Source organism: Leptinotarsa decemlineata, unplaced genomic scaffold, assembly GCF_025532065.1.
Source record: "Leptinotarsa decemlineata unplaced genomic scaffold, Ldec_3_MD MMD2_P_RNA_scaffold_7, whole genome shotgun sequence".
NCBI classification, from domain to species: Eukaryota; Metazoa; Arthropoda; class Insecta; order Coleoptera; family Chrysomelidae; genus Leptinotarsa; species Leptinotarsa decemlineata.
This window is the reverse complement of record NW_027412534.1, coordinates 4,117,903-4,189,991: the sequence shown is the minus strand read 5'-3', so window position 1 is coordinate 4,189,991 and position 72,089 is coordinate 4,117,903. Positions and strand designations below refer to the sequence as shown.

At 34.1% G+C, this 72,089-nt stretch overlaps 1 protein-coding gene and 1 long non-coding RNA gene across 2 annotated transcripts; both read right to left on the bottom strand.

Annotated features, from left to right (window-relative positions):
* Positions 1–15,364: 15,364 nt before the first annotated feature.
* Positions 15,365–36,718, bottom strand: LOC141480323 (uncharacterized). The gene is made up of 3 exons (XR_012464265.1): positions 36,497–36,718; positions 34,782–34,932; positions 15,365–15,588 (listed from the first exon to the last, which is right to left on the bottom strand). It is a non-coding gene; the product is annotated as an uncharacterized lncRNA (long non-coding RNA).
* A 4,987-nt stretch (positions 36,719–41,705) lies between these two features.
* LOC141480321 (uncharacterized) lies at positions 41,706–42,454 on the bottom strand. Its single transcript, XM_074170232.1, has 2 exons — positions 42,293–42,454; positions 41,706–42,194 (listed from the first exon to the last, which is right to left on the bottom strand). Exons 1-2 carry the CDS (start codon positions 42,452–42,454, stop codon positions 41,706–41,708), a joined length of 651 nt encoding a protein of 216 aa, XP_074026333.1.
* Between the last annotated feature and the right edge of the window lie 29,635 nt (positions 42,455–72,089).

The following is a 72,089-nucleotide window of genomic DNA, read 5'->3' as shown; positions in this document are numbered from 1 at the left end:
GTTTTGTGATTTGGATATTTTTAATAATGCCGGCTTATTATACTCTACTGCAATATGCATTTTATTTACGGCGAATGTCGCGGTAATGCAAATGCAGCAGCCCGGTTGTATCGAGAGCGGTATCCAAACGAGGAGAGATATCCGGATTACCGGGTCTTCATTAATGTGCATCGATCCTACACGGAAGGAGTAATTCCTGGAAGACAGGTGAATCGCGATGCAGGAAATATCCTTGGTCCAGATGTTGAAGAAGAGGTTCTGGCTTGCGTGGAAGAGAGTCCAGATATTTCGGTACGTGCGATTGAAAGACAAATCGGAATTACAAGAACTGTTGTGCATCGCATTCTTCGAGTGCACAGGTACCATCCATACCACTTGCAAAGAGTGCAAACATTACTGCCACGAGATCATGCACCAAGAGTTTTGTTCTGTCAAAGAATGCTGGTGAGACACGCGGCTGATCCTGACTTTCTTAGTAAGATTCTGTGGACTGACGAGAGTACGTTTAAAAAAGACAACTTCATGAATATGCACAACTTGCATTGCTGGAGCTTGGCTAATCCACATGCCATTAGAGAAGACCGCTCACAATACCAGTTTAAAATTAATTTGTGGTGCGGAATCATTAATGGCCAAGTAGTAGGACCCATTGAAATACCTGGAGCGTTTAATAGTCAACACTATTTAGAATTACTAAGGGACGAGTTGAATGGCCTTTTAGAAGATGTTCCTCTCGCAACGAGACAAGGCATGTGGCTGCAAAATGATGGCTGTCCTGCACACTACGCCCGATCTGTAAGGGATTATCTATTGGGGGTAATTTTGATAAAGGCGCTTATCAATATTTCGCACGACGGCGCCGAAGTTACTTGGCGCGTCACTGTTGATCCGTTGAATAGTTTGCCAGAAACGGCAAATTAACGCTCATCATGAAAAGCCCTGTATACCCATCATTTGAATTGGTTATTGTATAAACGAAACAACTCCACTTTTTGGTCAAAATGAAGTGTTATATACATATTTCAGATAATTAGTCAGTGCACCGTTGAGTCTATAAAGGAGACAAATCCGATTTACTATATGAACATTAAAGCGTCACAAAATTTTGGTTGAGTGTATAAAGGAAATAAATCCACTACTTGTTCCCTTCATACACTCAATGTGAGGGCGTTGCAAGCGGACTTTTGACAGCAACCAGTAGTAATCATTCTAAATTATTATTAGTATGCATTAGGTATTGACTAAAGTAACATTATTTTGTTGTTTTACGTGAAACTACGTAGTATTTTGTAATAAAATAGATGAGATTATGTCATATTCCAACAGTGATAGTGAAGAACCACAATGTAAACGAAAAAAAAGTGTTCGAAACAGTGAAAAGTATAATAATAATGTTCGGATTCAAGCAAGATTATTTGGGCAAAAGTACACAAGTCAAAAAGGAATCGAAAGAGCTGCAAAACAAACAGGGCCGGACTGTAGGTAAGGATTCCATTGATTTAAGAAAGTTTTTCAAATTTGATCAGTCAATCAGCCTTTCTGGTAATATTAAATTTATTTAAATTTCAGATGTAAAAGAAAATGTATGGAGATGTTGTCACACGATGAAAAGATAACGATTTTCAAATCGCTTTACTGTGGTAAGCCCAAAAACGAACAAGACACTTTTTTGATGAGTCTTGTGGATGTTGAAGATATTGAAAGACGTAGGCCAAAATATCCGGAACCAAAGCAGAATCGTCGAGGTAATTTCAAATATCATGTTCTGAACGGAAGCGTGCGACGTGAAGTATGTAAAAAAGCATTTCTGAGTCTTTATGCTTTATCAAGTAAAGCAGTTTTCCGTCTGACTACACTACTTTCGAATCACTCTAGACCCACTGACAAACGTGGTCGTCATGGTAATCGAGGTAATGCTATACCTGATGCTATTATCTGTAAAATCCATACTCATATTTCTGCATTTCCGACGAAAGAAACTCATTATGGTAGTAAACCATTAAAATACCTTGAATCGACCTTAACAGTAAAAAAAATGTATGAAATGTTTTGTTTGGAAAATGGAGATCTTGCAAAACGCGTTAAGTATGAATACTACTTAAAGCAGTTCAACGAAAATTTTGGATATCGGTTTGGTAGACCACAAGTAGATGTCTGTCCAACATGTGAAGAGTTGGCAGTGAAACTAAAATCACATGTGTTAAACGACAACGCAAAGCGTGTGGCTAGTGCAGAACTAATAATACATAAGAGACGTGCCTCAAAGTTCTATAAAAAAATTGAAAATGTCCGAGATTTGTGTGCCCAAAACCAACATATCGGTGCGATTGTTTTCGATTATATGCAGAATCTGCCTTTACCTGATATTCCAGTAAACGATATGTTCTACCTTCGAAAACTTTGGCAATATGTTTTTGGTGTTCACAACTTAAAAACCAATGATGCTACATTTTACACATACTTTGAAGGTACCGCCAAAAAGGGTTCAAACGAAGTTGCAAGCTTTCTGAAAGATTACCTAGATACAATACCAAAACAGATTACCGAACTACATATCTTTAGTGATGCTTGTGGCGGACAGAACCGCAATCATACTATTATTAGATTGTTATCAGCTCTCACCATGCATGGAAAGTTTACCGAAATTCATCAATATTTTCCTGTTCGTGGCCATTCATTCCTGCCATGTGACAGGGATTTTGGTCTAATTAAAAGAATAGTGAGACGCCGAGATCGAATTTTCACACCAATGGAATATATTTCTATCATCGCTAATGCAAAGAAAACTCGACCATATTTTGTGGTCAAATTAGTTCAAACCGAAGATATACTAGACTACAAGAGTTGGTGGCCTAAATATTTTAAAAAATCTTGTACAGAAACTACTACTAGGAAGAGGGGAGCAGGGGAAAATCGCCAGAAATTCAGCATTTCTACGTACAAACACTTCATTTATAAAAGTTCTACACCTGGTTACGTCATTGCAAACGATTTCATAGATGGGTTCGTAACATCTACATATAACTTAGCAAAAACTGCCAATAAACCGCAGTTACCTACTGACCGAGCCTACACACAAAAAGTGCCGATTAAGACAAAGAAAATAGAAGATATCGCAAAAATCGTCAAGTATATTCCTGACGAACATCAACCCTTCTACACTCAATTTGAGAATTGGCCCACTACTGCCTTGGAGTACGATTCCGAGTAACAATAATGTATAAGTTATTTAAAATATGTTTTGATGTTCTACAGTTTACATTAAAAATGTTCCCATGTTCTGCATCATTGTTTTATTACCTTTATTTGCATTATGTTTGCATGATAATACGATTTATCGTATAAAGGAAACAAATCCAGCTGTTCAAAAATCACCTGTCACTTTTATGTTCCATCTCAGCTCTTTATGTTATACCTCATTGTATTTGGGATGCTTATCCCTCCATTTCTTCCTTAGTGCATTTTCGAGTTGGACTTACCGTTTGTGTGATAAAACGTTTTTTTCAATTTTCTCGAAATCGTCTATGTTGGACATGTTCCCTTTATACAATCACCGATTTATTTATTCAGTGTAATATATTCATGTTTTCCACCATAAGATTTGAATTCATGAAGCAATGTTCACCAAGTTTGAATTGTTCCTCGAAGAATTACAAAGTTTATTAAAATATGTTATTTGCCGCAAATAAATAAAATAAATGAACACAAAATTATAACTTTTCAATGAGGATGGATGAAATTGTTGATAAAACGAACATTAAAGTTACAACACATGACAAAGAGTTGAAAATACGTTATATTTTGATTGGATCACTATTGTGATCCGCGCGACTGCTCCCGTCCTTCTCAACCACGCGCTCACTGGAGGTTTAAGACTTTAGCGAAAGAGGTGCCGGGTGCTGTCAAATTGTTTCCAGTGAATAAAGAGAGATATACAGTGTGTCCAAGATAAGGATCCTAAGCATGGGAATCTCAGTACCTGTTGGAGATACAGCTTAGGTTAAATTAGGAAAAAGTTGTGTTCTTTAAAGCTTATTTACATGCCGTTTAGAAACTTGAAGAATTTTCATGGCCTGCTGAGATATTTGGGAAAAACGAGAATTTGACAATATCAATTTTATTTTTTTCTGACTTCATTTGGAAAGATATCAAAAAACGAATAACACTTTTTCATTGGCACTTTTAAGGTACTACACGATGGTATTTTTAGATTTTATATCCGACGTTTCGTTTTCAAAAAACCATCATCAACTTAATTTTTTTATATGACCCGAAACAAAAGTACACCCTGTATCTGATTCCATTTTTTATTACGAATTCAACGATGTATCACATGCCATTGTTTTCTTTTTGGTTTAAAGGAAAATTACATTTTTTCTATTTTTAAAAAAATCTTTAAGTAGGCGTTGCAAACAAATGCTTTGACGTAAATACCTGTCACCGAGCCTGTCAAATATTATTTAATTACACGATAAAATAGTAATTGTCGTTGTTGTTAGCCTGTTTGTCGAGTTGTTGTTTTTAGAGTTATTGTTACTGTTGTCGTTATTATTGTTCATTGTTGAATAGATAATATTGTGTTATTATCGTCGAATATGCCGGGTGAGCATTATAGCCATGAAGAAAAATTTGACATGCTAACGTGCTACATTTTGTGCCACAAAAATACTGTAAATACAGCAGCAATGTATCTTAATACATATCCAGAAAGAAAGCAGCCATGTAAGTCCATTTTCTTAGAGCTGGCTCGAAATTTAAAAGAATATGGTTCATTTAAAAAGCCTGTTTTATCTCGAAAAAAGGAATCTTCAGAAGAAACCCAAAATAGTGTTTTACAAGCAGTTGTTGAGAACCCTGAAATATCAACTAGGCAAATAATGTAGGAGTAGCCAAATCCACAGCTCAATTTATTTTGCGTAAAAATAGATATCACCCCTATAAATTTAGGATTTGCCAAGGACTTAAACCAGCGGATTTCGAACGGCGCCGAAATTTTTGCGAATGGTATACACGCGCGTGTGAAAAAGATTATAATTTCCTTTCAAAAATAATATGGTCCGACGAAAGTATGGTCACTAATAATGGTATCTTCAACCGCCGCAATACGCATTACTGGGCTCAGCAAAATCCGCGTGTTAAGAAAATATCAAGACATCAAGAACGTTTTGGGTTTAATATGTGGTGTGCAATTTTAGGAACTAAAATACTAGGTCCGTTTTTTTACTATAATTCTTTGACCGCCGAACGATACCATCATTTATTGCAAAACTATGTAGAAGACTGTTTAGATAATTGTTGGTTTCAACAAGACGGTGCTCCTGCACATAATTCTAGACAAGTTCGAGAGTATCTTTCGCAGCGATTTCCTGGAAGGTGGATTGGAACCTTTAGTGAAGTGTCTTGGCCAGCGCGATCCCCTGACTTAACTCCTCTGGACTTCTTCATATGGGGTTTTGTTAAAAACCGGGTTTACCAACATTCTTTTGGAACTGAACAGCAGTTACGAGAATGTGTAACTGTCGCATTTAACAGTATTACACCAGAGATGTTACGTGATGTTTCAAGTTCTACAGTTGGAAGATCATACTTATGTTTGGAAAATAATGGAAACCTGTTTGAACACCTCCTTTGAATTAAATAAAAAATGCGTTAATTTCTTTGTTGTTTTCATTACTTTAAAAAAATCATTATTAACCTACTTAAAAATACATTTTAAAAATAGAAAAAATGCAATTTTCCCTTAAACTAAAAAGAAAACAATGGCATGTGTTACATCGTTGAATTCGTTATAAAAAACGGAATCAGATACAGGGTGTACTTTTTTTTCGGGCTATTTAAAAAATAAAGTTGATGATGGTTTTTTGAAAACGGATATAAAAACTAAAAATACCATCGTGTAGTACCTTGAAAGTGCCAATGAAAAAGTGTTATTCGTTTTTTGATATCTTTTCAAATAAAGTCAGAAAAAAATAAAATTGATATTGTCAAATTCTCGTTTTTCCCAAATATCTCAGCAGGCCATGAAAATTCTTCAAGTTTCTAAACGGCATGTAAATAAGCTTTGAAAAACACAACTTTTTCCTAATTTAACCTAAGCTGTATCTCCAACAGGTACTGAGATTCCCATGCTTAGGATCCTTATCTTGGACACACTGTATATCATTCAGTAAACAAATTACTAACAAGAGTATTACATATCGATTTTTAGACTCGTTTCGATTCATGGTAAGTAGTCTAGATAAATCAAGTTCATATTTGCTCACTCTGAAAAATTAACTACGAAGAGTTTTTGTAAGAATCAAGAGGAATTCAACCTTTTATCTAAAAAGGGTATCTTTCCATATGATTATTTTGATAGTTGGGATAAAATGAAAATTGAGAAATTACCACCAATAAAATGTTTTTTCAATGTGCAGTGTAATAGAAGATGAATATTAACATGCTGTTAAAGTATGGAACACTTTCAAAATTCAAAATGTACAACAATACATGGAATTATATTTAAAAACAGATGTATTACTTTTGGTTGATGTTTTTGAAAACTTTCGAGAAGTATGTTTGAAAACATACGATGTAGCAATAGATACGGTAAAGCTAATAATATTTATATGAAAAACGAATATGATCCTAATTAACAGGTATCATACCTCATGTACTACGATGTTAATAACTTGTATGGAACAGCTTTATCAGAATATTTACCTGTTGGTAATTTCAAGTGGGTAGATAATGTTAATTTCTATTCTGAAGACATCTTTAACACACCTGATGATTCTGATGAAGGTTATATATTAGAAGTTGACTTAGATTATTCTGTAGAACTTCAAAATGTTCATAAAGATCTTCCTTTATGCCCTCAAAAAATGATTCCACCCATTTCAACATCAAAACATCCAAAATTGTTAACGAAACTTTTTGACAAGAAAAATAACGTTATTCATTATAGAAATTTGAAACAAGCAGTTAGTTTAGGACTTAAAATCTGCAAGATTCATAAAATTTTGAAATTTAAGCAAATTCCGTGGTTGAAAACTTATATTGATTTGAATACGATTTTGAGACAAAATAGTAAAAATGATTTTGAAAAGAACTTCTTTTAGCTAATGAATAACTGTGTGTTCGGAAAAACGATCGAGAACTGTCGTAAATATAAAGATATTAAGTTATGTACTAAATGGAAGGGTAGATATGGAGCAAAAAGTTATATTTCAAAACCAAATTTTCACAGTTTAACCATTTTTGATAATGTTTTAGTAATAATTGAAATGAGAAGAGTTAATATAAAATTGAATAAACCTATTTATGTATGTTTCAGATAAACATATCAACGAAGACGTACATAAATTTGATACATCTGACTATGCTGTAGATAACAAATTTGGAATTCCATTAGCAAATAAAAAAGTTTTAGGTTTGATGAAAGATGAAAATAATGGAAGAATTATGAAAGAGTTTATAGGTCTGAAATCAAAAATGTATGCTATAAAAAGGAAGCATGAAGATGATGAGGAAAACAATTAACAAGATGAAGGTTTAACGAAAGCTTCTCTTCAAGAAATAACGTTTCAAAATTATTATGATTGTCTATTCAAGAATGAACATTTTGAAGTATCAGAAAATCAGATTCGTAGTAAGAAACATGAAGTTTACACAATAAATCAAAGAAAAATTGCACCAACTCCTTCAGATGATGAACGAATTGTGAATTATATATCAACAGATACATTACCTTGGGGTTACAAAATTTAATCCACATGTATTCATTTTTACATTTAATTAACCTGCAAGTTATATTTTCAACATAAAGGTGAATGATGGATGGATTTTACAGAATGAATATTCAAGAGAATAAAATAAGTAGCAGTTCTGATACAAGGGAACAAACACCAGATCTCAATGGTCGTTCATTATTCAAATGTGTTACATGTAAACGTTTATTCACGAGTATTACACCATATAATGTATGCTCCTCATGTCATAAACGTGATGATCGAGCGACACTCAGAGAACGAATCCATTTTGAAAGAGAAATGATGGACACATAGAGATGAATATATTATTTTATTTACAGATGAGTACCGAGGAAAACTGGGATAACGATAGTTACTCAACCTATATCCCTGATTTAAACAGGGATATAGTTAGAACTCCCCCAATCGAAAAAAGCAAAACAATTAAAAACCAATTTAAGCTGGCAGAAAGGGAAAGACATCGGAGATTAGCGGAACAAGGGACTGAAGAAAATTGGGATAACGATAACTATTCTACCTATATCCCTGATTTGAACAGGGATACAGTTAGAACTCCCCCAATCAAAAAAAGCAAAAAAATTAAAAACCAATTTAAGCTGGCCGAAAGGGAAAAACATCGGAGATTAGCGGAACAAGAGACTGAAGAAAATTGGGATAACGATAACTATTCTACCTATATCCCTGATTAAAAGAGGGATATAGTTAGAACTCCCCCAATCAAAAAAAACAAAACATTTAAAACCCAATTTAATCTGGCAGAAAGGAAAAGACATCGGAAATTAGCGGAACAAGAGACTGAAGAAAATTGGGATAACGATAACTATTCTACCTATATCCCTGATTTGAACAGGGATACAGTTAGAACTCCCCCAATTAAAAAAAAAACAAAATAATTAAAAACCAATCCAAGCTGGCAGAAAGGGAGAGACATAAAAATATAGCGGAACAGAAGAATTAATCTGAATATAATCAATTTTTATATTTGAAAAATAAATAAAATATTAAATTAACGTCTCTCATTCATTTTTTCTTTTTTCAGCAAAATGTCTTCTGAATATACCCTCACGGATTTTAATGATTTATATGGGGATACATTATTGAAGGCGTGTAAGGATATGGAAATGACGTTGACTGAAATTTACAATTTAACAACTAGTGAATCCATAACAAATATTTCATTCTGCAATATTTGAAACTCTCCAAAAGAAACTAGTATGAAAGTCATGAAGAAAAAACAAAAACGTCAGTTTTTTAATCATTGTAAAATAAAAACCATATTTGAATTTACATTAAAAATGTCAATGAGTTACGTCTTTTATTTTCATACTTTTTTATTCAAATTAAATCCTCAAAAACAGCTCTTTTCATAGTTCATTATCAATAAAATGAACCAAAATTAACTATCAATGTAAAAAAATTAAGACCCCAAAGGTCACAATTTCCAATAAACTACCAAATGTGTCACAAAGAATATTATGTAGGCGAGGCGTGGCTCGGCTGGGCTCCATCCAACCACTTTTTTAACAAAAAAAACACCCTCTGCACACCCCAAAGGGGTTACCTACTAAATTAAGGCCCTTCTGACACTTCTTCTTCAACCCATTCTGGTCATTGACAATCAAAGTCAATAAGTTGCGTCATTCCATTATTTTCTCTCTCTCTCAACCCTCAGAATATATTAAAAACCTTTTGACATTTTTCTTCGTCGACGACGTCGACGACAACACCCTTCCGGTCATTGCTGATATTCTCTACAAGAACTAACAAGAGTATACAAGACCTTACGTCATTCCATTGTTCTCAGTGGTAACTTTAAGCCTTTTTGGCAACTCTTCACGTACCTATGTCACCTTTACGCCTAAGGGTTGAGAGAACTCGATGGACTTCAGAGAACTGGATGGACTGTATCCAGTCTAGTGGTAAGATAACTACTAACAGGGCTGTACATCTCATATTAAATTTTCATGATCCCAATTTGACTACCAATGTGAAACGAAGAAAAACCGATGGTTCAACCACTTTTCTACCTTGTCCGATACTCCTGAGTAATTATAATTGCCATATGAATTCTGTTGATAAATTCGATGATGAAATCGTGCTATGAAATTGATAGGAAATCACGAAAATGATGGCATAGGATTTTTTTCCATTTTTTAGATGCATGTGTCATCAACAGCTTTGTACTCTACAAAGGTCTTGCTTTGCCATCACTGACTATGAAGAATTTCCGAAGGAAAATAGTGGAACATCTTGTATGTGATACCCTCACAACCATAAAGAAAAAAATAGCAAGTGGCACAGAGTCTCCCGTATTTCTAGAAGAAAGCCCACAGTATATTTGCAGGTTCATCAAAATCAATCAGCTCATTTGCCAGTTATAACCTCAAGAAGATGCGGTCGATGCAGTATCAAGGCAAACCAAGTTCGTACAGAATGGATGTGCACCGTGTGCAAAATACCACTTTGCCTTACAAAAACCAAAAACTGTTTCCATGACTACCACTTGTAAATTTATTCATAGTTGCATGTTGGTACATATGGTGTACCACATCAAAACTCTTTTTTCTGTGAAAAAATTTTGCTAAAAGATTTCCAAAGTGTTTTTTCATACCTATGAGTAGTTTCTGAAATAAAAAAATGTAAAACACAGATATTACTTTTTTCATGTAACAGGGGGATATTTTTCTATAATTTTAGCGTGCAACAAAGAGTTAAAACTCTATTATGGAATACTGTGCTTTAATGTTTTAGTGTATAGTTTATGGTGGTATATGTTTTATTGTCGCTCAGTGTTTTTCGTCGTTTTATACGCTAAAATTAACCCCTTTTCAAACTTTGAATTTACTCCTTTTAAACTATTCTCAGTTGAAATTTGTAATTCAGTACCTTATCTGATTTTATTTCAATTATAATTTAACATTGTAATCTATACTTTAAATGGGCTTGCCCGTAAATGAATAAATTAATAAATGAATAAATAAACAATCAGGAAATTGTATTTCACTATGACCAACATATTCCATTTTATAAGGTAGAGTGTTATATTTCATAACAAATATAAAATAACAGCAATACATTTCACATCTGTTTTTCTGAAAGAGAATCATGTACATTCAAAAAAATGTATTTCAGTATGACCAACATATCCCATTTTATAAGATCGAGTGTTATATATGATAACAAATATAAAATAACAGCAATACATTTCACATCTGTTCTTCTGAAAGAGAATCATGTATCTTGCGATACATGATTCTCTTTCAGAAGCAAGAAATTATATTTCAGTATGACCAACATTCCATTTTATAAAATCGACTGTTTTATTTCATAACAAATATAAAATAACAGCAATCCATTTCACATCTATTTTTCTGAAAGAGAATCATGTATCTTGCAATTTTTAGATACAATCAAGAAATTGTATTTCAGTATGACCAACATATTTCATTTTATAAGATCGAGTGTTATATATCAAAACAAATATAAAATAACAGCAATCCATTTCACATCTACTTTTCTGAAAGAGAATCGTGTGTCTTGCGATTTTTAGACAAAATCAAGAAATTGCATTTCAGTATGACCAACATATTCCATTTTATAAGATCGATTGTTATATTTCATAACAAATATAAAATAACAGCAATACATTTCCCGTCTATTTTTCTGAAAGGGAATCATGTACATTCAAAAAAATGTATTTCAGTATGTCCAACATATTTCATTTTATAAGATCGAGTGTTATATATCAAAACAAATATAAAATAACAGCAATCCATTTCACATCTACTTTTCTGAAAGAGAATCGTGTGTCTTGAGATTTTTAGACAAAATCAAGAAATATAAAATAACAGCAATCCATTTCACATCTATTTTTCTGAAAGAGAATCATGTATCTTGCAATTTTTAGATACAATCAAGAAATTGTATTTCAGTATGACCAACATATTCCATTTTATAAGATCGAGTGTTATATATCAAGACAAATATAAAATAACAGCAATCCATTTCACATCAATTTTTCTGAAAGAGTATCATGTATCTTGCAATTTTTAGATACAATCAAGAAATTGTATTTCAGTATGACAAACATATTCCATTTTATAAGATCGAGTGTTATATATCAAGACAAATATAAAATAACAGCAATCCATTTCACATCTATTTTTCTGAAAGAGAATCATGTATCTTGCAATTTTTAGACACAGCCAAGAAATTATATTTCACTATGACCAACATATTCCACTTTATAAGATCGAGTGTTATATATCATAAAAAATATAAAATAACAGCACTACATTTCACATCTGTTTTTCTGAAAGAGAATCATGTATCTTGCGATTTTTAGACACAGCCAAGAAATTATATTTCACTATGACCAACATATTCCACTTTATAAGATCGAGTGTTATATATCATAACAAATATAAAATAACAGCACTACATTTCACATCTATTTTTCTGAAAGAGAATCATGTATCTTGCGATTTTTAGACACAGCCAAGAAATTGTATTTCAGATCTTAAAACAAGACTCAACCTCTGACGGAAGCAAGAAACTCTTCGGAAGGCTCGAAATAGATGAACATTTCAATCTAGCAGACCACTATCATAATATTCATGCAGTCATTGTTCACTGTGGTTCTGGCGTTGAATCTGGCCATTATTACGCATTGGTCAAAGACGAAACGGACTGGTTTAGTTTGACGATGGCTGTGTCACGAAGTGTTCTGGCGATGTATTGAATCTATTGGAGTCTCTGGAGACACCCTAAATTTTGTTTTATGAGAGAGAGGACATTGGAAGATCAAAATCTTCGGATGATGTGGTGTTACAGGTTTTTTCCAGGTTTTCCTGCAGCTGAAAAAGTAAATGCAACACTGGAATTGATAAAGTCGCCCGGAGCGCCAATTAATTTTTATTGTTGTTTTTATTTTTATCGTTGTCTTCAATATAATTTCATATTTCATAACATATATAAAATAATAGCAATCCATTTTACATCTATTTTTCTGAAAGAGAATTATGTATCTTGAGATTTTTAGACTTAATCAAGAAATTGTATCAGTATGACCAACATTCTCCATTTAATTAAGATCGAGTGTTATATTTCATAACATATATAAAATAATAGCAATCCATTTCACATCTGTTTTTCTGAAAGAGAATCATGTATCTTGCGTTTTTAGACACATTCAAGTAGTTATATTTCAGTATAACCAACATATTCCATTTTATGAGATCGAGTGTTATATTTCATAACATATATAAAATAATAGCAATTCATTTCACATCTATTTTTCTAAAAGAGAATCATGTACCTTGCGATTTTTAGACACAATCAAGAAATTTTATTAGTATGACCAACATTCTCCATTTTATAAGATTGAGTGTTATATTTCTTAACAAATATAAAATAACAGCAATACATTTCACATCTATTCTTCTGAAAGAGAATCACGTATCTTGCGATGTTTTGATACATTCAAGAAATTGTTTTTCAGTATGACCCACATAATCCATTTATAAGACAGTGTTTTACCTTGTAACCGATATTACGATTCAGCAAACTTACCATGTTTTCCTTAAAAAGACTTGCGATCTTTGCAATTTGAAGACACATTCAACAAATTGTAATAAAATTCTTTTCCTATCAGTTCTGTCGACAAAATTCAAAACATAACTATCTAGATATAAAGTTATAGAGAAGAAAACTCAAGTTCATAATAATTGGTGGAAAGTGGTCACATTCAGTGCACTAATAGAAAACTGAAAATATGGAACAAGTTACCCCTTTACCTGAAGTCTGAATTTGATGGAAATGTAGACCAGAAATATATAACAAACAATACTGATTAAGAAGAAACAAATATTGATGAACCAAAATATAAATGATTAGTAACCTCTGCATATAGAAAATGAAAACACAAATACCTACCGGCATTAGACCAAAATTTTATGAAGAACCAGACTATTAATGTACGTTCAGACCAGAGATTTATTTTTTTAAATTTATCTCTGCAATAAACTATATCTGGTGTAAACCTTAGCGATAGATCTATCCGAGATTTTTTCATATCGCTGAGATAAATTACTTGAGAGATAATATTGCTTAACATATCTGTTCTAGAACAGATAATGATGCTGAAACTTGGTTTACTTCATATCATCTCAAACTAAACAGGGATAAGACAGAAAATTATATCATCAAATAGACAACTAATGAAGAAGCAACATGTAGATTTATTGGGGTTTAAAATTGATGACATGTTAAATTGGGAAGCACATGTTACTGGTCTGTGCAAAAAACTTTCTACACAACTGTTCCTACTAAAACAGCTGAAAATGTATCTTAGTCAAAATATGGTATTACAGACATACTTTTTTTTTAACAGCCACCTAACATATGGCATACTTTTATGGGGTCAGTCTTCACATGAAATTAAAGCCTTTCGTATGCAAAAATAACAATCCTCTATTTCAAAAACTCAAAATTCTTCCCTTGCTATGTATGTTCATACTTTATAACATTTTAGAGATTCACAAAAATAATACTAAGTACCTTACAAATGCTGACTTTCATAATTACCCCACTCGAAGAGGTGCACAACTGAGGCCTCAATTTTATAGACTGGATCTATCAGCTCGAAATTCACTCAACTTACATTTATACAATAAAATGCCAACAGACATTACCGGTCTGAGTTATAACCGTTTCAAGGCTAGAGTTAAGCACTCGCTATTAAAGCACTGTTTCTACTCCATCGACGAATATTTGAATTGTGAGACATTAATATTTTAATATGTTACATGTTTTTTATTTTTTTTTAATTCCATAATAAGTGTTTTAGAAGTAATCAGCGTGTATAACAACAATTATTCAATTGAATTGAACTGAAAGAATGGATAGGTCACCAAACTCAACAGACAGGAATCCAATAGAACATGTTTGGAGTTACATTTCGAAGAGGTTGCATACCAGAAATGATCCACCGGACAGCTTAGAACAGCTTCGAAATGCTATTTTGGAACAAACAATGTTCCTCAGCATGTTTTCGGCAAACTTATCGACAGTATGGGTAGAAGAGTGAAAGCCTGCAGAAGGGCTATTGAAGAAAGTAGAACAACTATTATGTACACTTTTCCTTCATTTGGATTTCTGCCATTGTCTTTCATTTTATGGATTCTCATAATTATTTAATTTGTCTTCTTGAATAAATTATTGAAAAATAAAATATCGTTTGTTACATTTATTGTAACAAACGATATTGAATAACATACATCCAAAGCCATTTTGAAAATGATATAAGTGAAACCTCTGGCTTCAAAAACTTATGGAAACATAAGTGTAATGTGTGAATTTTGCATTTCAAAATTTTGGAAAAATAACAGCTCTACAAACAGGTAAAACAATGACAAATTATCCTTTATCAATAATGTTCTTCTTAGCACAGAATCAAATTGCACACGTAAGAATCCTTCCAACAACTCCCTCAACGTAGGATATCAGGCATGTATTAGCTGTGACAATATTGGTCCTCAGAGTAGTATTATAAATCGATTCCTGATCCAATACTTGATCAACATCCTTCTGTGTAGGATGTATTGACTTCCAAACAAATTCATGTACCTTTATTTCAATCATTTACATGAGAAAATATGTTGCACTAAGATTTAGATAAAATATTTACATCAATAGAATATCAATAGAAATCAAATTCCAAGTTACTCATCTGCGTCCTTGATATACTACCACCTACTGCATCCAGAAGTGTATCTCCATGTTGATCTTTCATTCTGAATTATAGGCCCACAATCTCATCAGTTCTTTTGCAGAAAATCTGAGAAAAAAAAATACAAATTTCAATATTTTTTATATTGAAGTTTTATTTGTGAAATTATGAAACAATTTAAATTAAATTTATTACACTGAAAATAAGTCCTATAAACATAAACAAAATAAAAATCGCAGACAAAACCTTTATGGGGGAAAATACTAAATTTGAATAAAAATGTTACTGTTTTGACATAGTACAGACAAAAAAGATACACTATGAATTATCAACACACTTCTCATTCAAAATTTTCCTAAATAATATATGTTTAAGATATGTTTTTCTGTTAACCAGCTGTCGCACCCATACGAACGCATGTGAATCGCATGTGAATCCTAACATGATTTGGGCGATAGCAAGTGAAAAATCGATTGGTCAACCTGCGGCTTGAACCACCGACTCACACATCGGTCGATTGAGAGAGTCAACAAAGCACCCACGTCGAACTACCCAGCTACCGACCTACGATTTTTCCACTGATATAACAGACAAACTAATAGCAAATATCCCACTCTCAAGTAAAACAGGGTCAGATCTATTAAAAACATCTGTTGAAGATTCAGTTTTCTCAAGACCAACAAATGAAAAAGAAGTCTCAAATGTCAGTTCTTGTCTAAGAAACTACAAAAATATGGACCCATACAACATTAGCCCAACAATAATCAAAATAGTTAGTGATAAGATGATTAAACATTTGATAAATGTATGTTTCTCAAAGGGTGAGTTTTCAGATTTTTAGAAGATTTGTAGAGCTACACCCATCCACAAACAAGATAAAAATGACTGTAATAATTATAGATAAATTACAATAACCCCTTTATTTTCAAAAGTTATCGAAATTGTGTTAAAAGACAGGCTTGCTGATTATCTTGAAGCAGGAGGATATATCAACGAAAGACAGTATGGTTTCAGAAAGTTACACTGAGCTGCTCAAGCAGTAATGGTCATTATTCATACTATAGTAAAGACACAGGAATATTAACCAGGGCTGTGCTATGTGATTTATCAAATGCTTTTGATAGTATGCCACGACATGCTTCTAAATAAGCTGGAAAAATACAGAATAACAGGTTTAGCTTTAAAACTGTTGCAATCTTTCCTAACCGGAATAAGACAATATATTATTCATAACAACATGACATCTAACATTCAAAAAATTCATCATGGATTTCACCAAGAATCCGTGTTAGGTCCTCTTCTGTTTATTTTGTATATAAATGCATTGCCATTGCGGACACATTTCTTTATGCAGATGATTCCTCATTTATAGTTACATAAAAAAGCCCAGTATATCAGAAGAAATAACAAAAGAAACAAGAAAAATGTGAACATTATTTCAATTCGAATGTGTTGAGTTTGACCAAAGATAAAACCAAAAATAGATTTTAGCAAAAAAACTAAAAATGAAAATGACAATAGTGTGCCCTCCTAGGTTTTCATATAGACAGCAATCTAAAGTGGAAAACACACATCATTGAAATAAATAAAAAACTCTCCAAAGGTCATTTCGCCCTGAGGAGAATGAGGAGTGTGGCATACTTATGCATATTTGTGTGTTTCTCAACCAAGGCTGTTCACTTGTTCACTAACCTAACGGTTAGTAATTTGAAAAGTGAAGCTTTTTCATCAACGTTAACTCGATTCGTATCCCGACGCGGGATATGTAAGACAATCTATTCCACCAATTTTGTAGGTGTTCATAATAAATTAACTGAGATATATAATAAAAGTTTCCTAAATTTGACAATAACTGTGATAATTTAAATTTCTTGTTGAAAAATAAAATGGAGTGGAAATTTATCCCACCCAACTCACCTCATCAAGGAGACCTATGGGAGGCTGCAGTTAAGATTGCTAAGTATCATATAACACGAGTAGTTGGTGATCGGCATTTGGCCTTCGAAAATTTATCAACCCTATTTTCTCGAGTAGAAGCGATAATGAATTCCCGACCAATCACTCCATTATCTGAAGACCCCAATGACCTTATAACCTTAACTCCGGGTCACTTTCTCATTGGAGACTCCCTATTAACCTTACCTGAAATAGACTGTGCCGAAATTTCAGATAACCGACTAAAACAGTACCAAGTCCTTCAAAAAATCACCCAGCACTTTTGGCAACGCTGGTCAAACGAGTATCTCACCGACATCCAACAACGAACCAAATGGAAGGAAACTGGTGTCCAGTCACTAACCATTGGCGATTTGGTTATTTTGTGAGAAGATAATACCCCCCTCAACATTGGAGAATGGGTTGCGTAATCGAACTACACCCAGGAGCAGATGGCATCACTCGAGTTGTCAGCATCCAAACAGCTACAGGTGTATTCAAAAGGGCAATCCAAAGGCTCTGTAAGCTGCCTATTCGCAGTTAAACTTAAAAACTCAAGGTTTTCAAGGCCGGCGGCTATGTTAACGCTCCCTATGATTGTCCACGCCACTGGCATCCCTCATCAATTTGACCGTCCAAGCAGCGAGCTATATACCTCTCGCCCCTTCTTCCAGGAATGGCATAGACGAGCATCGGTCATCGTTTTGTAGTTTAAAAATGTATTTCACTTCGCCTTGAACAGTTGTCGGTGCATGATGTAACAAATATTGCAATATAGCTTAAATTTTATCAGCGTTTATGTCTCATTTCAACAACTCGAAAGCAACATTTTACACAGACTCTAGTATGTTGTAACAGTATTCTTAGACTTAAGAAGAGCTTTTGAGACAATTGACCGTAATATATTAATGAAAAAATTGGAAGCTATAGGTCTTAAAGGAACAGTGCTAGGATGGTTTAAGGACTACTTAAGCGATCGAAGACATCACTAAAGTGGGTATTCTCTCACCTCCTATTAACGCAAAATTTGAGGTACCTCAAGGAAGTGTCTTGGGCCCTTTACTATTTCTTATATATATATATATATATATATATATATATATATATATATATATATATATATAGCTTTGACAAAAATGAATATCTGCTTGGAGAAGATTCATGAATACTTGAACGTCAACAAATTAAAACTAAACGTGTCTAAAACAAAAACCATGATTCTGACCACACCATATAAATATAAATATATAAACATAAATTACTATTCTTTGGAAATTAATAAAGAAAAAATTGAATTTGTAACCAAAATTAAATACCTGGGATTCATGTTAGACATCTGTTTATCTTATGATGCACACTTCAGATACATAACTAAAAAAATATCAAAGAAACTTTACTTTTTTACTCGAATCTCTTATCATTTGCCAGTTTCTTCCAAGGTCACTATATATAACACAATCATTCAGCCTCATTTCGAATATTGTACATTACTATATGGGTGTGATCAAAACAAAATTTCGACTTTACAAAAACTACAAAATCGTGGTATGAGAGTCATATTAAAATGTAATCATTATACAAGCATAAAGTTTATGCTCGACGCATTACAATGGTTATCAATACAAGAAAGGTTCTATAGATCAGCAATGATATTTATTTTTAAGACTATTAATAATATGTTACCATCTTATTTTGATGAATTCATTACTTATCGTGATAGTACTCACAACTACGAGACAAGACAAAGTTATCTTTTTCACTTGCCAAGATGCAGATTAACCAGCTCAATGAAAATATTGTTTTATAAAAGTTTAAACCATTTTAATAAGCTGCCAAGAGACATAAAACAAAGCGAAAGTAGTTATATATTTAAATCTAAACTAAACAACTATAGTAAAACAAACACAATTTTGTAGGAAAAGACTCAATGATGCAGAACATCAGTAGTCTTAAACCTTAACATTTATTATCATGTATCAGTATGTTTTAAATTGTTAGTATAGTCTTATCTAAGTTAGTTAACTTTGAATTTTGTTTCTTTTTCTATTTTATTTCTCAACATTGTTAGGTTACAGTCATATGTATGACTCTAGTTATTATTTATTATTATTGTTGTTTAAGGACCTGTTATTATTGTTTACTAATTTATTAGTATTATTGTATATTATTATTATTATTGTATGTATATTAGGATTTCCTAAATAAACGTGTTCATTCATTCATTCATTCAAAAGAGTAGCGGTAGTTTCAAACTGTAATAAAAGAAATTTAAAATAATTATGAATTTCAGTCCGAGTGAAATATGAATCAAATATAGATTTTAATAAATGGTAATTAACTATGAAAAATTTACTATTCATTTCATGTTTGGAGCATACATATGAATATTTATTTATTTTTTGCACTGTTAAATCCACTCTTCTCGAAGCACGTATCCATTTCTTACATCTAACCTCATTGATATGAGGTTTTATAAATGGTATAAAAAACACGTTTTCTTCCGGATATCGATTATTCGACGTACAATTCGCAAAACAGCAATGCTTCGTTGGAATTATACTAGCACAAAATAACTTTTCATGTCAGATTAATATTTTTGAATAATGAATTAATATTACGTAAATAACACTATTTTACATGTGAATAGTTTATGTTTGTCCCTACTACTAGTGCTGCCTCTGGTGACATGTTCGCTGCACTATTCTCACTAAAAAGGCTCATTGAATCAAACTTGAATCCAGTTAAAATATGTATAATTCCCTTCCCTAACATCTACACCTTTCTCAGTTAGTTCCAAACTTGTCAATAAATCCCCTGATTTATCTGTCAGTTTATAAATTTTATCAACCGTTACTATAGGGCTCCCCCTACAATACAGGCAAGAAGCCTTGAGCTCCTGAGGCCACAAAGTGTCAAATGTGAGAAGTTATTACTTTTCTAATTGTAAACAATACCAAAATGTTCATAAGATATAAATTATATTACACCTGTAGCACAAATGTTTTAATTCTAAGGGACTGTAATGAACCCAGGCTCCCCATGAGAGAAAGGAGAATGTCTCTTCGATACTTCAGATGTTGCTGTTTTGAAGTTATACTTTACCTTAGATATAGCTATATCGCCAGCTTACAGTAGGTTGAGGGAATGAATTCATCCAGTTAGGCATAAAAGCATATACCCTACACTAATATTTCTCCCCTTTTGGGCAGGTTCGAAGAACATAAATCTTTGTTGAGATAATTAATCAAGCATCAAAAATATAGTCACTGATAAGGTTTTTTTGTCCCTATCTTAATAGCTAAGCTTATCTGCTAGTATCTCCCTCTAGATGGCTTGAAGAACAAGAATGGTCTTAGAGTTCCAAACTTAGATAGATAGATAATACATTTGTCTCTTTAGGTTGTTCTTACACGAGATATTATGTCAAAAAAAAATGAAAAACAAACACCAAGTACAAACACATTAACAATAGTCAATTTCACACAAAAGTTAAAACATATTAGATGGATACATATTAAAAACAGTACATATAATGCATACTACATAGATGAAAATGAATCAGCCACACTTTTGAATAAAATCGTCTAAAGTATAAAATGCTCCTTGGATTAAGAACTTTTTCAGTGTATGTTCAAAAGTTTTTATTTTTGTTTCCAATTTCATGCTTTCAGGCAATAAGTTGAATAAATATGCCCCTGCATACAGAGGTGATTTTTTGTGATGCGATCTGAGTATTGGATGTAAGTGAAAGACATTTTTCTTTCTCGTATCGTATCTGTGTGGTACTCACTGTTTTTGTTCGGTTTTCAGAATGTTAAAATATTATTTGTGAAGGTGTTCCTACACGATTCTCTGTAGTCTAAATCATATATCATTCTGATGAACTTTTTTTGTATTCCAAAGACTCTGGATGTTTCTGTGGACCTTCCCCATACTATGATGTTGCAGCTGAATGCAGCTGATGTTGCAGCCGAATATACCAGTGCATAATATAAATAATTCAAGTAAGGTCTATGAAAATTTGACTTGAGTGTATAGAAAGCATAATATAGTTCATTTAGTTTTTTGCAAATAGAATCTATTTGGTTGTTAAATGAGAACTTGTAGTCTAGTTCCATACCTAAGTATCGTGCTGACTCTGATGTGTTCATTTCAATATCATCAATATTTATTGTAAGATTGTGTGTTCGCCTGAGGGGACTTGTAAACTCTACGAACACCATTTTGTCTGTATTGTTAATTAGATGATTCACCTCACACCAGCGCGCAAATTCCTCTGTAACCAATTTAATTTTCTTTTGGAATTCAGTAGCGGTGTCAGCCACGACAATAACTGTGGTATCATCCGCGTAGGTCTGCAGTGTTCTGTCGGTACAACAATTGTGATCGGCCCAACAGCGGGTAACTACTAACTACTGCTACTACTGTATTAAGCATTCATGCAAGGTTGTCTAGTCTTACAGCAATACTAACATGAGGAAATGGCATCCACATAAAAGAAGGCCTTTGGTGTCGTATGGCCTATAGGTTTACTTTTGCCCCAAGAAGCCAAGATTCAAATCAGTAAGATTCTGTTCTCCGTAAGAAATTGAATCCAACAAGTGAGTTGCCACATACAGTTTATAGACACGTCAATACATATGCTTGAAGCAGTTTGAGATACATTACTATAACTAAGTTAAAACAATAATAATAATAGTAAGTCACTTGACTATGATAAATACCTAAAGTCATAAAAAAAACATGTAAAATATAAAAGTCCTATAAAATTTTTAACTAGTTAAAATTAAGTGTTAATATTAAGATTAAACATAGATACATACATGTGAGACTATTAGTTTAGGTTGGTTGATTGATAGACACATGTGCTGGATGAAACACATTCAACTGCTCTGCGGCAAGCTTAGTAGATTGCTACTCTCTGAAGGAACTCCAAAAAGTCGTCAATCAGACTACCCTACGAACGGCATAATACGGTCATTTTCACTCCATCATGTGCTACGGAATTATATTCTGGGGCGGCACACACAATGAAGAGGTCTTTAGAATCCTAAAGAGAACAATTAGAATTCTAGCTAGACTAAGGGTAAATGAATCTTGTAGAGGATATTTCAAAAGCCTGAACCTTCTCACTCTAACAGCTCTATATGTGTTTGAGTGTCTGAACTATGTCTTCAAAAATAAATCACCATTTCTTATGGAAATGACCACTCGCACCACACGAGAAATATGAATATATTCTGCTACCCTCAACATAAAACTACACTCCTAGAAAAAGGCTGTTTTTTATAAATGTCTAAAACTTTATAACTTACTTCCTGAAAACATAAGACATTAAAGTGCACAATGTATTTAAACACAAACTAAAACAAATGCTCATTGTAGCTGAACCATACGGTTTGGAAGATGTGGATGAGGGCACTTTCAAGAGATAACTGTCTCTAGCAATATGTTATATATTGTTCGTAATCTTTTAAATGTTTTTAACAAATCACTTTCCGATGTAATGGGATGAAAATGTACACTATTCCTTTTGACTTGTACTATACAAATTTTATAATTTGTCCCTTGTGGAAATAAATATTCTATTCTATTCTTTTACCAGCATCCAAATGCCAAGAAGAAAACAATTTCCTATTCTTATTAAAGATGATCTCACTTTGTTAATCCGAAAAATCGAGAAGTTTGGACATAAATTCCAAAATTAGCAAATGGCTACCAAATGCACCACAAAACATTTTTGAATCCCGGCGGCAAGACACTCATGGAACCAAAGTGGTCAATTCACAGTTCCCTCAGAGCACAGAATCCTCAAAGAATTCGAATATGTGTTCGAATATAATTAACGCGTTCGAATATATCCTTGTATAGTTGTTTATCAGTGAATGGGAACTAAACGAATGACGAGGTATTAAACTATCCCAAAACCTTCATGGAAATATTCATTTCAGGTTTAAATAGTCGTCGACCTCTAAACAGAACAAATGACAAAATGAAACCGTAACAATCTCCTGGTGAGTTTCGATGTTGAAGTTTGTTCACCAATGTTACAGTTGATGAAACCCTAAGAATTTCAAGAAGTAGATTAGAAAATGAAAGTAATCTTAAAAATAGAACAAAACTTAAGGTTGAAGCTAGTTTGGAACTTCTGAAGCTATATACCGATATTTTTTCCAGTTCGAAGAGGATTTTTATCACCAAGAATATGGAACGGCAATGGGCTCATCCTTGTTACTGATTCTGGGTAACATTTTCATGGAGCATTTTGAGAAAACATAAATCGAAACTTGTCAGAATGGTCCAAAGATATGGTTGACATATGTTGATGATGTATTTGCTATTTAGGACCATAACCCAAGTGATATCAACGTTTTCTTAAATTACTTGAGCTCAAGAGAACCCAAGATGAAATTTATATTAAAAAGAAAGTTCATAATCGACTTCTCTTTCTCGATGTTATGATCAAAAAATAATAGATATCTCCATTACTTGCGAGATCCTGAAATTATGTACCGATCAAATTTTTTCCATTTCAAAGAGGATTTTTATCGACAAAAATTTGAAATGGCAATGGGCTGGCTCATCCTTGTACCAACTTTAAGGAACATTTTCAGAGAGCATTTTGATTTTAGAATTTGTAACTGTTAAACTTTACTCTTCCATATGAGTTTTCACTAAAGTTATTCACCATAATTATTGCTGAAAAATAGAGGAATAACTCTTTTTATGGGCTATAAAAACACTATGCCAGTCAGTTGCATGACCCCAAGATACTATATTGAAGGACAAGGCATAGAATAAGTTTACTAACCCATTCTCATTATGAATATTCTGGCCCGTTACTTGATGACAATTAATACCACTATCCATGACAATAATTATAGAATTTTTACAATAAATCTCATTTAAAACTCGCTTCGCTACACAGTAGCTTCATCAGTTACTGGTATATCAAACTATTATACATTATCTTTTATATAACTCCTAGGAAACAGGTACAATAATGACATTTTATGTCAAAACTTGATTAGATAAATGGTTATTTCCGGCAAAACCTGAAGATTTAGAAAGCACAAATCAATACCATATTATTTCTAGGAAAACAGTTAATATGCAAATACATTAATGACATTTTATGAGAACAAGTTCAACAATGGTGAATGAATTGTCCAGACAATTTAAAAGTCCTATTGGTAATTTAAAATAAAAATTGAAAACTCGCCTTTATTGATTTCCAGAGATTATAGCAGATTTAATTTTTTTTGTGTTATAATAAAAATAGCACTAACTACAAAACACTAACATATACAAGAAAATCATGGGGTATAATGAAAAAACTACCAACAAAAGAGAACATTAACATAGCACATAAGACTGGTAACTCCTTGGGTAAACATAAAAAAACAAGTCAAAGAGGTTAGCCTATATTTCTTATTAGAACATAACCTGAATTTCCCCAGAATATTTGGCAAGAGGCCAAGTATTCTGGGTAATTCAACATGGATGCCAGTAAGAATGTCGGCTCGGATTGGCTAAAGAAAATCTGCAATTACTGCAAGAAAAACGTCAGTACGGGCTTGTGTTGTATTACCTGTGAATCTATGTATCATAGTAGCTGTGCAAAAAGAGTAAATTCGTGTTATGAAGTGATTCTCAGCACAAAATTCCAGGCACCAGATTATGACTCAGATACACTCTCTGAAACAAGCTATGTGAGGGAAGAAAACAAACTCCTAAGGCAGATAATCATGGACAAGGACACAATCATCAGGGACAAAGACACACTCATTGCACTTTTATCTGAAAAAATCATACTCCTGGAAAATAACCCATCTTTAAAGTGCATAGAAGCATCAACTAATCAACCTGATCACAAAGAAACTGCCCAAAGTAACTCTAATCTGCCTAATGATCCAAAAAAAGACCAAAGTAAAAACAACCGAACATCTATGAAATCCAATAGCAACAAAAAACTATCAAACACTATTTTAAGTCCAGGCATACAGGGTGATACATCAGATAAGAGTAAATCGAACTTACAATTACTGGAAGTCCAAACAATGAAAAAATTTGATGAAATCATTAACCTGATTAACGATACTGACCCAAATCCTCCTGGTACCTCCGTAGACAACTCCTGGAATTCAGTAACTTATAAAAAAATAAAAAAAAGTAATACATCTTCACAACTACCTACTGCTAAATAATATGGCACAGGACATCCTAGTGACCTACTCGCAGTTGCTCCTGAACAGGACTGGATATGGATTCGTGGACTAGACCAGTGTACTACCATCGATAAGGTTAAGGAATATGTAAAAAGTCTTTCCTGATAATAACGTTGATTGTTTTGACCTCAAATCCAAGTATTAAAAAAAATGCTTCAAAATAGGGAGTTTTGATCTGTCAATGGATGAACTTCTGGACCCCAATAATTGACCCAACAAATTACACATTCGTCCCTTTCAACACCAGTGATCATCAATATGCCCCAAATATCATCTCTGATACTGGTTCTTCTGGTTATTCCAAACCTGAATTAAATGTAAAAAAGAACATATACAATTTCAAAATACTTCATCTAAATGCTCAATCAAAATTAATAAACTGGAAATTCTTTTATCGGAAGAGGATCTGGACGCCATTAGTATTGTTGAGCACTGGTGTGATACCGAGAATATTGAATTTATGTCCATACCTGGCTATAGTCTGATATCTGAATTTTGTCGTATTACTCATATACATGGGGGAACTGCCATCTTTGTTAAATCATCATTTCTAGCTCAGTGTCTTGATTTAAAACAATTCTCAGAGGAGATTCATTGTGGAGGCAGTGGGATAAAACTAGCTGTACAAGGTAAAAAGATTTGTATAATAAGCATTTATAGATCTCCTAATGGTAACTTGGATATATTTTTACATAAATTATCCTGCATATTAGATTATATTTCTAGAAATGACTATGATATTTTCATATGTGGTAATTTTAATGTTAATTACCTTAAAAATACTTTGGAAAAGTCACAGCTGGATGACTTATTAGCTAATCACAACTTGTATGTTTCATCCTTGGCACCCACTCGAGTTTTTACTAATCGATTAGGGATAACTGTTGAATTACAATAGCTTCGAGTCATATAATTAGGCAACCAATACTACTTGTTTGCATAAAGCTGGTCACTTCATCCCTTCCACTGTATGTACTTGTCTACTCGTCATTCTATTGAAGGTTAAAATAAAAAACATAGTTAGTCATTGTCAGAACTCAACAGAGTTATTATTTAATGATTTCCTTTCCTGCAAAAAGTGCATTTATAACAGGTTATGGGCCCAGTCCCGCGTGTTTTTTTCTAGTGTTAAACGTTTTTTTAAAGAACAATGGCTATCAACTACTTAAACAGTGTGCCTAAGTTGCTTGGTCGTGAAAATTACTCAGATTGGGCGTTTGCGGTCGAAAACGTATTCATCCTAGAGGGACTGTCCGAGTGCATTGATGGAACCGAAACCGATACAGCTTTGATAAGTAAAGCTAAAGCAAAACTGATTTTAACGCTAAATCCACCACTCTTCATACACGTGAAAGATGCAGTGTCTGCGAAAGAAGTCTGGGAAAAGTTAAGAAGACTTTATGAAGATTCGGGATTTGCGAGGAAAATCGGACTATTACGCAAGTTAATTTCGTTGAGATTCGACAACTGTGACTCGATGGAACATTTTGAGAATCAAGTAATAGATACCTCCCAAAAACTAGAAAGAAGTGGTTTCAAGTTGAGTGATGAGTTGGTTGGAAGCCTGATGCTCGCCGGTCTGTCGGAAAAGTTTGAACCCATGGTGATCGCCATTGAACATTCGAGTGTGGACGTCACTGCAGATTCCATCAAATCGAAGCTGCTTGACATGCACGTAAGCGCTACTGAGAATCTAGATGGCAGTGTCGCTTTCGCGAATAGGGATTTCAAAAAGGCGATAAAAGGTGGCAACACTAGACCTGTAAACAATCAAAAAAAGGTTAGGTGTTTTAAATGTCAACAAATGGGACATTTTATGAGGCAATGCCCGAAAAACAAGGGTGACGATGATAAAACCGTACGAAACAAGCCCGATGATAAATCCTTGTTTGCAGCTTTCAACATGTGCTCACGTGTATCCAAAAGTGCATGGTACATTGACAGTGGGGCTACTTCACACATGACTGGAAACATTTCAATGCTAAGTGGTATGTCCAATAAAAATAGAGGACAAGAAATCATTGTAGCTGACAGCAAGAAATTGGTAGTAAAGGGAACAGGTGAAACATGTGTTAAATTACAATCTTTTGGCATAGAACGTTCAATATCGGATATTAAATATGTTCCAGATTTGTCAGTTAATCTCTTATCAGTGAGTTCGCTGATCCACAAAGGATTTAAAGTATCCTTTGATAGCGAAGGCTGTAAAATTTATGACAGTGAAGATAGTAAGTTAGTTGCAACAGCAAGTAACGCAAATGGGCTTTTTAGGCTAGACACCTCAACCGAGAATGTTTGTGTTGCTGCAACTACTGAGTCACAAATGTTATGGCACAAGAGATTGGGACACCTCAACCATTTTAGCATGGATTTACTAAAGAATGGTCTTGCTACAGGTATGAATTATAAAGCACCAGATACAATGTCTAAGTGTGAAGCATGTATCAAAGGAAAGCAGGCAAGAAAACCTTTTCCCAAAAATAAAGAAAAAGGAGTTGCAAAGAAATTGCTTCAGTTGATTCACTCTGACCTGCAAGGACCTATGGAAGTGCCGTCCTGGGGTGGAGCTAGATACATACTTTCTTTCATCGATGATCATTCGAGGAAAGTGTTTAGTTATTTTTTGACATCCAAGAGCGAAGTGGCTGATAAATTAAAGGAATTTTGTGTGTTTGTAGAAAACCAAACTGATCATAAAATCAAGGTGCTCCGAACTGATAATGGAATTGAGTACTGCAACAGTGTTGTTAGAAAATTCCTAGAAAATAAGGAAATTAAGCATGAACTAACTATACCCTATTCTCCTGAACAAAATGGGGTAGCTGAGCGCTACAATCGGTCAATAATGGAAAAGATTCGCCTATGCTTGCCGACAGTGGCTTGTCGAAGCGGTTATGGGCAGAAGCAGCAAATACTGCTGTTTATTTGTTGAACAGATCTCCAACAAAGAGAATTATTGGCAAAACACCAGAAGAAATTTGGTCTGGCAAAAAGGTGGACCTCAGTCATCTTCGGTTGTTTGGATGCCGTACATATGCTCATGTACCTGACGCCAAGAGGAGAAAACTTGACAACAAAGCCAAGGAATTCATCTTTGTTGGCTACTCTGAGGTTAGTGTGGGCTACAGACTGATGGACCCTGTCAGCAAACGAATACATATTGCTCGAGATGTGACCTTTTTAGAAGAAACAAATTGTCTTCCTGTTCCGGATGTTCATGTTGTCCCGGTGATACCTGATGCTGCTCCAACAGAACATGAAGAGAACACTGGTCTTGAAGAAAGAATTGAAAGTGCAGCAAGTCAAATAAGTGAGAGTGTCGCTAGTGATTGCGAATCACTAGCGACACATGTGTTAGGTAATAGATACCCAAAAAGGTTGACACATAGACCTAAACTTTATGATGATTTTGTATTAGACAACGAAAGCACCGACTCTGAAGGTACTGATTGTTTAATGTTGTCTACTGATTTTGACTTAGAACCATCAAACCTCTCTGAAGCATTATCAAGTCCCAGAAAAAGTGAATGGGAGTTGGCCATTAAAGCAGAACTTAATGCTCTCAAACTTAATAATGCTTGGGAATTGGTTGATAAACCTAATGATAGGAATATTGTAAAAAACAAGTGGGTTTTTAAGGTTAAAAAGGACCAAGATGGTAAAATTGTTACTTATAAGGCTCGCTTAGTTGCCAAGGGTTTCACCCAAAAGCAAGGAGTCGATTATAATGAAACTTTCAGTCCTGTCATTAGATTTAGCAATTTGAGAATTTTATTTGCAATGACTGCTGAGTTAAATTTAGAAGCAGACCACCTAGACGTGCAAACTGCATTTCTGCATGGCAATATAGACGAAAATGTTTATATGTGCCAGCCTGAAGGTTTTGAAGAACCTAATTCTGAAAATAAAGTTTGTTTGTTGAAAAAGGCTCTGTATGGTCTTAAGCAGTCCTCACGCTTATGGTATGAAAATGCTTATAATGTATTAATAAATATGGGTTACAAACAGTGTGAAATTGAACCTTGTTTGTTCTTCAAAATTTCGAAATTATCAATAGTAATTGTGGCTTTATATGTGGATGATTTCTTTCTATTTTATAATAATTTTGAGGAAGCTAATCTATTAAAAAGTGAGCTGAATAAAAACTTCAAAATTAAAGATTTAGGTCCAATTTCATATTGTCTAGGTATAAAGGTGGGAAGAAATCGATCAGAAAATAAATTGAAGCTAAGTCAAGAACAGTATATTTTAAAAATTTTGAAACGATTTCAAATGTTAGAGTGCAAGCCAGTTGATACTCCTTTGGAACAAAACTTGAAATTTTCGTTGCAGGGAGAATATTATGACTCTCCATATCAACAATTAATAGGGTCATTGATGTATTTAGCTGTATGCACCCGCCCTGATATTGCCTTTTCTATATCCTTTTTAAGTCAGTTTAATATTATTCATACTAAGGAACATTGGTTGGCTGCCAAGAGAGTTCTGAAGTACTTGAAGGGTACAATGGATGTAGGCATAGTTTTTAGGAAAACTGGTGATTGTATAACTGGTTTTGTAGATTCGGACTGGGCTAATGACCAAACGGATAGAAAATCTTATTATGGTTATATTTTTTTTCTTGCTAATGGCCCGATTTGTTGGAAAAGTCAAAAACAGAAATCCTTGGCCCTTAGCTCAACCGAAGCTGAATATATAGGAATTTGTGAAGCATCAAAAGAGTGTATGTACTTGAAATCTTTGATTTATGAACTGTTTTCTAAAAATGATCATTGTATCAAAACCATATGTCTTGTACAATGATAATCAAAGCACTATCAAGTTGTCAACAAATCAGGGTTTTCATAAACGCACTAAGCACATTGAGTTTCGATATCATTTCATTCGTGACAAAATCAGAAGTGGTGATATCTGTTTAAAATATCTATCCACTGATGAAATGGTCTCTGATATGTTAACAAAGTCCTTAGGTAGTAAGAAGCACAAATATGTATGTAACGTATTGAATATGAAGTGAGTTAATGTTACTTATTAGATTGTATGACTCTAAGTATTGAGGGAGAATGTTGAATTACAATAGCTTCGAGTCATATAATTAGGCAACCAATACTACTTGTTTGCATAAAGCTGGTCACTTCATCCCTTCCACTGTATGTACTTGTCTACTCGTCATTCTATTGAAGGTTAAAATAAAGAAAACATAGTTAGTCATTGTCAGAACTCAACAGAGTTATTATTTAATGATTTCCTTTCCTGCAAAAAGTGCATTTATAACACAATTCAATAAATAGAAGTACATTTTTACAATTCCGAAGCATGCTAGATGACATTTCCAAACATCTGTCCTGTTTGGAAGGTATGAAGCTTTCAAAAGATACTTTATTTGATATGACTATTATACATGTAATTTACAATAAATTAGACAAAATAAGTCAATGTTTTCTTCGTGCAACTTTTCAAAAGATTTTGTGCCAGAAGACAAACATCTAAGAAAGTTCTGGGAAATAAATGAGGTAAACGTACCTCTAAATATGTCAAAGGATGACATTCAGTGTGAATTGTTTTTAAAAACCACCACACGAGATAAAAAAGGTCAATTCATTGTAAAATTGCCTCTGAAACACTCAACTGAACAGTTAGGTGATTCAAAGGAAACTGCCATTAATAGATTTTTGGCATTAGAAAAACGATTTCAAACAAATGTTGAGTTTTGCAATTTTTACAGGGATTTTATTCATGAATACTTGCAGTTAGGTCATATGACTAAGATAGAAACACTTAACAGTTATAACCACAATTATTATTTACCTCATCACGGTATCTTAAAAGAAAGCAGTATTACCACCAAATTAAGAGTTGTATTTGATGGTTCCTGTCCAACCAGTTCTGGATGGTCTTTAAATGACTTACAGTATGTAGGGCCAAAAGTACAAAACGATATTTTTGATATATTATTCAGATTTCGACTGTACAAATACGTTGTTTTTGCGGACGTCAGTCCGCAGTTCATCCGGACCATAGACCACTTCAGCTAATTCTCTGGAGAGATACTCCCAATGAAGCACTTACTACTTACCAACTCAATACAGTCACTTATGGTACCACGAGCGCACCATATTTACTCATCAAATGCCTTAATCAACTAGCTATACAAAATCAAACTAACTATCCTATAGCTTCAAAAACAATTCTGTCCGATTTCTATGTAGATGACCTGTTAACCGGGTCCAATGATTTAGAAGAGTTGCAAGGTAGATGCAAATACATATCTTCTATTTTGAGATCCGCAAATTTTATTCTTAGAAAATGGAGTGCAAATGACGTACACATTTAAAAAAATATTCCTTGCATTGACATACCCAATGAAATTTTAACTGTCGGCGATTATGAAAGTTGCAAAACATTAGGCATTCACCTTGATAATAAAAGAGACAATCTGACTTACAAAATTTCCCCTATCCATTTAACTAGTTCCATTACAAAAAGACAAATACTATCCATTATAGCCCAAATTTATGATCCGTTAGGACTTCTTGCTCCAGTAATCATTATTGCAAAAATTAGAATTCAGATCCTTTGGGCTCTCAAACAGTCGTGGGATGAAAATGTTCCTCCAAATATATTTCTCCAATGGTCCAAATTTTACAATCAACTAAATGAGCTTAACAATTTGAAGATTCCTCGATGTTCTTTAAGTGACAACCAATCGATAATTGACATTCACTGTTTTTGTGATACATCTCAACAAGCTTATGCAAGTTGCATTTATTTTCGAAGCAAAAATTCAGCCGGAAATTACGTTTCTCGTTTAGTTTGTTCTAAAAGCAAAGTTTCACCTTTGAAACCCCTCACAATTCCAAGATTAGAATTATGCGCTGCCTTACTGGGAGCCCAGCTAGTAGAACAAGTGGTCAAAGCTATATCAATAAAGGTACCTATTTTTTATTGGACTGATTCACAAATAGTATTGTGTTGGATCCGGAAAGATCCTAATCTTCTACAACAATTTGTAGCCAACCGTGTGTCCAAATTACAGAATTTAACCAATATTGATGAATGGCAATACATAAATACAAAAGAAAACCCTGCAGATTTGGCATCGAGAGGAGTTCTTCCTGAAAACCTGAATAAATGCTCTCTGTGGTGGAACGGACCTGATCTTCTATACAATTCAATTAATGATAATCCGCAGGATTATATTATAGACATTAAACTTCCAGAATTGAAGAAAATACAAACTGTGCTAATTAATACAAACAAAGAACCATTTGATCTATTTTTTACATTTTCAGATCTTAAAACATTGAAAAACGTTACAGCATATTGTCTTAGATTTATGTCCAATTCTCGAAAATTACCTTCAAATAGAACGTATGGAATACTGACTCTTTCAGAAATCAATTATGCATTTCTTCAATTATTGAAATTATCTCAATTAGAATCATTCCATAAAGAAATATCTTATTTAAAAACAAATAAGGGTTTCCCACCTAAACATAAACTCAGTAGTTTATCACCCTTTCTTGACGAAAACAATTTACTCAGAGTAGGTGGAAGACTTCGCTTAAGTTCATTAGATATAAATTCAAAACATCCTATCTTGCTATCATCCAGCCATCCTTTAACTAAATTAATCTTTGAACACAAACACAAAATTTTATTACATCCTGGACCTCAGCTACTTCTATCTTCAGTTCGACAATTTTACTGGCCGTTAAAGGGTAGAAACTTAGCAAAGAAAACAGTTAAAAATTGTATAACTTGTTTCAAATTTAATCCAAACTTTGCTGAGTGTCCAATGACAAGTTTACCAGAAACTCGTGTGAAACCGTCCTTGCCTTTTCAGTGTACTGGTCTAGATTTTGCAGGACCATTTTCCTTAAAAGATAAACTAGGACGTGGATCCAAAATATTGAAATGTTATGTTTGTGCTTCTGCACTAAGGCAGTTCATTTAGAACTAGTCTCCAATTTAAAAACAGAATGTTTTTTATCTTGTCTTAAACGTTTCACATCACGAAGGGGAATACCCAATGATATTTACTCAGACAATGGAACCACCTTCATTGGTGCTCGAAACGAAGTTAAAGAAATGGGTTTCTTTCTTAAAGGCAATATTAATTCTTTGATTATGGAAATCAAAATAATATCAGATGGCATTTCATACCTCCATATACGCCTAACTTTGGTGGCCTATGAGAAGCAGCCGTGAAGAGTATGAAACATCATTTAAAGCGATGTATGCTCAACAAAAACCTTATTTATGAGCAGTTCAATTCACTATTAATTCAAGTCGAGGGTATCTTGAATTCAAGACCTTTATTTGCAAACTCTTCCGATCCCAATGATTTACTTTCTATCACTGCATCACATTTTCTTATTGGTCGTCCTATTTCCTCCATTCCCGATGCTGACTTAACCACAACTTCAACAGGAAGACTATCTCGTTTGGATATATTAACGCAAATGTATCCTCACAATTGCATCCTCAATATAAATGGAAGAAATTACCTACCCCACTTCACGAAGGCACCTTGGTCCTGATTAAGAACGATCTACAACCTCCGTGTAAATGGTCTTTAGGGCGTATACTCAGTCTCTATCCTGGAAAAGATGGAGTTTCCCGTGTGGCAGAACTCAAAGTGTCTAATAAAACAATTGTGCGTGCTGTTAGACATTTATGTCCATTACCAATTCAAAATGAGATAGATATATAATGTATTGTTATCTGTTACGGTAATTTTATTATGAATATTTTTTTTTTTTAAGTCTTTGTAAAAATCAAACTGATTGCAGAATTTCAAAATTATCGAAAAAATAATTGATAGAACTAAAAGAGACGATTCAACAGTATATTCCTCCATACATCTGAAAATTGTTCCAGATTCTTCAAAAATGTTTCTTTCTATCTTGCTCAATACAAGTGAGCCTGAATATAATACTCAGCACTTGAAGCTGTACGATTACATAGTTACGGAGTAATGTACAAAACATTTTTATTTTCAACCATTTCAAATACTTTTGTTAAATTTTCCTCTTCAAATTCATAACTCAACCCATATCTTAGAAAAACGTACATATTCAAATTCAATTTTCTAGTAAAACAGCATACATGACTGACAAATTATTAACTAGTTACCTTCTGCAATTGAAGAATATGCAATGATTCCGTTGATGGTCTAATGGACAGCTCTGCAATTACAACTAACTGCCCTATGAATAAATCCATTCATCCACATCATAATGTATGCAGTACACAGCTCTATCTTAGAAATTGGGAGGCCAGTTACCTGAAAAACAATATTGGACATAAATATGCTGATCAAAATCAATATGACTGATACATTCGATTGATGTGATAATCAATAAGATCATTAATAATAATAATAATAATAATATTTATTTACATTACATTAAAAGAAAAGTTACAATAAAAGAAGACATTTAATGGTAAATAAATACATACTTCCATAAGCTCAACACTGCTGAAATAATTGTCGAAGAATAACTTGTGACCTTTGTTTTCAAGGCCTTTGCACAATGTAGTCACAACTTTCACCCCAAGAGCTTTCTCGGACGAGTTTCCTGTTTTTCCAGTGTATATAACAATATCCACTTTTATCTGCCAATACCCAGACCTTGTACCCACGTTTGATAGGCTTTTTTGGTAGGTATTGTTTTAGTGAGGAATGGCCTTTTAATTTTATCATAGACTCATCAATAGCTATGAATTCGGATGGTCTAAAGTACTTCAAAAAATTTGTTTGTAATGACGACAGGAACGGCCGAATTTTATAAAGTTTATCGAAATCAGGCGAACCACGACATGGCATCAATGCATTATCATTGACATGGAGATTTGTGAGAATCCATCCAAATCTATTCACTGTCATCAAATTGCTCACGAAACTGTCACGAAAGTCAGCAGCAGATGACCAGTAGTCCCGATAGCTAGGCAATTTTTTCAACCCCATCAGTAAATTCATGCCCAGAAAACATTTTAGTTCAATAATAGTCAGAGGTTTGAACATACGACCGTGTCTAGTATGAGTTGCATACAAGTTCGTTTGGAAAACGATGTCATCAAGTATGTTATCAGATAAAAACAACTCAAAAAGTTGACAGGGTCTAGAAATGCCAGAAATATTCACAGGGCCACTGTCTTCTGAGAAATGGGTCGCAACAGCGACATTGTAAGTTTTATTCCATTCTGGTTTCTGTCGAACGACCGGAACATCTCTAAAATTTGAGAGTGGAAGTAGATCATCAACCTCCCAATCATCATCTATCTCAATATATGTAAACAAAGATCGACACGCTGTGGTTCACAAAATAAACAGTTATGCAACTCCGAGAAAAATTCATTTATGTGGTACATTTCATGGACCACCATGCTTAAAGGACTAGGAATATGTGGTGCATAATGTGTACCACCATGCTTCAAAGAGTTAAGAAGATTGGATAAAAGTAAATCAATTGGCATCACTTGCTTCAATTTACTTCCTGAAAAAATCAAACATCTGCCACTCAGACTTATCAGAAATACAGTGAAAAAACTTCTCACTAAAATGAGCTTGAATACTCTGAGTGAGTTCAATGTTACTCTTAAGGATTCGTTTGGAGATACCTAGTGCATCTTTTCCACTTTTTATTCCTGTTTCTTTATATGTTAAAAATTTTTAAAATGCATTTCATACTCTTCATTTAATTTTATTGTTACATTTACAGCTTCTTTATGTAACTGTGCAATGTAATAGGTGACTTGTCCAAAATATTTGTATTTCTTATGGGTGCAATAAATTTCTATTCTATTCTATAATGTCTCTAGTTACTGAAAAAGATACCCCATCTCACCTCTGGGTAAAATTCCATTGTTGAAGTTGCTGTGAAATTTCACAAAAGAACTTCTGATCTTCCATTCCATATATTCTATTTACACTTATCAAAAAAATAAAAGCTTTTTCACAGAAAATCAATGCCTGCAATGCAATACGTAACATTTGTAAAAGGCTGATTTATAGAAGACAGGAATTTTAGTATTACACAAACGTAGCATGTCTAGGAATCTTAGTGGTGGCATAGAACAGTGCTTTCTTACCGTGCGTTCCATTAAGCGTCATTCATGACGTCATTACTTTCGCTCACGACAAGCTCACAACAGTCCTTCTGAAGAGGTGGGTTAAAGTGGACGTTAAGAATATTTCGGTGCAATTTTTGAAATTGTTTTTGAAATATAGCATTTGAAACTTCAGAAAGAGAAATTCTAATGTGAGCTATTGTTTCTGAAGCCGATGCGACTCGTGCGGAAACAGGTAAAGAGAATTATGCAAAATAAATTATCAAAATCATTTCAGTTCAAATCCAAAAGCTATTCATACATTCTTTTTTTGCCAGTCAAGAACATATCCTAACTTAATAAATAAACCATCATACAGAAATCAGTAGATTTCAGACAAATAAAAAAATATTAAAAAGTCAATAGTCACAAGAAAAATTGAAGAAAAAATTGCTACATTCTGAAATCTTGGAAGGTGACTAGTATAATTTCATAACATTTTCAAGTTAGAACTTATTTTATAAATGAATTCAAAATATACTTAGATATCCGCTCACTTCACAATCATAGTAAACAATGTCCATTTTCATTAGGAACATATTCATTTCGTGATAAATTTATTTTATTCTTAGACTTTTTTTGCAACAGAGATGCTAAGAAATATTGTTAATCAAAAACCTCAACCTTCCACATCTGCTGATGTTGAACACGAGTATGTTGAATTATACGATGAAGAAATTTCATAGAGAGTCATTGAAGATAAAAGACTTGATAGTGATGACCCTGCTGATCTCAACTCTGAAACTCTATAATCTGAAGGTCTACTATAATATTAAATTTCATAACCAACTTGTTTCTTATGTATTATGCGATAATTTCTTTCATCACTTCACTGAAATTATGTAAAAAAATGTAAATGTTTGCAAGGTTTACATGAAACGCTCCACATAATCCACTCCCCTTAAGTTAACGATAGTAACGCTAGCAAACAAATGGAACGGGAAAAACTGCGGTCGTGCGCCTGATCGTTGTGAACGCTTAGTAGAACCCACTCGCAGTATTCTCTAGAAAATTCATGTTGTTGCACAAGTTCTTGAGTTCTCTAGTAAATATGTTCGTTCATACTTGTACGTTGTTCTTCCATGCGAATAATTTGTTATCTGCTGTCAGTTGTCATTTCTTTCCAATAATGAAAACTCACAATGAACCTTTTTCCTGAAGTACGAAAAATCACTCACTAGCAGCGCTAGTAGTTCGGTAGGGACAAACACTGCCTAATCCTCATATAAACATATGGTAAAGTACAATTAAAAAAGAATATTTTTAAAAGAAGAAAATGTTCCTGGAGCAAAACTAAAATTTGCAGCTGTAAAGGATAACAATGTTGAAACATTAAAACGTTGGCTTGCATGCCGTTATTTAAAAGTAACTGGAAAAAAAACTGAATTATCAGGTTAGTATTTAGGTATCCCATCTTTAACTTTTTCCATCCTGAGTTCTTTTTATCCGAGGCAGCATTTCGGTTTGTGGTAATGCTTCACAGCTGCCCTGAATTAAGAAGAGTATATACCTGCTATAAATAATGGTCTTGCACAAAGAAGAATATATATTGAAGAAGAGATGGAAAAACACAGAATAAAAATATATTAAAAAAAAAATGAAGTACAGTATTGTGTAAATCAATACTCTTGTACTCCCTAGACAAAGTTTTTATTATAATTATTACTATAACAAAAAGGTACTGGTTACAATAACGCCATATCTGGAAGCTGGGACCAAAATTAATAAGAAGAAAAAGTGAAGTTAAGAGTATGTGTAAAAAAACAGTGAACTCTATACTACTTAGAACGGACCCGACCCGTTTTCTGTGAAGCAGAAAGTATGTCAGGGGCAGTTGAAAGAGAGATAGCATTATTTACGGTAACCTTTCTTCGTCATGCTCAAGCAAATAAGTTATGGTTTGATGCATAAAATACGTTTTAGGTATATATTCAGCTATTTCTGGGATTATGTTTATTCAAAGAGTATAATATTTTTGAAGATATACTTTTGTTATTCCAGTGTGCTATTAGTTTCGCTTCCTTTGTCGTATGTGGTTCAATAAACGCTTAATTTTGTTGGTGTTATTTGTTATTGGTTATAGTTCTAATGAAACTGCTAATTTAATTAGGTGCTTGAACAAAAAAAAACTGGGTGAATTTCAGAAAAATATAGCGTTTTATATTTCTGTATATATAGTTTGTAACCTCGTTTCTGCCACTACCTGTAATCATTGTATTGAAATATAACTTTATAGAGATACTATATCAATTGACCAGTCTCATTCTGTCCCTCCTGAATCTCATAAATTTTTCCCAATTTTGTCACTCGAGGAGGACTTCTTTATGCTTTAGATGTTCACAAAATTGAACATTTTGTGGAAAAACAAATTCGTCTATAAATAGAAACTAAGGACATGTTTAATTCGAAAATAAACTTTTAACAGAAAATTATAAACACAGTAATAAATCATGGAAAAAGTGCCACAGTAAGACAAAAAATGACAAAACTCATTTTGTTCAGTAAGTGTCAGATATAAGTCGAAATAGCTATGTTTTGTGGTATTGAATAAAAAATGTCTAATTTTGTTTTAATTTTATTTACCAACCCCGTGGTGGCAAAACCCCGTGGCAAAACAGTTGAATTTTCATTCGAATGTTGCACTATTTCTATTATTACTTCCTTCCTGAGCAACTGTTCACAACCAATATACGTTTTCGACAAAATTGAGTGAAAAATTTAAATATATTCAATAGGTTGTGCTTCAGTTCTATTAACCACCACAAGATAGAGATAGAGATAGATATCCATAACATATGCGAGTTGTCTACACAATCGATTTGCTTCACTTTCCGCCCAAGACGGGTCCATTAAAGGTACGTAGTGAATACATTTCACTGAAAAAAAAGGTCGCTCAAAGGAGCGGCAAACTATATATTTTTTATTTGCTTGTTTTTCTTTTATGCCCGTATGCACCGTGTACACTTAATCGGGATTAAAGGTTTAATCTAGATAAATGCTTTAATTTACCATGCACCGTACTAAAAGTCGGGCTTAAGCTTTCGAAAATCTAATCCTCCGTTTTTCATGGATTAAACTTGGATTAGTCTGTAGAAACGATTTTTCTAACCTAAAAATAAAAGTGTTTATATTATTTTGCGTTCTTTCTCTTACAAAAAACTCAATTATTTATAAAGCAATAATGGAAATCGAAGATCAGTTGTTTGTGGATGATGACCATGATATATTGGACATAATTAATTTTGGTTTTCCAAGAAGACAGTGGGAAAGAAGTGAATACTTTGATACCATGGACAACCTTTCTTTTTTCAGAAGATTTAGATTGCAAAAACCTACTATCCTGAATGTTCTTCATCATGTAGAAGAAGAAATTGAGTATGACAATGATAAGTAAGTAGATATCTACCTACATACTGTAGTATTTATCAGTACCTACCTAAAATATTAAATAAAATTATACTCATAGAAACAACAGTTTAACACCAATGAATCAACTCTTGACAACCTTAAGAATATATGCATGCGGAGGACACCAGCTGGCCATAGGAGACTTTATTGGAGCCCATCAATCCACAATTTCAAGGATTGTTCATCGAGTTACTAATGCCATTGCCAGGTCAAGACCCTTATTTGTAACAATACCCAATGACAATGAAAGACTTCGTGTAGCGACAGACTTTTATAACATAGCTCGGTTTCCTCGGGTCATTGGCTGTGTGGATGGAACACATATTAGAATGCAGTCTCCAGGTAACAGATTGAAAATGTGTTATAACTGGATAACAGTGTATGTTTGTAGGAGGTGAGCAGGCTGAAGCATTTCGCAACAGAAAAGCCTTCTTTTCTATTAACACCCAGGTAATTTGTGATGCCAAATTAAAAATACGAGACATTGTTGCAAGGTGGCCGGGATCGAGTCATGATCTTACTATATTTAATAATAGTAGGATAAGAGCTCAATTTGAAAATAATGAATTTCAAAACTCTATCTTATTAGGTAAGTACTAAAGTATATAGTCATTAGTAGTTATCATTTGTTTTAATTATGTTAGCAAGAATGTAGGCCACATCTATTAAGTTTTTTAATATAAATTTAAAGGTTGTTTGGTTTAACAATTTGTTAGAAATTTTATAATAACACATCTGTTTTATTACATTTTTGTAAAAATACACCCTGTATTCTTTTAGTTTGATTACATTATTTGATTTTTTTAGGTGATAGTGGCTATGCCAATAAAGACTATCTATTAACACCGCTTTTACATCCAGACAATGAGGCAGAACACCTTTATAATGAGGCCCATATACGCACCAGAAATTCTGTAGAACGTGCCATCGGAGTTTGGAAAAGGCGCTTTCCTATACTTGCATATGGTTTGAGGTACAAACCTGAATTTGCAAGCAATATAATAATAGCAACTGCAGTTTTGCAAAATATTGCAATTGAAAAAAATGAACCAGTTCCCCCACCACCAGAAAATATTAATGAAAATGAGCTCAACTACCTCATAGAACTGGGAAATATTGAGGATTTACGTAACGACCATGAAGAAAATAGAGCTAATGTGAGGCAGCACCTAATAAATAACCATTTTGCAAACCTGTTACGTTGTTATAAAATAAAGACATTTTTTAAATATTATTTTATAATTGAGTATGAAAAATATGTTTATGAGACAGTGTAAGTACATTCAGAAAAAAAAAATGTGTAACCTGCAGAAAAAAAACTTAAACTAAACCAAAAAAAAAATGAGTGTACCTACATACATATCTTTACACAAGCATACAGGTGTCCCATAATTTCAGGCTCAAACTTAATCATTTAGTTGTGGTGTAAGGTGTAAATGCAGTGGTTAATCTTGAACCTATAATTTTTTCACACCACAAAAAAAATAATCCTAACAAAAAACATAAATTTTAAATTGTAATAATTTTTGAAAAAAAATCTTATTTATCATCATGTGTAAGCAATGATTTTTTGTAACTAATTTCAAACTGCAAAAGTTCCAGTTTTAATTGCTTTTTTTTTGTATCTAATCTTAAATTTTCTTCTTGCAATTTTAACATCCTTGATTTATACTGCTGCTCTTCCTTTGCATAATTCTGTGATTCTACAATTTGTTCTAATTGCTTTTCAACTAATGCTAGCCTCTTATCTAGTAAGATATTGTACTTTTCAGCTATATCTGAAGATGTCAGAGCTCTTATACCTCCTATTGGTCGCCTTCGATTGAATGGTTTTGCCTTTGGGGTGCTGCTATTCTTAGTCGATACTGAGATTGATAAGGATGTCTGAACTTTTTCAGTTTCTTTTGACTGGCAAGAGGGAGATACCATCAATTTTTGGTTCACTGGTTTTTGTAATATACCAGGCGGGCATTTTCTATATGCCTTTGCTGCCCTGTTTTCCTCTTCTTTATTCAATTCTTCTAGACCCTAAAAATGCAAATAAAGATAAGATCCTGTTTAGTAGTAATAAAGGCTTGAATAAAGGACATAAGCAAGTACTATGATAAAAAAATCTAGAAACTCACATTATTCTCAGAATCAGTTTCTTCAATTAAAGAACCAGTAGCAGGATCAAACTCGTAAATTTGGGTATCACATTCTGTTTTTCGCTTTTTTTTCTGAAGGTTCCAATATTCCTGAATTGTCAGAGTCAAATTCTGAATAAAATCCTGATACAGTATGTTCATTAAGCATGCTGATTAAAATGTAACGTTAGTTACAAATAAAAGTGGTAAAAAAACATAAAAATTTTCATTTCTCTTTTCATTACGACAGTATTTTTAATAACTATGTTGTTGAACAATACAAAAAACGAGGTTATAATTTCACTTTACTTCCTTTTGACACTAGCTTTGCTATAATATGCAATGTTGCCAAAATGTTAATCCGGATTACCTAAACCATCCGCGGTGCATTAGTATTTAATGTAAAAGACGTAATTTAGATTAACTAATCGCGATTAAATTTAAATACGGTGCATACGAGCATTAATAAAAGTAAATAAGGTGGCACCATTACATAAAGCAAGACCGCCCCGAAGAAGATTCTGTTAAATATTAGCAAAAGCAGCCTGGTCAAATGCGTCCGAGTGGGAAGCCACAGTCATTGAAAAATAGAGAGTACATCTAAAGAAGAAGTAGTTAAAATCCGTTATATATCATGATTTCCGAATATGATTTCTTATTTAGGATTCTCGTTTAATTTAATTAATTGGTGAAAATAGAATATTTATGATGGAATCATTGCTACTTCTGGACCATCGGAATGTGAAATTTGAAGGAAACTTCAACAACGGAATTTTACCCAAAGGTAAGGTATCATGCGTTTTTAGTAACTTGTTGGTGCCATTTTTGTTTTTTATGCTTTTTTTCAAAAACCAAATATGAAGCTTTCTTGAGAGGTTTCTGAATATTATAAAAACTGTTCTTCTCTACCAAGGAGCGAAGGTAATGATTTCTCATTTCCTTTTAAAGGAACCATTTAAAATTGAAGGGGTGTATTTGTAGAAGAGATTTATTTTTGTGAAAGAAACAGTTCGCTTTCTACCTCTCCATCTTGATGAAAAAATTGTGTGAATCTTCCAAAGGAATGAATTATTTTAGAAGATTCCTAGATCATGAAGAGAAACAACTTTCAGTCACAAACTGGAAGAAAAAGCCCTCTTCGTTTTCTCAAACTCAATGGGCAGTGCTCTCTTATTTTTCCTGATCGTTCCAAAAACTGTCAAATTGTGTTTTTTTTTTCTGTTTTTTAATATGGGGAAATGACGTAAACCAATTATCGCATGTTACATTGCGACCAGTGCCTGAAATAGGAGCAACTAGTCTCTTAACAACACTACAAGCATCATTTTGCACACAATAAGGCCATAGATTGAGTCCATTTACTAATTGTAAGTTGTAAAGCCGTTTCACAAGAATGATTTTTCCTAAAACCGGATTGATTACTAATGAGAATATTATTGGCCTCAACATAACTTAGGAGCTGATCGTATACAGCCATTTCTAGTAGTTTCTTCATTCCTGGTAAGGTGTTTACTGGACGGAATTCTCCCGCTTTATTAGTAGTTTTGACTTTGGGAACAGGTATTATTATGCTAGTTTTCAGTTGCTCAGGAAATTGCCATATTGGAGAGAGATATTTATAAAATGTAACAAAACATGACCAATGACTCCAAAAGTAGCTTTAATAAACTTGATATCTAAGATTTCTGTTCCAGATTTATTTTCCAATTTATTAACAATTCCTGTAATATCTTTCAATTCAAGTTGATTAAAACTTTCGAAACTAGAGACCGCTGTAATTTCACCTTTCCATGAAGTAGTAGTCTTAATTGATCTACCAATTTCTTCTAAGCTGGATTCAAAATATTTGTTGAAAGTTTCTGCTATTTCAGCTTCATCTCTAAGGATTTTTACTTGTCCTTCTCCTTCAAATTCAATATTGTTTGTGTCAACTGTATTAGACTTAGTATTAATTAGCGATTTAATGGTTTTCCACATATGTTGTTGGTTCTTAGAGGTTAAATCAATATTATTAAAATAATATTCTTGCTTTTTAGTTTTCAGTAAATTAACTACATAGTTTCTTAGACTTTTATATCTTTCCCAGTTGACTTCACACCTGTTGTGTCTAAAAACTTGGTATGCTTCATCTCTTTGCTTGATTATGTCTTTTAGGTCCTTGTCAAACCATGGAAGACTATGTTGGTGAGAAAAATACCTCTTGACTGGAGCAATTGTGTTGACAGTATTTACAGTCTTATTAATAAAATCGTCATAAAATCTTTGAATGTCAACACAGTTTAGTAAATAATTATTGTCAATTAATTCTAAACAAATTTTATTCATGTTTTCGTTTCCCAAATTACGATAATTCTTTAGGTTTTTGGTGAGTTGGATATTCTATTTAATAGAAACCTTCAGAGTGTAAATAGACGTACTAGCTGCAGAGATATATTCAAAGTTTTAAGAATATTAACTCTCCCATGCATTTATATGTACCAGCTGTTGATTTTTGTAAAATCGGATCAGCGACCTTTTACCTTCTTGAACAAAAATAATTACGGCACAAGAAATTTAACATTGTTAGAAATACCAAATCATAGACTGGCTAGATCAGAATCAAGTCCAATTTTCATGGGTATCAGGATATTTAACAAATTGCCGAATCATGTTAGAAAAATGTCACTAAGAAAATTTAAACCGTTCATAAAAAACTTTATGATTGATAAAGCCTACTACTCCATTGAAGAGTTATAAATATGACTTATCAATATAACTGAAGAATTGAGATTGTCATCTAGAGATGTTAATATATTATAATTTTACCTAGTTATAAGTTTTAATATATAATTTTACATAACTGTTCATATCCTATATATAATTTTTTTTTATATAAGTTTATTTATATCATATTACACTGACTTGTTCTATATCATTGAGTTATGATCCAGAAGAACCAATAAAATATTATTATTATTATTATAATAGGTTAACGGAGACTAAGGAATGATCAGTTATTTTGGGTATATTGTGAATTAATGTTTGAAGTTCAAAGTTACTGATGACATAATCAATTATACTTGCACTAGTATAAGTACATTCTTCAATACTTTTATTTATTCCAAACATATTCAATAGATTTTTTATGTGTGTCGAGTGAACTTCATTACTTTCAAAGTTAATATTAAAATCTCCAGCTAACATAAATTTTGATTTTGATTGAGAATGATCTTCACATATATTTTCAAAATGATCAATAAATATTGTGTGACTTGTATTAGGTGAATAGTAAATGGCATCAATTAATATTTTTACATTATTATTATATTTCATTTTTATAATTAGACACCAATATAGTTCTTGTAAATGGAGTACTCTAAATGAGATTTTACATATATAAGAACCCCTCCTGTATGTCAGGAAGATGAATAACATCTAATTGTTTTATATCCTGTTAGCATTATTTCACTGTCCTCAATGTCAACAGTGGTGCGTGTTTCACTAAATAATATTATTGATGGTTGGTATGTTAGGATGGAAATAATTATTTGGTATCTATGTGCAGTCAAACTTTAAATATTACCATATACCGGGTGTCAACGAATCTATTAGACAAGTCATAATTTCTAGACTATTAGGAGAATTGAAATGAGATTTGGTATAGTTGAATGGTATGTGGAGAGGAATGTTTTCACATATTTTTCACTTTCCGGTCACTTCCGGTTTCAGCGGAAATGGCTCCGGTTCTGAATTTTTAAATGGAACACCCTGTATATTGTAACATTTTTGGATTTCTGAGACAATTCTGGATCAGAAACTGACATTTCCGGAAGTTTTTCAGCCTACTTGATTTTTTCAGAGTCACTTTTAAAATTGCATCTAGGTGGCCATGATCGGACGTAAACTAATCTATGGACCTCAGGTGATATCAGAAAATTGCAATAGCGGAGTTTTAGTGACTAGTGCGTTGAATATGAATGAGACAAGTTTACAAAATAACATTTTCGTGTCTAACTATTATTTTTCAAATGGCGACCATTTTTTGACAAGCAATTTCCGAAAAAAGGATTTTTTGACGAATCTAACGTTACTAATTTATTTGCGATTGGATCAACAAATTTAACAAATTTAACTAATAATTTCAGCGATGCACTTAGATTTTTTGCAATATCCTAAGTTCTTGAAAATTCAACTATAGTAAATTTTCAAAGTGCATCCCTCCTTGTTCAAGACACATTTCAGCTCGTTCAGTTGTTTCTCTCAACACGTTTTGTAACATTTGAGGCGATATACTTCTAAATGCCTGTTGAATCCTTTCTTCTAAGATTTCGAGAGTGGCTGGGGCTGTTGCATAGTAGACCCTTTCTTTTACATATCCCCAAATGAAGAAATCTAACACAGTCAGATCCGGTGAGCGGGCAGGCCACCGTACTGGACCGTTGGTTGCAATAACTCTATTATTAAAATGCTCTATTAAAAAATCAAGTACGTCTCTGCTATTATGGGGTGGTGCTCCATCTTGCTGGAAGTAAATTTGCCGTAAAACTTCTAAAGGCATATCATTAAGATGATCCTCGATTTCATTTTGAAGAAAACCCAAGTATCTAACCCCTGTTAACTGACCTTGAAACAATATTGGACCAATTATTCTGTTTCCAACGATACCAGCCCAGACATTGACGCCAAACCTTTCTTGAAAATTGCCCTCTCTCATTGCATGTTGATTTTGTTGGGCCCAGTACCGACAATTCTGCTTATTAAACATGCCATTATTTGTAAACCGTGATTCGTCGGAAAATAGAATGAAGTTGATAAAATTTGGGTTAACTCTATGATTTTGAAGCAACCAATCACAAAATACTACTCTTCTATTGCCGTCGTCAGCATACAAATGTTGGTGTAACTGATATTTAAATGCTCGATATCTGTGCTTTTTCAGAATTTTTCTTGCTGATTCGTGACTTATCTGCATTTCTCTACTAATTTCTCTTAAAGAAACCGTTTTGTCAACTTCTACCATAGCAAGAACGTTAATCTCAGTCTCCTCATTTATGACAAACCTCTGTTCTGCGTCTGGATTTCCCTCTTGCCTAAAACGACTCTCAACATAGGGAAAATACTGATGAGATGGGTGTTGCCGATTGGGATATCTCTGAGCATACAATTCAGCAGCTTTCCTTGAATTTCTGTGGCATTCTCCAAACAATAACAACATATCCACTTTTTCACTTTGAGTATACATTATTTCGACGAAAAATTAAACTAAAATTAACGAAAATCAAGAGAAACTTCTACTTTCTGCTCATAAAGCTTATGTCACTGTCATAACCTAGGTGAGCGTTTTGTTCTCCAAAGTGGACTTGATGGAAATAACCGCAAAATACAAATAAATTAGTATCGTTAGATTTGTCAAAAAATTCTTTTTTCGGAAAGTGCTTGTCAAAAAATGGTCGCCATTTGAAAAATAATAGTTAGACACGAAAATGTTATTTTGTTAACTTGTCTCATTCATATTCAACACACTAGTCACTAAAACTCCGCTATTGCAATTTTCTGATATCACCTGAGGTCCATAGATTAGTTTACGTCCGATCATGGCCACCTAGATGCAATTTTAAAAGTGACTCTGAAAAAATCAAGTAGGCTGAAAAACTTCCGGAAATGTCAGTTTCTCATCCAGAATTGTCTCAGAAATCCAAAAATGTTACAATATACAGGGTGTTCCATTTCAAAATTCCGAACCGGAGCCATTTCCGCTGAAACCGGAAGTGACCGGAAAGTGAAAAATATGTGAAAACTCTCCTCTCCACATACCATTTATCTGTACCAAATCTCGTTTTGATACACCTAATAGTCTAGAAGTTATGACTTGTCTAATAGATTCGTTGACACCCGGTATAATGTCTTTTTTAAGCGGTATATTAGGATATTCGTTTAATTTTTTCATTAGAAACTTTATTTGCTATTGTGGGTACGTTATTTATGTATTTGATTGTTTTTTAATTATCACCATTTGATATTAATTCTTGTAGTTGTTTTTTAACGTTTAGGTAATAATCTTTTTGTTTTTTTGGTCTGATCGCTGAATATTCTAATGTCATGTGAAATATTGTTTCTTTTATTTTTTATATTTCTTAATATGGTAATTGCTTCATTTTTGTTCATCATAACTACTTTTATTAATCTATTTTTATTTGGTATAACTTTTCCAACTCTAAATATTGTAATGTTGTCAGATTAACATTGACACTGACATTGATATTAGCTTCTCTTCTTTGGCGCTCTAGTAGTTCCATAATGATACTTTCAGTTGGAGTAGTTTCACTAACTTCATTTACCTTTTTCTGCTTCGCTTTGTTTCTAAGATCATTTATCTCAGTTTTCAAAGCCATCTTTTCAGTTATTAGTGATTTAACTTCTGTTTTGAGCATATTCATCTCACTTCTTGAAGAGGTAACTTCTGTTCTGAAACTTTTCATTTCTCTTAATAGTGCCGGAACATTCCTGAAGGAAACTCGGCATTCCTGACAGAAGTACGCCAATGTTCTTTTCGTCAGCTCGAAGTTCCGATGAGCTTAACCCTGTGCATTGTTCTGACGGATGTTGTGCAGAGTGACAACTGTCACATACAGCATATTTATCTCCGAAATCTTGATTGAATTTTATACACATATACACAAGATAATACTCCATGTGTCAAGATAATATGACCATGTGTCAAGATAATATGACTATGTGTCAAGAACTGTTGCCTTTCAATATTTTTTAGAAATTTTCCTGTACTATTTTGATAAACATTTCCCTAAAGTTAAACAATATAAACATCACCGTACGAAGCAGCCCAACTGCAAATGGGTTACTGATGACATTAAGAGGTCCAGCATACGATTAAAGGACATGTTTGTGCTTGGGAAAAAAAATTTGGAATTTATTTAGATAAAAATTTAAAATTCTTAGTTTCGTATTTTCGCATTTATGACGATGTATCTCTGTAGTTTTCCTAAAATAATTTTTTGCTGCGAACTGTTTTATTTTGGGCAAAAAACTCAGAAGACATTTTTTGTTTAGAATGCTACAGGCTATCGGAAATAAATTTTTAAATGGTAAACAAATAATAAGACAAAAAGTTACATTGGAAATAAATTTTAGGGATTGCGTTTTCCACCCCTTACAACCATGGGGTAAACCAAATAAATTTCTGGCTAAGTATCTTTTTGATAGTACAAAACGTCAGGTTAATTTCAATATTGTAACTTTTTTAGTGCTTGTGAAAAAAATTGTTATACAAATTTTTTGTATCCTCTTTAAAGGGCTGTATCTTAACAAGGGATGCTCCAATGAAATTTCTTTTTATGAAAGATCCCATCTTTTTTTCGACGAGGAATCACCTCCTTAAATGTTTTACACTCATTTAGTTACACCCTGTATATCGGAGCGAAGTCTGTAGAAATTAATTGTGAGATTTTCACTGGACAGTTTAGAAAACTGTAACACGTGTTTCGTTATACAATAGCTTCCCCAAGAGAAGCTCGAATCCAAATCTGCCCATGAACAGACATACAACTCTCAAATAAAAACCCCATTTATTGAGTTTACATATGAAATTGAAAACAACAAGGAGTTACCATTCCAAATTCTAGAGTCAACCAGACAAAATAACAATACTTTTAGCTATATTCCTGATGACTCACACCATTTTATGACCCTAATCAACAAAGTAAGTATGCTAAACTGCTAAAATTGTGAACATATGTTCGAGACGAGCGTACCAACGTAAAATAATCGCTAATCCAAAGAAAATAGCTGTCGAAATTTGAATAATCACCTTATTTTTTTAACAGACCTTGTACCACTTCGATAGATATCAAAAGCAATGGGGTTGTGGTCGAAGTGTTACACTTGTGCTTTAACAACTAGAACACTTCGTCGTTTGCCTCATCGCCTTTAATAATTTCTACCGCAGTTAAACACGAAACGTCAGGCATGATAACCTGCATACCATGATGAACAATTAATATATTTTAAGATACGATGGTGCACATGCCTTGAATTAGAATAATACTAAACTTTTTATGGAAAACCTAAACAAACAAGTGGTTTTCCAAGTATTTTGAAATTTTTTGAATTGATACAGAAAAGAGTCCATTGAGAACAAACGTCATACAAAATTACTGGGGTAACACATTGATAGCAGGCTGAAAACCATATTATATTGAGGCCCTCAAAAGCAAACTAGCATCTGGATGTTATGCAGTTAGTGTCGTATCCAATGAACTTGTCGTATCCAACAGCAAGATGGGTTATTATCGAGATTCTTGTTGATTATTATTTATTAAGCATAAAATACTGACAGTAATAGAATTATTCAAATTCGAAACTGCATGTGTGATAAGAAAACGCTTCGAATCCATCCAAACGAATTATAGTACTTGACAGGCAGAAAATATTAGATTGCCTTTTCCAGCCTTAAATCTTGTCAAACACTCTCTTATATATAATCGTTGTTAAATATCTAAGAAGCCTTCACTGGATATTAAGAATACTAAAAGCTCAACAATCTTTAAAAAAGCATTGAAAATTTTATTCAGTGAGAAACCATACTACTGCGTTGATAAATTTTTATTGAAACATTTTGAATTGGATTCATTTCCAATACTAAAGTCATTTTGTGTTAGTGTAATTACCCTGGTCTGATGTAGCATTTGATTTGATTTATGTACCTTCATTCATTATTTTTTGACTAATTCATGTTTTGTTATGACTTGTTTTAAGTTATGTTATGTTCTGACTGATGTGTTTTAGTTTTTAAACTATTAACATAGATACACTTTGTCAATAAGAATTTTTGTTCCTCAGACAATAAAGAATATTTTTCTCTCTTAACTAATTGTTATTTCATAGGTTTTTTTAGTCAATTTCATGAAGGGAACATTTGAAAAACATAAAATCCTTCAAATTGAATGGGTAATATTTTTAGGAGTGATTCATTTTTTGAAATATTCAGAAAAAATTTTCAACAAGTGTGTTGATAAATTAGGATAAATTATGTATCGGACCGGGAACGGACCGAGATCGGACCGAGAATCGGACCGAATTTAATTTATATATTTTTTTTTTTCAGAATTCCCACATAAGAACTGATGAATTAGGTCCTGTAATGATGAAAACCTTCACGCTATTGTCGAAACTAACCATCAAGAACAGTTTTCTCTTAACATGTGGCTCGGAGTTATCGGGGATGATTTAATTGGGCCTCATTTTCTACCTCCTCGATTAAATGGTGAGGCATACGTTCAATCGAGTACTGCTGGAGGAAGTTCCTTTGGGTGTCAGAAGGGATATGTTTTTTATGCATGATGGGGCTCCCGCCCATTTTAGTCAAGTAGCACGTCAGCATTTGACTGAAACATATGCAAATCAGTGGATAGGTCGAGAAGGACCACAGAACTGGCCCGCTCGATCCCCGGATCTCAATCCCCTCGATTTCTCTATTTGGGGCTATTTGCAGCACTTGGTTTATCATACTCCTGTTCGCGATGTAGAGGACTTGAGAAACCGCATCATCGATGCATGCAGGGTAATCAGAGAGACTCCAGGAATATTTGAGCGAATACGTGGCTCAATGCGCCGACGTCTAGACGCATGCGTAATGTCTGAAGGGAGACATATTGAAAATTTACTATGATTTCTACGTGTTGTGTGTTTTGTTATTAATAAATTAGTTTTGTTTATTAACCTTTAATCGTTTAATGCAGGTACTATAAATCCAGTTCGCATTTATGACGATGTATCTCTGTAGTTGTTCGTAAAATACTTTTTTGCTGCGAACTAGTTTATTTTGGGCAAAAAACCCAAGAGACATTTTGTGTTTACAGGATATCGGAAATAAATTTTTAAATGGTAAACAAATGATGAGACAAAAAGTTACATTGGAAATAAATTTTAGGGGTTGCGTTTTCCACCCCTTACAACCATGGGGTAGACCAAATAAATTACTGGCTAAGTGTCTTTTTGGTAGTACAAAACGTCAGGTTAATTTCAATATTGTAACTTTTTCAGTGCTAGTGAAAAAAATTGTTATACAAATTTTATGTTCCCCCTTTAAGGGGCTGTATCTTAACGAGGGATGCTCCAATGAAGTTTCTTTATTTGAAAGCTCCCATCTTTTTTTCGATGAGAAATCACCTCCTTAAATGTTTTACACTTATTCAGTTACACCCTGTATATATAATTCGATATTATTGAAAAAATTATATGGTTATATAAAGATGGGCTCACCATTACTTTTTAGTATGATACTTGTTTTGCTCCTCAGTAAAATTTTCCCTCAGTATTCTGTCCGACACTCTGCAAATATATTACTGCATTATCATTTTCTCTATGTGTAGGTTACTAGTTATTTATATTTCATTCATACATATTTATTATCTCTGCTGTTTTTGCACTTCATTTCTATCATTGTGATTAATGTGTTTTCAAATCGCATATATTTTTCAGGAAAACAGATGTGAAGTTTTGTAATGCTTATATTTTATATCTGTTGTGAAATACAACACTGCATCTTATGAAATGAAATACGTAGGTCATACTGAAATATGATTTGTTGAATGTGTCTTCAAATTGCAAGGTTTACAAACATTTTTCAAGGAAACAGGTGAAATGTTGCTGAGTCAATATCAGTTATGAAATATAAGTTCAGGTCTTATAAGACGGAATATGTATTTCATACTGAAATATGATTTGTTGAATATTTTCCTCATTTGTTGAATGTCTTCAAATCGCAAGGTTCAGGATCATTTTTCAAGAAAACAGGTGTGAGGATAGCTTAATAGCTTAATTTAGAAACAACACTAGGTCTATTCAGAAGGAGTATATACCTCGTACCAAATTATTATTTGTTGAATCTGTCTTCAGATTGCAAGGTTTATTGAATTTTCTTAGGAAAGCAGATGTGAAGTGCTCAATGCTTATATTTTATATCTTATGAAGTATACCACTGGATCTTATAAAATGAAATATGTGCCTTATACTGAAATATTATTTGTTGAATTATGTCTTCAAATTGCAAGGATTATTGAATTTTCTCAGGGAAGCAGATGTGAAGTGTGCAATGCTTAATTTTATGTGTTATGAAATATAGCACTGGATTTTATAAAATGATGTATGTGCCTCATACTTGAATATTATTTGTTGAATCTGTCTTCAAATTGCAAGGTTCATTGAATTTTCTCAGGAAAGCAGATATGGAGTATTCAATGCTTATATTTTATATCTGTCAGGAAATATAGCACTGGATCTTATAAAATGAAATATGTGCCTCATACTGAAATATTATTTGTCGAATATGTCTCCAAATTGCAAGGTTTATTGAATTTTCTCAGGAAAGCAGATGTGAAATGTTCAATGTTTATATTTTATATTTATTATGAAATATAGCACTAGATCTCATAAAATGAAATATGTGCTTCATACTGAAATATTATTTGTCGAATCTGTCTTCAAATTGCAAGTTTTATTGAATTTTCTTAGGAGAGCAGATGTGAGGTGTTCAATGTTCATATTTTATATCTGTTATGATATATAACACCGGATCTTATAAAATGAAATATCTAGGTCTTACTGAATGTGTCTTTAAATTGCAAGGTTTATTGAATTTTCTCAGGAAATCAGATGTGAATTGTTCAATGTTTATATTTTATATCTGTTATGAAATATAGCACTGGATCGTATAAAATGAAATATGTGCCTCATACTGAAATATTATTCGTTGAATCTATCTTCAAAATGCAAGGTTTATTGAATTTTCTCATGAAAGCAGATGTGAAGTGTTCAAGCTTATATTTTATATTTATTATGAAATATAGCACTAGATCTCATAAAATGAAATATGTGCTTCATACTGAAATATTATTTGTCGAATCTGTCTTCAAATTGCAAGTTTTATTGAATTTTCTTAGGAGAGCAGATGTGAGGTGTTCAATGTTCATATTTTATATCTGTTATGATATATAACACCGGATCTTATAAAATGAAATATCTAGGTCTTACTGAATGTGTCTTTAAATTGCAAGGTTTATTGAATTTTCTCAGGAAATCAGATGTGAATTGTTCAATGTTTATATTTTATATCTGTTATGAAATATAGCACTGGATCGTATAAAATGAAATATGTGCCTCATACTGAAATATTATTTGTCGAATCTGTCTCCAAATTGCAAGGTTTATTGAATTTTCTCAGGAAAGCAGATGTGAAATGTTCAATGTTTATATTTTATATCTGTTATGAAATATAGCACTGGATCGTATAAAATGAAATATGTGCCTCATACTGAAATATTATTCGTTGAATCTATCTTCAAAATGCAAGGTTTATTGAATTTTCTCATGAAAGCAGATGTGAAGTGTTCAAGCTTATATTTTATATTTATTATGAAATATAGCACTAGATCTCATAAAATGAAATATGTGCTTCATACTGAAATATTATTTGTTGAATCTGCCTTCAAATTGCAAGGTTTATTGAATTTTCTTAGGAAAGCATATGTGAAGTGCTCAATGCTTATATTTTATATCTTATGAAGTATACCACTGGATCTTATAAAATGAAATATGTGCCTCATACTAAAATATTATTTGTTGATGAATATGTCTTCAAATTGCAAGGATTATTGAATTTTCTCAGGGAAGCAGATGTGAAGTGTGCAATGCTTAATTTTATGTGTTATGAAATATAGCACTGGATTTTATAAAATGATGTATGTGCCTCATACTTGAATATTATTTGTTGAATCTGTCTTCAAATTGCAAGGTTCATTGAATTTTCTCAGGAAAGCAGATATGGAGTATTCAATGCTTATATTTTATATCTGTCAGGAAATATAGCACTGGATCTTATAAAATGAAATATGTGCCTCATACTGAAATATTATTTGTCGAATATGTCTCCAAATTGCAAGGTTTATTGAATTTTCTCAGGAAAGCAGATGTGAAATGTTCAATGTTTATATTTTATATTTATTATGAAATATAGCACTAGATCTCATAAAATGAAATATGTGCTTCATACTGAAATATTATTTGTCGAATCTGTCTTCAAATTGCAAGTTTTATTGAATTTTCTTAGGAGAGCAGATGTGAGGTGTTCAATGTTCATATTTTATATCTGTTATGATATATAACACCGGATCTTATAAAATGAAATATCTAGGTCTTACTGAATGTGTCTTTAAATTGCAAGGTTTATTGAATTTTCTCAGGAAATCAGATGTGAATTGTTCAATGTTTATATTTTATATCTGTTATGAAATATAGCACTGGATCGTATAAAATGAAATATGTGCCTCATACTGAAATATTATTCGTTGAATCTATCTTCAAAATGCAAGGTTTATTGAATTTTCTCATGAAAGCAGATGTGAAGTGTTCAAGCTTATATTTTATATTTATTATGAAATATAGCACTAGATCTCATAAAATGAAATATGTGCTTCATACTGAAATATTATTTGTCGAATCTGTCTTCAAATTGCAAGTTTTATTGAATTTTCTTAGGAGAGCAGATGTGAGGTGTTCAATGTTCATATTTTATATCTGTTATGATATATAACACCGGATCTTATAAAATGAAATATCTAGGTCTTACTGAATGTGTCTTTAAATTGCAAGGTTTATTGAATTTTCTCAGGAAATCAGATGTGAATTGTTCAATGTTTATATTTTATATCTGTTATGAAATATAGCACTGGATCGTATAAAATGAAATATGTGCCTCATACTGAAATATTATTTGTCGAATCTGTCTCCAAATTGCAAGGTTTATTGAATTTTCTCAGGAAAGCAGATGTGAAATGTTCAATGTTTATATTTTATATCTGTTATGAAATATAGCACTGGATCGTATAAAATGAAATATGTGCCTCATACTGAAATATTATTCGTTGAATCTATCTTCAAAATGCAAGGTTTATTGAATTTTCTCATGAAAGCAGATGTGAAGTGTTCAAGCTTATATTTTATATTTATTATGAAATATAGCACTAGATCTCATAAAATGAAATATGTGCTTCATACTGAAATATTATTTGTTGAATCTGCCTTCAAATTGCAAGGTTTATTGAATTTTCTTAGGAAAGCATATGTGAAGTGCTCAATGCTTATATTTTATATCTTATGAAGTATACCACTGGATCTTATAAAATGAAATATGTGCCTCATACTAAAATATTATTTGTTGATGAATATGTCTTCAAATTGCAAGGATTATTGAATTTTCTCAGGGAAGCAGATGTGAAGTGTGCAATGCTTAATTTTATGTGTTATGAAATATAGCACTGGATTTTATAAAATGATGTATGTGCCTCATACTTGAATATTATTTGTTGAATCTGTCTTCAAATTGCAAGTTTTATTGAATTTTCTTAGGAGAGCAGATGTGAGGTGTTCAATGTTCATATTTTCTATCTGTTATGAAATATAACACCGGATCTTATAAAATGAAATATGTAGGTCTTACTGAAATCTGATTCGTTGAATGTGTCTTCAAATTGCAAGGTTTATTGAATTTTCTCAGGAAACAGATGTGAAATGTTCAATGTTTATATTTTATATCTGTTATGAAATATAGCACTGGATCGTATAAAATGAAATATGTGCCTCATACTGAAATATTATTTCTTGAATCTATCTTCAAAATGCATGCAAGGTTTATTGAATTTTCTCATGAAAGCAGATGTGAAGTGTTCAATGCTTATATTTTATATTTATTATGAAATATAGCACTAGATCTCATAAAATGAAATATGTGCTTCATACTGAAATATTATTTGTCGAATCTGTCTTCAAACTGCAAGTTTGATTGAATTTTCTTAGGAAAGCAGATGTGAGGTGTTCAATGTTCATATTTTATATCTGTTATGATATATAACACCGGATCTTATAAAATGAAATATCTAGGTCTTACTGAATGTGTCTTTAAATTGCAAGGTTTATTGAATTTTCTCAGGAAATCAGATGTGAATTGTTCAATGTTTATATTTTATATCTGTTATGAAATATAGCACTGGATCTTATAAAATGAATTAGTGCCTCATACTGAAATATTATTTCTTGAATCCATCTTCAAAATGCATGCAAGGTTTATTGAATTTTCTCATGAAAGCTGATGTGAAGTGTTCAAGCTTATATTTTATATTTATTATGAAATATAGCACTAGATCTCATAAAATGAAATATGTGCTTCATACTGAAATATTATTTGTTGAATCTATCTTCGAAATGCAAGGTTTATTGAATTTTCTCATGAAAGCAGATGTGAAGTGTTCAAGCTTATATTTTATATTTATTATGAAATATAGCACTGGATCGTATAAAATGAAATATGTGCCTCATACTGAAATATTATTTCTTGAATCTATCTTCAAAATGCATGCAAGGTTTATTGAATTTTCTCAGGAAAGCAGATGTGAAGTGTTCAATGCTTATATTTTATATCTGTTAGGAAATATAGCACTGGATCGTATAAAATGAAATATGTGCCTCATACTGAAATATTATTTCTTGAATCCATCTTCAAAATGCATGCAAGGTTTATTGAATTTTCTCAGGAAATCAGATGTGAATTGAGGCTATGAGTGCAATAACGGACTAACCCCAATATTTGTAAATGATAGAAAATGAGTTTTAAAAACGGTGAAAATTAGAAGATCTACTATAACCTTCTTTAAGAATATTTTTGGACTTGAATGAATGGAAGTATGTTAGATAATAGTTATTTTATGAATTTGATCAAAAATTTCGGGTACACATCTATATTCCACTTTTTAATGTGGGTTGGTCCACTTTGCAGTTAAAATATTTTACGCTATTGAATGGGTTATCCCACAAAATAATACACTCGATATTACATCAAAGACTTTATTCGAACATAATGTGTATACAAACATAAGAAGTTAGAATGTTTAATTCTCTTCGTCGTCAAATGGGCCAATTATTTCACTTCCGGCTGCTTGAGCTGAAGATCTCAGGTTTTTATAAAATTCATGGTGTATAGGAGGGATCAATTCCATTAACTGAAGAAGATCTCTTTTTTTGGCTTCATTAATGGTATTACCATTTGGATACAAAAGTGGCAATTCCATTGTATTCTTGGAAACAGATTTATTTTTTTTAAGATCGACTGTTTCAAAATAAACATCTTCGTGGTTTGAATACTTATATTGAAGAGTATTGGGAAAATCTTTCCTAAACCTCAACCATTGAATTTTAGGCCACTCTACCTTGGTTTTGGATTCCGAAACTTTTCTGTTGGTTATATTACTTTCCAGAAATTTCGTAGAAAAAAAATTCGATTTGTCCGTGTTTATTACTATGAATGGATGTTTCTTCCTTGCGTGCTTTATGACTGTATGCCAGTTTTGGGGTATAAATACATGTGGATGGAATATTTTTTTTTCTATTATACCAAAATCTTGGTCAGATGGTAAGTAAGAATGACCACTTACCAGAAACTTGTGGTCTATTTCTTCCACAGTAAAGTTTCTAGATGCAGTTATATAGTTACATAATAACGACATTTTGATATTACGATTCTGACCGCCACATTGGTCAGAATACATAATGAGTTGTTTAGACTTTATGTAATTTTTAATGTAAAATAGAATGCAGGATCCTACCTCTTGAGGACCCCTAGAGGCGACGGTTTCATCCCACACAAACATAAAGGAGTTGTTAGTTCCCATTTCATGGATATTAAAGCAGTAAGTCCATAATTGCCGCTTGTAATAACAAATTCCTGCGGTAAGCACAGGTGTAGGCAAAGTCTTCATCAGATCGAAACAGATTACAGACGCGCTTCCATTTTTTGCCATTCCGGTGTCTCTTTTTAAAGAGTCTCTAGCACTCTTCGCCTTCTTCTGATGCAGTTCTCTTTCAGTTTCGAGTTTTCACCTGGATTCAGTATCGGCAGCCTTTATTTTTACTTCAAATAAGTCACACTTCTTACAAGAGTCAGTAATTGGTGGATGAAAGTGCAAATTATATTCCTTGTTGAACGTATCTCGGAATATAAAATAAGACAAGGGATCCTGTGTTTCATCTGTATACAACTGGTACATTTTACCGAGACTCAAATCTGGAGACAAGTATTTTCTATGGTTGATTTTTTCCCGGCCATAGTGAGATTCATACCATGGAAATTTTTCAATGAAATCCTTTAGTTCCATTTTCTTTACGTCGGATGTTTTATTGTGCGGTGGATGTTTACCACGTTTATCACAAGGTGGTGGTGTTCCTAAAGATTTACGTTTGAGCAGTCTGTCTAATCTACCAGCAGAAACTTGAAATACCGCTTGAAAAAATGGTTTGCACACCTTATGCTCCACACCATCCTGTCTGGGTAAAAAGTAAAGCCTGGTATGTTCCCTCTTGGATTCTGGGTTCAGAGTGTAACACCGCAAATTATCAACGACTTTAATCAGGGCAAATAAATATGCAGTTTGCAAGTCGAAGGATTCTAAAGTATAGAAGTTGTTATGCAGTATTTGCCTTTCTGCTGGAAGCAAAAATGAACACCGTCCTTTACATTTGCATTCAAATGGTTTGAAAGATTTAGAACGTACAGTTTTACTCGATTTAGTCACATACTCTTGTCCAGCACACTTTTTTCTTTTGTTGATGGTTCTTTTCCAGTTTTCAGGATTGCGGACACGCTTTTTAGGCTTAGAATGACTGGATGTCGTTGGTTCCGCGCTATCGATATCTGCTTCTGTATCGTCGTCTTGTTCCCCGTCCCTATTAGTTTCCTCCAAATCTCCATCCGAAGGCAAGTACTCCGATCCAGAATCCGCAAATGGATCTGATTCTGAGTCGTCTACAACAAAACGCACAAATTACAACCGTGGAACAATTTTTTAATCCAATTTTTAAGAATGACAACTAAATACTATTATTAAAAAGCAAAAACTATCCCACAAAAATAAAATTAAAAAATAAATCATAACCCACAGTTAAATGTTTTTACATTCATACTTTTTTATTTCTATTTATAAAATATACCTACTCACCTCTACTTGTAACATCTCCATCGAAATCCATATCAACAGAATAAATAATATAGTTCACAATAATTAAAAGTCACAATGATAAAATTCACAAAAAGGTTCAAAAGTAATAATCAAGAATGACAGCCAAACGTGTAACTGTCGGCAGCACAGTGGACTAACCGCGGTTGGTCCACTTTGCTTCTCTAAAATGCTATCAAATATGGAGTGCCAAAACTACTTTAGTGTACCCATCTAGTAACAAATAGAAAAAGGTGGATTGGTCCACTATGCAGCTGATAGATGTCAACTAGACGGTTAATATCCTATAATAAAACAAATTTTGAATTTTTGTGGGTTGGTCCGTTATTGCACTCATAGCCTCAATTGTTCAATGGTTATATTTAATATCTGTTATGAAATATAGCACTGGATCTTATAAAATGAAATAGTGCCTCATACTGAAATATTTGTCGAATATGTCTCCAAATTGCAAGGTTTATTGAATTTTCTCAGGAAAGCAGATGTGAAATGTTTATATTTTATATCTGTTATGAAATATAGCACTGGATTGTATAAAATGAAATATGTGCCTCATACTGAAATATTATTTGTTGAATCTATCTTCAAAATGCAAGGTTTATTGAATTTTCTCATGAAAGCAGATGTGAAGTGTTCAAGCTTATATTTTATATCTGTTAGGAAATATAGCACTGGATCGTATAAAATGAAATATGTGCCTCAAGCTTATATTTTATATTTATTATGAAATATAGCACTAGATCTCATAAAATGAAATATGTGCTTCATACTGAAATATTATTTGTTGAATCTGTCTTCAAACTGCAAGTTTGATTGAATTTTCTTAAGAAAGCAGATGTGAGGTGTTCAATGTTCATATTTTATATCTGTTATGATATATAACGCCGGATCTTATAAAATGAAATATGTAGGTCTTACTGAATGTGTCCTTAAATTGCAAGCAAGGTTTATTGAATTTTCTCAGGAAATCAGATGTGAATTGTTTCATGGTTATATTTAATATCTGTTATGAAATATAGCACTGGATCTTATAAAATGAAATAGTGCCTCATACTGAAATATTATTTGTCGAATATGTCTCCAAATTGCAAGGTTTATTGAATTTTCTCAGGAAAGCAGATGTGAAGTGTTCAATGCTTATATTTTATATTTATTATGAAATATAGCACTAGATCTCATAAAATGAAATATGTGCTTCATACTGAAATATTATTTGTTGAATCTGTCTTCAAACTGCAAGTTTTACTAAATTTTCTCAGGAGAGCAGATGTGAGGTGTTCAATGTTCATATTTTACATCTGTTATGATATATAACACCGGATCTTATAAAATGAAATATCTAGGTCTTACTGAATGTGTCTTTAAATTGCAAGGTTTATTGAATTTTCTCAGGAAAGCAGATGTGAAATGTTCAATGGTTATATTTAGTATCTGTTATGAAATATAGCACTGGATCTTATAAAATGGAATATGTAGGTCTTACTGAAATATGATTCGTTGAATGTGTCTTCCAATTGCAAGGTTTATTGAATTTTCTCAGGAAAGCAGATATGAAGTGTTCAATGCCTATATTTTATATCTGTTGGAATATATATTTTCATCATACTGAAATATTATTTGTCGAATCTGTCTTCAAATTGCAAAGTTCATTGAATTTTCTCAGGAAAGCAGATCGTCGCCTTAATTAGCAAAGCTCCTAACTCCATTTTGAGAAACTTTTCAGGGGAATGAAAAAATGTGATCAATAAAAATGTGAGGAAAGTACAATGAGATTAATATCATTTATACATGTGGTAGTGGTCAAGTGTGAAAGCAGTATTGATGTTTGGACTCCCTAGTGTATATTTTAGATATAAAACAATTATTAAGGAGTTAGGCGATTTTCTGTTTGATATGAAGGCAAGGGTATATGGAGTTACCAGATTTGTTAACCACATGAAGTAAATTATTTGAGCAGTTATAACAGCTTTATTTCGAAAATATTCAGAAAGTTTACAATAAAGAATTATAAAATCAGTTATAATTTTTATTATCATCAGTGTGGTAAACTGTCATAAAAGTGATGATGGTCCCGAGGCAATATTTTTTTAAGTTCCTGAAGATCGTTATATTTCCGATCGGTTATTTTCAAACTTTCTAAGTGCAGACGAGGTAACGAATCATGAACTTTAGATGACGCGTTGTTTCTTCTTTGAGGCAATAGACTCCTCTCATCGGAAAATCTTAGTTTGTAGAAAACTTCACCAGTCATCACATATTTTATTGCTCTTAGGGATCGCCCTTCTTTTTTCCAGGTCGAATTGAAGACAAAAATGCAACAGTATCAAACGATTTGAAGTCTTCGTGACTTAGATAGTGTACAGTATACGACGTTGGATTCCTCCTTGCATCCTGACAAATTTTGATATAGTCGGCTGGCACATTTATGTTCCTGTTCCTTATTTTTATTTCGATCGATGAATGAACAGAATCCGCCTCCATCTGGGTATGTCCTGTTTCCAGAAATTTCTGAATGATTGTAATTTTGTTTTCCATTGCACAGTTCAATAGTGCGTTACCCATGGTGCAATTTCTATTTTGGTAGGTGCACCTATCACTGTACATTATTATAGTTCTTTCATGTCCCAGATTTGGTATCGTTATTTCTGTAAAAAATTTGCTAACAACTGTAGCAAATTCTTCCACATTCAGTCCACCCTCTGTTTCATTCCACAAAAAACAGTGGGCATCCTTAGAGTTTAACTCATAAATTGACATATTGTGAATTGATAATTTAGTTTTGTAATAAAGAAGAGATACATTCGATTTTGGACTCTGTAAAACAGCTTGTAAATCCATAGTGTGAACTGGGACACTCTTTTGATTTTTATCAGATTCTTTTTCTCGTCTAACTTCTTCCTTTATAATTGATGGACATCATACCTACTTTGGTCAGTATTTCCAGTTTCGTATGCCGCACAGACGTCACATTTGTCTTTCTTTGGTTTATATAATGCTATGTTTTGACAATCCATAATATTATTGAATAATGCAACGGATAGTGGTTGAACATTTTTACTAGAGCACCACTCATTTTTGTAAAAGCGATATAACTCTGTTTTAGATCTCCAGTTCGACTCAAGATACTGCTTTTTAGTGGTTTTTCTACAGTAGTGTGATTCCAATTTTGGCAAAGTCGTGAAGAATTCACCAAGCTGTGTAATTTCTCCACTTTTCCTAACAGATTTAGCCTTATTCTCGTCTTTAGTATTTACTGTCCTATTTAGAGTTGTTTTCTTCCAATGCAGAGCACTAAACTTGCCTAGAGCCAAAGTGTTACAGAACATGGTCTTACAAACTCTCACAGAGTTACCTTTGTAGGACAGGTGATACTGCAGCGAATTAGAACGACGGGATGCATCTTCCCGTTTTCTACCTCTCTTTCGAGTAATAGGAACCAATTTTACGAGGCCATTAACTAAAGCTCGTTTTTCTTTCCATGTTAGAGCCCAGAACCTTTCATACATAGTCTTACGTTCCTCATCTGTTACAGAATCACATTTTAGCAATCCTCCTTTTTTGAAACACATTTACATCGGCAACACTATTTTCTTTTTGCTTTCCTTATATCATATATCGACTTATCATTAACTTTCTGTTTGCCATAATACATTTCTCCTCTTTCACGCTTCTGTCTGTTGATTTCCACCTTCCATTCCGTTTCATTGACTTGACATCTCTTTTTTCTTTTCACTCTACCATCATTACTTGACAAATCGGAGTCAGAGTATGACACAAGTCGTTTGGGTGAATATTCATCTTCACTAATACTTTTTATATCTGTTTCGTTACTTTCTTGGATTTCAATGTTAATTTTTTGTGACGTTGAAGCCGTTTCCCAGACATCTTTGATGGTATCTGCTTGAAAGATAGGCGGCAAATTTGTCAGATCCTCTAAAACTATGTTATTATCTAATGTGATTTCATTGGGTTGAAAATCACTTCCGTCAATAGCTTCATTATTGGATAGGAATATAATAGGGGTATTTTCAATAAACTGCTCAACAGACCATGTTTCAGGGCCACTCATGCTGATTTCATTTTCTTCTTCATTACGTCCAGATATATTTTGATTTTCATCTGTTTGCATTTGTTTTTCCTTTGTTGTACTCAAAACCATATCTAGAATTTTTTTGGACCGCGACATCTGAAAGAATATGTTACGATTGGTTCCTTATTTTTGAAAAATGATATCTAACGAAAGTATTCACAAGGAGTTAACAGATTTTCTACAATTATTTGAGTTCTCTGGATATCCACAGTGATACGAGTATATCTCCTAACTCCAATTCTCTCTTCACGGCTTATTTGTGGGTTTATTAAAGATTTCAAATCTTCTCAGCCACTTACTAATATCAATAGATTACATACTTACCGTTAAACGCCCTTTTCAACCAGTTGCCCACCTATTTTTGAACTATCAACACATTTAAATCGACTCAGATCCGTTACGCTAGTTGCACACACATCGATTTTGGACGGCCAGTATAAAATCGGCCGATATTTTATTGGTAGCGGGTGCTTGCACACTCACCGGATTTTTATCGGTCGAACAATCAGTTGCTTTGTTGTCGTAATATTAGCACGCACTACCAAAACGAAGTTAATGCGTAGTAACTACAATTTCACCGAGCATTCGAGACTGGAATGGTCGGTAAAAAACCGGTGAGTATGCAAGAGTGTACTTAGTCATGTACGCCACTACTTCCCGGTACTGCCGGCGATACAGTGGCAGTGGACCCCCCCCCATGCCCCCTCCCGGGTTGTGTGCCCAGGTCGCAAGCTCCCTCCTTACGGAATTGCTTCCGCAGGTTTGGACCTGGCGACCCTTTCCTTCCACCCCCGTTTCTTAAGGAAACGGTCCTCAATCCAGCTGCTGGCACTTCAGCAAGATTGATATCTAACCTCTTTTGGTTGGAAACCAGCCTTTAGGTGCTTTTATTTCCCTATCTAACTTCTCGTTTTAAATTTTATTTGGCTCTTGTTTGTCGCGGTATTCCTAATTGAATTTTTGCATGGGGGCCCCCAAAACTAACGGCGGCCAGAGTTATGATAGACGGGCGTTTCCCAGTGAAGCTGAGAAATGTGATTTTGAAATTGAATCGCGGTTTTCCTGAAAGAGAATATATGGTTAGTACATTTTAAAATGCTATACTTGCCGGAGCCGCCTGACGGCGACTCGTGGGGGCGGTCTCTGATTTTGTTTGGTCGGCCTTGGATGTTTGTCCCTTTCTCGGAACCTGGGGTCATCCATGTTCAACGCATCGTGTAGATCGCGAAACGCTGGATTTAAGTGCGATCTGATTCTATCGAACGTGCTTTCTGCATGTTCTCTCATATAGACGTCCACATACTGCGTGTCCAGTCCTAGATCTCTGTATATGAATCTGTTTGGGATGTAATACAGTGCATTTACGGCGGCCCTTACGCTCGTGTTCATAAATGCTTGGATCTTCTTTCTGTATGTCTGCGCGCACTGGCCCCAGGCAGTGCATGCATACAGTATTATCGGCATTAGGATCGTTCTGATCATCAGTAGCTTGACTTTCAGTGCCATGTTACTACTTCTTCCTATGATCGGCGCCAGGCGTCTTCTGGCCTGTTTGGCCATTCCTATTCTCTGTTGTACGTGTTCCTGGAATGTTAGCTTCTTGTCTAGGATGACCCCGAGATATGTTGCTTTGTTTATCCACGGAATCTCTTGTCCGTTGAAGATGACGTTGCCTTCCGGTTGTACGAACCTGCGGGTGAACAGTATCGCCTGACTCTTGTCAGGGTTGATACTGATCTTCCACAGGTTAGCCCACTCCTCTAATCTGTCTGCCTGTTGTTGTAGGTATCTTGTAACGAGTACTTGACTCCTAGATCTCGCCAGCAGGGCCGTGTCGTCCGCGTAGAGTGCCAACTTGTTAAAGTTGTTCTCTGGCTTGGGCACGTCTGCCGTGTATACGAAGTAGAGGTGTGGTGAAAGGACTGCACCTTGCGGGACTCCTGCCTCCAGTAGTCGAACTGTTGATAATTCGTCTCCTACTTTGCAGCGGCATCGCCTGTCAGCTAGAAAAGACTGGATTAATCTTACCATTGGTTTGGAGTATCCGAAATCGCTCATCTTGGCTAGTAGGCCGTCGTGCCAAACTCTGTCGAACGCCTTGGAGACGTCTAAAGCACTCCCTAAACGATCAAGCGGTTTGATCAAATGTTTGATCAAGCCGCGTGACGCGCGCTTCAAACAACCATCAAGCAGGCCTTCAAACATTTGACCAAACCTGATCAGATATTTTGTTTAGTTGTTATTAGTTGTTCATTCGTGCGGTTCGTTCGCTAAATAGTTGTCAGTGTTGTTTTGTGAGCTTCACGTTATGGTTTCAAATACTGATTTGGCCTTCCTGGCCCTAACATTGGTTGCCCTAAACAAGCGGAAAAAAGAGAAAAGAAAACGACGGTGGTCCAAGGAGTGGTACAAAATGAGAAACCGTTTTTCTCATGACCATTTAATACGTTTTCTGCGGATTTCGGAACCAGACGACTATAGGAACTTTTTGAGAATGGACGGAGAAAGTTTCGATTATCTACTGGAGTTAGTAAGGTCCGGCATCGAGAAGAAGGGTACAAATATGCGTGAAGCGATTCCTGCAAGCCAGAGACTGTCTATCACACTAAGGTATCTAGCGTCTGGTGCAGATTTGGAAGACCTAAAATTCACGTGCGCCATAGCACCCAAACTCTAGAGTCCATCATAATGGAAACTTGTTCGGCAATAACGAAGGCATTGAAGAACAACATTCAGGTAATTATTTGTCAAGTACATCTATTTATATTTTATTAAGAAAAAGCATAATGAATGTTAAATACAATTAAAAACAAAAGTTCACATTGACGTAAATGAACAAAAATTTGTCGCACTGTCATCGTCTTGGTTTTGCCCATGATGAAAAGAAGGGCTTGGATGCGATAAGTAGATAGGCTGCGCTGAGTTGGAGTAGTCTTGCCAATTTGAACTATTCGATGATGATGAAGTTGATGTTGAAGGTGTCCAGGGTCGAATAAACTTCACTCCTTCCCTTGTTAGGGTCCCCATTTCGGCTTCAAAAATTGTATCATTAATAATTTTTTCCGCAAAACGTCCTTGATCCGGAGGAATTTTTTTCAATTTCATAGCCCACCCCTTGGCCATAATGTCCTCTTCGGTCTCAGGCCGCTTGAAATATTCGGTGGCTAGTCCCACTAATTGCTCATTAGTGTCTACTACTTTCCTTTTATTCCTTTTTTGAGGAGGGGGGCTGGGTTAGAAGTTGGCGTTGTATTAATTCCAGAAGGAGATGTACTTTCGGAATCTTGAGATAGCTGCGAGTCGACATCAAGCGGTGACTGTAACAAAAAGTACAATACGGTTCATATACGCTTACGAAATGTAGGCATATAAACAATGTATTACTATACGAAGTCATATGTACTTTTTTTTAAATGTGGTAATTTTTATGTAAACTTTAAAATCGTAGTACCGTTTCTTGTTTTTCGTTTAGGTTCCGAAATTGCAAGATGGATGGGATAAAGTATCGCAGGAGTTCGAAGAACAATGGAATTTCCCCAATTGCTTAGGGAGCGCTGACGGTAAACACGTGGCAATCCAAAAACCATCCAATTCCGGATTCTACTATTACAATTACAAGGGATATTTCAGCATTGTGCTTATGGCTGTTGTTGATGCTAACTACAAATTTCTGATGGTGGATGTGGGAGCGAATGGTCGAGTGTCTGATGGTGGCGTTATGAAAAACACCTTATTTTGGCGCAAGTTGTCTGAGAACCAGCTTAACTTGCCTGATCCTCGACCGTTACCAGGCACTTCTAAGAAATGTCCGTACGTGTTTCTTGGCGATGAAGCTTTCCAACTTCACCCTAATTTCATGAAACCGTACAATAGGGCTGCTCTGACAAATGATAAAACGATTTACAACTACAGACTCTCCCGAGCCAGAAGAGTTGTGGAGAATGCGTTCGGAATATTAACGAAAAGATGTAAAATATTTCAAAAACCCATTAAATTTGAGCCATTAAAAGTTAGAAAAATCGTTATGACATGTTGCCATTTGCATAACTATTTATGCTCAAAAAACAGAGCTAACTATTTGCCACCTCAGGACATTGACAATGAAGACGTTCCTACTGGTGCTACGGAACTTGGGTCATGGAGACAAGACACTCCACAGATGCTTTCCCTTCAAAAGACTAAAGGCAATGCAACAGTATTAGCAAAAACAGTAAGGGACGACTTCTGCGAGTTCTTTAACACCTCTGGGACAGTTCCGTGGCAAAATAAGTGCCTCAATTAATAAGTGACAATATTTAGTGTTGATATATATTTAGGTTTTGAGTTAAGTACCACTGTATTCGTGTAATACTAAACTAATAAACATGTACAATAAAAATAAAATTAAAAAATGAAGATATAAATACGTACCTCAGAAGTTTCAGTTGCTGCTATTTCCAACTGATCCTTTATGAAGAACATATCATTGTAATACCACAGAGACGATTCAGGAATGTCATCCGGAGACGTTCCTGATACTTTTTTCCTCTCGATGGCCTTATACATTCTATTAAAACTTGTTCTCAAATTATTAATTTTTGCTTTCAAAAGCTTCACTGTAAAATCTGGTTTCAGTACTTTTAGGGCCTCTACGATTTTTCCCAACGCTGCATTTTTTTATTTCTATTGAAATAATCCTTGCTTTTCACCTTCCACAATTCGGGAGAATCGCGGTACAAGTCAATTAACAAGGTTATAAATTCCCGTTCCGAGTTTTCACATTCACTCTCCATGGTTTTCGCCTAGTGACTGACGCAATGTTTGACAAAAACCGTTCTAGACGATCAATCCCCTCTCCAACCGTTTGAGTCAAACAAACTTTCTATCAAACAACCTCAAACCTCGCTTCAAACGTCAAACAAGTTTCTACACGGTCAAACACGTTTGATCAAACACTTTTGATCCAACATTTGATCAAACCGCTTGATCGTTTAGGGAGTGCTTAAGAAGATAGCTCCGGTGTTGTGTCCTTTGCCAAGGTTGAAGCCTTCTGTCGCAAATTCCACTACCCTCAGGACTTGTAGCTCTGTTGAGTGTTCTGATCTAAAACCGAATTGTTCGTCGGGGAAGATCCCTAACTCTCTGGTTTGTTCTTCCAGTCTCTTCAGGATGACGCGTTCCGCCACTTTGCTCACGGATGGCAGTAAGCTTATTGGCCGGTGGTTCGCTGGAAACAGATGGTTCTTCTTGGGCTTTGGTATGTGGATTACCGTTGCCTCTTTGAACTGGTACGGGAAGTGTTGCAGTCTGAGTATAGCATTTATGATGTTGGTTATGGCTGCTATACCCTTTCGTGGCAGCACTTTCAGTGCTTTATTTGTTATATTATCTGGGCCTGGTGCTTTCCGAGTGATAAGGCGCCTCAGAATGTCCTTCACTTCCTCAGGCGATGTCGGGGCCAGGGGTTGCGCATCATCTGTTCGTCGGTTGAGCCTCCGTACCGTTCTTTCCACCTGGTTTTCTATTTCATCTACCTCGTCTGTGAACGGGACGTCATTCTCTTTGCACTGCCTTTCGAAGTTGTCCGCGAATGCTTCCGCCTTCTCATGGTCAGTGTAGACGATTCCCTGCTCGCCATGTATTGGTGGGCAGGGTTGTCGAGGTCCGTTTCTGAGCTTTTTCTGCATTTGCCACGCAGATCTGTCTTCTGTGCTCAGTTCTTCCAGACGGGTGGTCCACTGTCTTTCTCGGATCGCTTTCAGCTCTTCTTTCAGTATCCTGTTTGCTCTATTCATGCACCTTTTGTCCATCGGTGCACGTGTTCTTTGGTACTGTCTTTTCAGGCGTCTTCTTATTCTGATTAGTTCCATCGTTTCTGGTGGAAGGTGCTCTTGGAAATTATAACGCGTGGCTGGGACTTCCCTCGCGCTTCTTTCCGTTGTTTGTGTGATCGCCTGCTGAAGCTGGTCCGTGGCGTTCTCCAGATCTGTTTTTGTTTCGATGCGTGGTATCTCACCCAGCGCGTCGTGTATGGTTCGCTGGAATCTTGTCCAGTCTATGATTCGCTTCGTTGGGTTGTCTGTTTCCACTTCTCCCCTTCCTATTGTGAATAGGATGGGGTTGTGGTCTGACGAACCTTCATCTAGTACTTCCATCTCCGTAGTATCGACGTTCTGTACTAGTGCGATGTCAAGAGTGCTTGGAACTGCGTTTGCTTGCGGGTAGTACGTTGGGCTGTTTGATGCTACCACCTCGATGTCCTCAAATTCTTCTAGTAATCTTACTATATCTCTACCTCTTGTGTTTGCAAATCTGCAATTCCATTCTGGCGACTTTGCGTTGAAGTCGCCGATGGCCACTGTGGAATGGTGATCTGGGAATAATTCTGCCATGTCGGTTCTTTCTATTCTTCTACCTTGCGGAGGTAGGTATACCGATGATATTTTCAGCTGCTCGTAGCGTCTCACGTTGACTCTGACCGCTACTGCTTCGCCGATTTGGATTTCTGGTCTTCTTTCTTCGTTTTGCGCTAGGTCTGTTTTTACTAGTAGCGCAACGCCCCCTGCGGCGATGCGCCCCCCTGGCCTGTCTGTCCTATATATGTTGTATCCTGGGATTCGATAGCTCTTTTCGCTTCTTAATCGTGTCTCCTGTAGTGCCATGACGTCTATGTCTAGACGTGACAGCAGTTCCAGTAGCTCGTTTCGTCTCTCTATGGAACCATTTATGTTCCATGATCCTACTAGTAATCTTCCCGGGATTCGTGCGGGCATTACTGTCGACCGGGTGCTTGAATTAAGGCGGCTAAGACCGCTTGCGCGATCTTTTGCTGCTCAGTCGTCAGATTTCCTAGGATTTGGATCAGCTCGCTTCCTCCGGTTTGTTGTGCCTTCGGTGCTGGCTTCCTTTGAGCTGTTTGCTGTCGGGGCCTCTGACTCTCCGTTTGTCGAGGCCTGCTTCCTGCTGTTTGCGAGGGTCTGGGTTTGGGGAACATTCTGCACCCCCTGTAATTTGCCGGATGCGCACCCAGGCAGTTTGCGCATTTGGCTGGCTCTTCCCTTTGTTTTTGGCATTCTCTGGTCTCATGTTGCTCTCCGCATTTTACGCAACGTGCGGTTGCGTGGCAACATCTCTGTGCATGCCCGAAATACTGGCATCGGTGGCATTGCCTTATTTCTCTTTTGTTAATTCTTTGCGGTTCCGCCCGCACGAACAAATTTATGCATGTTCTTAATCCGTAGATTTTTTCCTGGTCTTTAGGCACTTTGACCAGGAATAGCGGCAGTATTTGCCTAGTTTTTCTGGACGTCATTCTATGACATTCCAGAACCTCGAACCCTTGTTTGGTTAGGTCTGCCGCGACGTCCGCTTCCTCCACGTTCTCCGGTATCCCCCGGATTACTGCGTGGAGTGGGATTTCTTTTTTCAAGGTGAAGGTGTGGAATTCCAGGCGGAATTCCTCCATGTATCTTGTGGCTTTGCGCCACTCTTCCTCGTTATTCGTATGGATGTATATTCCATCCCTGGTGAGCTTTGCCTTGTTGTACCCGATTTTTTGGGCTTCAAGGCCTTTGGAAATCTCGTTCCATCGTTTGCTGTCGTGGACAACTATCGGTGGTGGTGACATGGGGTTTGTCTGTCTCGGATTCGTATCCGCGCTTGCTGATACGCC

Coding starts and splice junctions, on each gene's coding strand:
- LOC141480321 (XM_074170232.1), bottom strand. CDS start 42,454: ATGAACATACTGTATCAGGATTTTATTCAGAATTTGACTCTGACAATT. Junction 42,195..42,292: donor AAACTGATTCTGAGAATAAT/GTGAGTTTCTAG, acceptor TTGCATTTTTAG/GGTCTAGAAGAATTGAATAA.